Source organism: Phodopus roborovskii, unplaced genomic scaffold, assembly GCF_943737965.1.
Source record: "Phodopus roborovskii unplaced genomic scaffold, PHOROB, whole genome shotgun sequence".
NCBI lineage: Eukaryota > Metazoa > Chordata > Mammalia > Rodentia > Cricetidae > Phodopus > Phodopus roborovskii.
In genome coordinates this window covers 6409092-6479950 of record NW_026126636.1, presented here as the reverse complement: position 1 = coordinate 6479950, position 70859 = coordinate 6409092, and the positions used below count along the sequence as shown (strand labels likewise).

Sequence of the window (70859 nt, the reverse complement as noted above, 5' to 3'; positions counted from 1 at the left end):
TGGAGAGACGGCTCAGCCGTTAAAGGCTAGGCTCACAACCAAAAACATAAAAACACCTGTAACACGATGGCATTCTTCACTAATTGTCTTCTTTGGTAAATACAGTTCTCATTCAATAAAAATGAGAGTTTCAAAGGAGATACTTGTTACTATTTTCTTCTTTTTGTTTTTGGCCACATTGGGAATGAACCCAGACAGTCAGACAGCTAGACAGTGGTTCCTTCTCTCAGCTTCAACCCAGGCTCCCAGCTTCCCTCCCTCCCCTCTCTCCCCCTCCCTCCCCTCCCTTCCCACACACATATATACACATTTCCCCACACATCCACACACACAGGGCAGGGACACACATGTAGTTAAAAAAAGAAAGAAATCCTAAAGAAAATGTTCTGAAATGCACTCTCCTGATTTTTTTTAAAACTCTAAACAAAGCAACACACCCCAAAGGAAACCACAGTTCTGGTGGTATAACTCAGTTCTAATACAAAACCTGGCGAGAGTCTCTGTTCCACTCAGAGCTGTCATGTGACTCCACAGAAAGCAACTGGAAACCCATAACTCCTGTGCCATAGTAGACAAGTGACAAAGCCAGGTTTTGAACACAGGCAGTCTGCACACAGAGGGGCTGGGGTCTCCAAGCCCTTGTTCCATGGGCCCCAACACCTGTTTTTCTTTCTGTTTTGTTTTGAGACAAGTTCCCACATGGCCAGGGCTAGCCTGGAACTCATCCACCTGCCTTTACCTCTCAAGTGTTGGGAATAGAGGTGAGAGCTAGCACAAAAAAAAAAAAAAAAAAAAAAAAAAGTTTTTTGTTTTTTGGTTTTTTTTTTTAATTTTGAGGCAGGGTCTCATGAAGCCCAGGCTGCCTTCAGATTTGTTCTTTAGCTGAAGCTGGTCTTGAACTCCTGACTATTGCCTCATTTCTGAGTGTAGGGCTTAGAGTCACCTGACCAAATCCCATCACCTCTGCATGAAAGATCTCCCCCAGCTTGGAGCAGTGGCCCATGCCTGGAATCCCAATATTTGGAAGGCTAAGACAGAGAGAGGGCTGAGGATTCAAGGCTAGCCTGGGCTACAGATGGAGACTCTGTCTTAATAAACTAGATGTCTTTAAAAATGTACCTGGGGGTAACTCAGTTTGGTAGAGTGTTTGCCCAGCATGCCCCAGGCCCTGGATTCTACCTCGACGCCCAGTCTCAAAAAAGAGAGGGAGCAGGAGAGGAAGAGAAGAGAAAAGAATGGAAGAGAGGAAAGAAAAAGATAAAAGCAAAGTAGCATGCATGGTTCACCGCTGCAACCCCAGCACCCAAAAGCCTAAGACAGGAGCCACAGGGGGTCTTTCGGGCTAGCCTGGGCTACAAGTCTGAGAAACTGTCTCAAAAGAATAAAACAAACACTTGGGAGGTAGAAGCAGGAGTTTTAGGAACTCAAGGCCAGCCTGGGCTACATGAGCCTATTTCCAAAAACTAGAGGGATATGAGGGACCCTTCCCCTGCCAGAAAGAAGATCAGTGAAGTGGAGTGGACAGAGGCGACCCAGGGAGACCTAGTTCCCTCTCCATTCATTTACTGGTCCTTCCACAAGTGACTTCTGAACTCAGTGTGACAACATGCCAGGCCCTGGGGATGAGGTGATGAGCAAAGACAGCCCTGGGGAGAGAGAGAGGGCACCCGGGCTTGTGATGGGCTCCTCACCGCCATCCTTCTCCGCACAACGGGACACAAGCCTGCTGAAATCCCATTTCAGAGGCAGATCACTGAGGCTGGGAAGGACAAATCACCAGCCTGGGCTTCCACAGAGATTCCTGAACCCTTCACCCACAGAGAACCCCAGGGCTGAAGAAGGAGAGGCAGAACGAGGCGAGGGGTCAGGGACACTTACCTGGGTAGGACAGATGGACTTGCTCTGGGGTAGCGCGAGGGTACTCTGGGTCTCCCTGGATTCCCAGGGAAGAAAAGAGGAGCAGACAGTAGCGTAGCCAGGACCCAGGAAGGGGGCTCATGGTAGGGGGGCAGAGTCAGACGCAGGGACGCGATCAGATTCCGTTGGTGGGTGTCACAGAGGATGGAGCATGCAGAGATGTCTGTCCGTCTGTGTGTCCGGTCAGGGTGTCCGTGGGGGAGGGACACTGAATGACTGGAACGTCTCCGAGGGGAGTGGTGAAGCAGATGCTGGTGAGAGAGAATAATTAATGAGGTCTCCGAGCCTGGCTGCTCAGCGCTTGCATAGATTAGTGCCGGGAGGCCTCGCTGCATTCCTGTGAGGTGGTGGCCACAGTCATCACCACAGTCACATATAGGAAACTGAGCAACCAGGTGACTCAATGGCAGGGCTAGGATGAAGTGCAGTTAGGTTCTGAACCCTTCGGCCCAGTCTCCTGCTTCTGGGAGGGGTTGCGGGGCGGGGGCTGGATGGCTGGGGAGGAAGCTCGGTGGCTGGGGGGGGGGGGCAGCATGTTCCATCGGGCTAATTTTAGCAGTGCCAGCTTCGAGGATCCTGGGGGTCAGTCACCTTTAACTACTTCATCGCTAACACCCCAGCCTTCCTTAGCAGTCTATTCCCCAAATTTTAGCATCCATCCTCAGATTTCCACTTTATTCTCCCGCTCTACTCTCAGATTGCTCATGGGCCTCACCTGCCTTGAGAAGCCTCATCTCCAGCATCCCACCCTGCCTTCAGGCCGCTCTCCTAGTGCTCCATCCTCACCCCCCCCCCGCCTCCCCAGCCCCGAACCTGCATGTGCCTGAACCCCAGCTCTCTGGCCCGCTGAGGTTCTGAGGTTCGGTCCACCTGCCCTCGGGACCTGGACGGGTGCATCGGGTCTGGAGGCACCGTCCACCGAAGGCCCAGAGCTGGGGCGTGGGGGGGGGCGCAACCGGGGAGGGGACACCTGCTCACCCTCAGGGGCGCGCCAGCTGCCCTCACGGTCCCCTCGGCCACCGATGCGCTGCAGTATTTATGAGCTCGCAGGGACACAAGCTCCCGCCGCCCACAGTGTCCCAGCCCCGGAAGAGCCGGCTGCCTCGGGTGACGGGCTCCCCAGACAGCCCGAGCCCCGGGTCCCACAGGTCCGGCCGGTCTCTGGCGTCCCACGCCCACCCTCCCGCCCCCCTCAGGGTGGGGCGCAGAGAGGGGGACCCAGAAAAGCATGGGACACTGCCACCTCCGAGCCAGACAGCCGGTGAGCGCCGGGACAGGTAAGGCTGCGCTGTCCCCAGGCGTCCCACCGCCCCAGCTGATGAGCCCCGGGGTGACAGACACCTGCCCTCAGCCCCACGGGATGCCGCGACTTCGGGGTTCTTCCCTGCTACCTCTGTCGCGCCCGCAGCATCTTCCTCTCAACTCCTTCTGGTTTCCCAAACCCGGAACTTCCCCTCAGACCCCCAGGCATTCTGGAAAACACAAACTCCAAAGGCCCTGGTGACAATGACGTTTGTGAGCCCGGCGCCCTCGGCGCAGTTGCTCAACCTCGCTGCAGCCTCTGTACTCTGTTTTCTCACCTGTCAAAAGGAGGGGATGGCAGGCACATACCCCGGTGTGCTGCACTGAGAACCAAAAGTTCGGGACCCGCCCCCGGAGTCTAGGTGGGAACAAATGGGCATTTGGTGGGTAAACCTTTATACGCTGTCTGGAGGCTGAGTGAGCTTCCGGGAAAGGATGCTTAGGGCGCCCCAGACCCACCGCAGACACGTTCTTGGAGAAGGGGAGGGGGGTGTTCGGTTTTGTTTTGTTTTTTGTTGGGTTTTTTTTTTTTTTTTTTTTTTTTTTTGTCTTTCACCCATTTTCTGTCTGCGGACGCGATGACTCCGCATGCGGTTTAGATTTGTAAATTAAGTGTCTGGGACTTTGTTGGTGGAGGGTTTGGAAACGGACTCAGTGTGGGGTCTTCCGTCTTTAGCACTTTTGAACTCCCAACTCTTACAGAATGCTTCATCACAGCTTAAAGTGCAATAAATAAATAAACAAACGAATAGTTAGATAAATCACTCGGCCCGGGTACTGCACACCCTTTAACCCTGGCCCTGGGGAAGCAAAGGGCCCCTGTAAGTTCAAAGCCAGTTAGCCTGGAGCTGCAGTGAGTTCCGGGGCTGCATACTGAGAGCCGGTCTCAAAAATAAAATAAATAAATGAAAGCAAACACTTGGGTGCGGTGGTGCACCTCCTTAATCCCAACACGTGGGAGGTTGGAACAGGGGGCCAGGAGTTTGAGACTACATAACCAGACCCTATCTTAAAACCCAATACCAAAAAACAGCTCTTTTCTTCCATTTCAACTTTTGACCCACCATTACTGCGGCAGCCATAACCTGTTATTTTCCCTGGTGGCCTTCCAGAATGGAAGCCTCTTCACTCGCTCTATGCTAAGGGTGTCTATGGCAAGCTACTGAGGCCCTCACCGGTCGTGTTTTTACATGTATAAGATAAACACACAGATTTACCACAGAAACCAAACCACCAAGTCACACATAGCCGGATACTTTTAAAGCAAGTGTGTGTGGGACAGTAACACACGTGCTCTCGCATTTGTTTGAAAACATGTTTTTTATGTAGCCCAGACTGGCCTGAAACTCACTATGTAGCTGAGGATAGCCCCGAACTCCTGATCCTTCTGACTCAGCTTGTCAACTGCTTTCCATGACAGGCATGCGACATGGTGCCTGGCTTTTTTGTTTGCTTGTTTTATTATTATTATTCTTTATTGCAGCTATTTACTTGTATGCATGTATGTTTGTTTATGTTCCCATGGGCCCTCACATGTGGGTTTATTTTTTTTTTTTTTAGGTTGGGAGTCTTGAAATGTGGTCTGGCCTGGAATTTATTACGTAGCCCAGGCTGGCCTGCAATCCTTCTGTTCTGACTCCTGTGTGCAGGGGTTAAAAGCATCACTACGCCGGGCTATGTTGACTTATTAGTTCATTAAATGGCAAGTCTGATGGCAGATCCAAAAGAGCAGGTAGTCTAGAAGCTTTGACTGTGTTTGTTTTTCATTTTATCCTCTGTATGGAAGCTTTATTATCCGGAAGGTTCTGGCAGCTCAGCCACGGGCAGGTTATATCACAGGGTCCTGGGGGAAAGGCTTCCTCCTTCTCCAGAAAGTTTCAAGGGTTTTGGTTTCCTGACCAGGCTGACCTGGGAGTTTGAAGGACCTGGGAGTTCTCCTTGGACCAGGCCCAGGTCAGGTAATGACCTCATCCATGGTCTGCTGCCCTCCTGGGGGGTGGGGTGAGGTGGACAGAAGGATGTACTGAATTCCAAATCCTGCATCCATCCTTCAAAGTTCCACTTGGGCCTGCTCAGCAGGTTGAAGTGCTTGCTGCCAAGCTGAGAAGCTGAGTTCCACCCCTAAGCCCCACGGGATGGGAAGAGACCTCGCTGCCCCGACCTCCGTGGGCATGCGGAGTGTGGCACTTACACACTCACAGTCACACTCCTGTCCCTGTGATTAAAACATTAAAGAGAGAAATCCCATATGCGGAGATGGGTCTTGGGATAAAATCCCAGCATTTGGAAGGCTGAGGCAGGAGGACTCTTGCTATTAATATCTCAAGGCCAGATTTGGCTACACAGTGAGTTCCAGGTCACTGTAGGCTAGAGTGAGAACCTGCCTTGAAAAAAGGAGGAAGGAAGGAAGGGATGGAGGGAGGGAGAGAAGGAGGAAGGGAGCTGGGTGTTGCGGTACACCCTTATAATCCCTGCATTTGAGAAGGGAAAGCAGGAAGATTGGGAGTTCAAGGTCATCCAGCTGTACTGAAGTGAGGACAGCCTGAGCTACTTGAGACCAAGAAAGAAGGGAGGGAGAGAGGGAGGGATGGAGGGAGAGAGGGAGGGAGAGAGGGAGGGAGGGAGGGGGGAGGCCATGTCTGTGAGAGCTGGTGTGGTAGTTGAACACTCACAGCTCCTATGTAGCTGTCATCTCGGTTGAGCCTAGAGCATCCATGTGGGACCACCTGGCCTGTGTGGAAATCTAGCGAGTCATTTGTCCTCACCCTGCCTCAGTTTCCCCATGTGTCGAAGGAGACGGCGATGGTGAGGACCTGGGATTGCTGCAGTGGAGCAGATTAGATCACAGATGGAAATCACTTAGAATCCTGCCTGGCACCAAGCACATTGCCCTACATAAGGTCCCTTCCAATTACCATGAAATCCAAGATATGTAGTCGGCACAGTTTGGAAGATAAGCTGTAATGAGCTGCTTTCCCGAATCGCTTTAAAATCCTGATGGAGAATTTCACACAAACAGACGAGCATGTGAAATAGAGGGCTTCACTTAACGACTGTGGGTCTTACCTGTGCACTCTTTATCCACGCGGTGGTGGGGGGAACGGCCAACGTGACCTTATCAGCTTCCTCCTCCACGCACCCTCCCTCCCCGGCACCACTAGCTGCCTCTCCACAAAGGAAGCCACTGTATTGACTTTGGCCTGACCTTGATGTTACCACCCGAGTGCCTTCTTGTACACAATGATTTCATCTTGCTTCTCCAAGCATACGACAGGAGTAGAAAAATGCTGTGTGAACTCCTATACCCGATCTCCTTCTTTCAGCGTGATCATTGTGAAATTCATCTGAGCTGGGCGGATACCTGCAAGCCATTCCTTCTCATTGCCAAGGAGTATTCCATTGTGTGAGCACACAATGATTTATCTGCCATCCGTGGATGAAACTGGGAGTTTATGTATTGAAGACTTTGGCTCTTGCAAGTAGGATTGCTTTGAGCATTCTTGCTTATGTTTTGTAAGTGAACATATATACGCTTCTTTTAGGTATAGAGTCAAGAGTAGACTGGCTAGATCATAGTGTATGTGTGCGTGCATGCATGCATGCGTGTGTGTGAACATGTGTGTGCGCGTGTGTGTGGGCACACGTTTGTGCATGTGCATGTATGCGTGATTGCGTGTGTGTGTGTGTGTGTGTGTGTGTTTATACTAGGTCAGTACTAACAGAAGTTTTCTTAAAGCAGTTGTAATCACTTCTTTACCTCCTACTATCCATGCTGGAACATTTCCATTGCTCTAGATCCCTGCCAACACTTGGCATTGCCGGGCAATTCATTTTTAGTCATTCTGTTGGGTGTGTAGTAGCACCTCCTTGTAGTTTTGATTTACATTTCCCTGATGAGCAATACAATTAGAGCCCTTTTTGTTCGGATGTCCTTTTTGTCGTGTGCTTGTTCAAGTGTCTTGCCCTGTTTTCTTTGTTCTTTTTGGTTTTTGGGACAGGGTTTCTCTGTGTAGCCATGGCTGTCCTGGAACTCACTCCGTAGACCAGGCTGACCTCAAACTTACAGAGATCTGCCTGCCTCTGCCTCCCGAGTGCTGGATTAAAGGCGAGCACCAACCCTGCCCTGCGTTGCCCTGTTGGGTTATTTGTTTATAGAATAATTTGCTATCTGGTACCCTGGACACAGCCATTTGTCAGTTCTATGCACTGTAAGCCTCCCGCTCCATTGTTTGCCTCTCCACACTCTCAGCGACATTCTTATTTAGAGAAAGAGAGAGGGAGAGAGTGTGTGTGCATGTGTGTGTACATGTGTGGATATGCTCTAGTAATATGGAGTGTATGTAGAGGCTATAGAACAACTTGTGGAAGCCAGTTCTTTCACTATATGCTTTCTGGGGAATTGAACTGGGATCATCAAACTTAGTGGCAAGCCTCCTTACCCACTGAGCCATCTCATTGGCCCTTAATGCAGTTCTTTTTTTAATGAACAAAAAGTCTTTAGTTTAATGTAGTCAAATTTTCTAATATGGCCATGTGGTGGTGCATGTCTTAAACCCCAGCACTCCAGAAGCAGAAACAGATCTCAGCGAGTTTAAGGCCAGCCTGGTCTACATAGAGCAGTGGATCTCACCCCGTGGTCATCACCCCTTTGGGAGTCATTTATCAGATATTTACATCACGATTCATAACAGTAGCAGCGTTACAGTTATGAAGTAGCAGCACAATAATTTTATTGTTGGGGTCGCCACAACATGAGGGACTGTATTAAAGGGTCTCAGCATCACAAAGGCTGAGAACCATTGACAAAGTTCTGGGCCAGCCGGGAATATGGAGTGAAACCCTGTCACAATACAAAAAAACAACTTTCTTTTTTGCCGAGTTTGACCTAATGGTTCAGGTCTGTGACCCCAGCTACTTGGGAGGCAAAGACCAAAAGGTTGAAAGTTATTATGTAGACTACAGAGTGTTCAAGACCAGCCTGGCAACTTAGCAAAACCTTTGCAGAATGATGAAAAGGGTTTATATACATTAATTAAATGAAAATTAAGCGAATTAAAATGAAAAGGCTGAGGATTATAATTCAATGGTTGCCTAGTGTGCCCAGCACCAGGTCCTAGGTTCAATCAAAAGGAGGGAGGAGGATGAGGGGAGGGGGAGGGGGATGAAGGGAGGGAGGACTGGGGAGGGGGGGAGTGATTCCTGTGCCTGACAGACAGCTTCATCAGTTTGCAACGCCATTACCATCATCAGTGCTAATTTTGTGCGTGGTATGAGACAGATTTTAATTTTATCTCTGTGATAGTGATGCACATAGCTAATAAAATGATGATAAATGAGCCACAAAAAACAAAAACAAAAAAAAAAAAAAAAAAAAAAAAAAAAACGGCCTGGCAGTGGTGGCACACACCTTTTAATTCTAGTACCCTGGAGGCAGAGGTAGGTAGAGCCCTGAGTTCCGAGGCCAGCCTGGTCTACAGAGTGAGTTCCAGGACAGCCAGGGCTACACAGAGAAACAACGTCTTGAAAAAGCAAAACAAACAAGACTTCCTTTTATATTTTATTTATTTGTGTATGCGTGCTACATTCATGCATATCTGAGCCGGTGCAGTCAGAGGCTTTGGGGGGAGGGCAGGGAGAGCCGGGCGGTCGTGCCTGAGCCCTGATGAGGCAGCCTCTGCGCTGTATGCTCCAGGACTGCTGTCTCCCCAGCTTCTGGGTGATTTTCCTAGCTCCGCCCCCCACCTTGCCCTAGGAGTGCAGGTACTGGAGGACATCGGGCTTTTGAAATGACCCCGGGATGACCCTCAGGTCACCAGTTTGCACAGCAAGCCCTTGTCCCACTGAACCATCTCCCAAGACTTCTTTTTTTAAAAAAATATTTTCCCATTATGGAAACAGTGTCGTTTCAAACTAGAAGATGAAAGAGTCAGGGAAAGCTGATTGCTCAGGCAAACTGACAGCCCTGAGTCTGAACCCTGCTTTGTGGAGGGTCCCTGTCTGGGCGACCTGTGTTCTCTTAGGCTGGGTGTCCTGATATCCCAAGAGGGGAGAGCAGGACCTCCTTACAAAGGGCTTGGAAACATACTTCCCATGAAGCTAACACAGGGCGGGGCGCAAAAGAATGAGCTTGGCAAGTAACAACTGCAATTATTCCAAATTTCATTTAATCCCTCCATGTTCAGCAGTAACACTCACAAACCTAAGCTCTGGGTAGTCCCTGAGCGCGCCTCGGCGCAGTGTTTTTTTTGTTTTGTTTTTTTTTTTTTTTTTGCTGGACTCTCTCCTAAGCCCTCTTCCAGTCTGGCTCACCAAGGTCCATTGTGTGGCTCGCTTCTCCCACTCAGAGAAGATAGCGTGCACGGGCTTTGGAGGCGAATGGTCCATGCCCACGTACAGCTCCAAATATTGGTTTCTTTGCCTGTCTGTGCCTCAGTTTCCTCGCTGTAATATCAGGGATACGCTGCCGTACTGTAGACTTCACGTATTTTAGAGAGTTGAAGGCAGAATGGATGAGTAATTGAATAGACAAAATAAACAGAAAAATGAGGTAAAATTAGTGCTTGGTATGAAGCTGAGTCTTCAGATCTTTTCTTTGCTATGATCCTGGGTGTGGAAACCAGGGCGTTGCACATATTAGGCAAGCACTCTACCCCTGAGCCACACCCCAGCCCCTCACTGGGGGATTCTAGGCAGGGGCTCTACCCCTGAGCCACACCCCAGCCCCTCACTGGGGGATTCTAGGCAGGGGCTCTACCCCTGAGCCACACCCCAGCCCCTCACTGGGAGATTCTAGGCAGGGGCTCTACCCCTGAGCCACACCCCAGCCCCTCACTGGGGGAGTCTAGGCAGGGGCTCTACCACTGAGCCACACCCCAGCCCATCACTGGGGGATTCTAGGCAGGGGCTCTACCATGGAGATCTCTCTCTCTCTCTCTCTCTCTCTCTCTCTCTCTCTCTCTCTCTCCCTCCCTCCCTCCCTCTCTTTCTCTCTCCAAGACAGGATTTCTCGGCATAGCCCTGGCTGTCTTGGAACTCACTCTGCAGACCAGGCAGAGAGCCACCTGCCTGTGTACCGCCACTGCCTGGCTAGCATATTTTGTTTTGTTTGAAATAGAATCTCCCTATGTAGCCCAGACTGACTCCTCCCTGCCTTGGTCTTCATAGTCCTGGATTACAGGTATGTGCCGCCATGCCTTGGAGATCCTGTCAGAAGTACCCCAGGCTTTATATGAAAACAAGGCGGATTGCTGCACACTCAATTTTAGTTAGTTGGTGAGAGACAAAGTAAGAACAATAAGCTGCAGATGGCAGATTCCAAGTGGTGTGTGTGTGTGTGTTGTGTTGTGTGTTTGTGTATGCACGTGTGTGTGAGTGTGTGTGCGTGTGTGTGTGAGTGTGTGTTTGTGTGTGTGTGTTGGTATGTGTATGGTATGGTGTGTGCTGTTGTGTGTGTGTATGTATGTGGTATGTGTGTGTGGTGTGTGTGTGTGCCTGTGTGTGTTTGTGTGTGTGTGTCTGTGTGTGTGTATATGGTATGTGTGTGTGTGTATGGTATGTGTGTGGTGTGTGTGTGTGTGTGTTCCTTGTAAAAAACCTTTTGTGTCTTTTCCATTGTTCACAGTGTTCTTCCCAAACGATGTGGCTGCTGCTGGTGTCAGTGGCAGAGTACAAAAAGATTTCTCACTGTGTGCCAGGCGCCCTGTTTATAAAATAGTTTCACTGAACAACCCCAATAATCTACAATGCAAGTGTCCATTTTTATTTTATCTATGTGCATGTGTACATGTGTATGTCTGTGTGAATACTGCACATATGTGTGTGCAGGTGCTCGTGTAGGCTAGAAGAGTATGTCTGATCCTTGGAACCAGAGTAGTGAGCCCCCTGAAGGGACCATTAGGATTCTCTCTGCGTGTATATCTGCATGAGGGTGTCCCAAGCCCTGGGACTGTAGTCACTGGCAGTTTTGAGCTGCCCTGTGGGTGCCGGGAATTGAACCTGGGTCTTCTGGAAGTGCTCTTAACCGCTGAGCTTTCTCTCCAGCCTCAAACGTTGGGATTCAGACTCCTCTTTATGCCTGAGCAGCAAGCCCCTTTAACTGCTGAGCCACCTTCCCAGCCCCTGTTCTGAGAAGTGATCTCAGGTAGCCCAGGCTGGCCACAAACTCACTCTGCTGTGGAGGATGGCTTAGGATCCCTGATTCTCCAGCTTCAGCTGGTGGAGCTTTCTATGTCAACTGCGTAGCAAAATGTGATTGGAGGTTTTAGGTCTCATCACATCTATGAACGGATCAAAACAAATATTTTTGAGAAGCAGCGACACCAGCAACGGTGTGAGGGCACGAACCAGCAGAGGCGAGCAGCTGGAAGATGGCCGCACTCTTCCATTACAGTACCGAGTCAGCCCTGCACCCAGAGTCCGGAGGGGACGCTAATGAATTCTTGAGTTAATTCGAAGTGCCCAGCATGACATTCTTCCACACTACAGCCACTTACCCCGACTGAAGCTTAGAAAATTCCACGTTAGCAAGTTGGGCATGACGACACATGCCTGTAATCTCAGCACCAAGGAGATAGAGGCATGAGAATGGGGAGTTCAAGGTCATCCCTGGCTACAGAGTGGGTTTGAGACCAGCCTGGGCTACATGAGACCCTGTCTCACCAACCACAGAAAGATAGCTGGCAGGCTACGTAGGAAGGAACATGGGCCGAGGCTCACTGACTCATGCACCAGGTTTGCTGCTTCTGACTTTTTTTGTAGCCTCTGTCACTTATGCGGGATGGGCACCCTAGCTTGTTCATCTGTTTGCTGATGGGTGATGGGTTTCCCCACTGACCGTCACATTCAGGATGGCTGGGATGTTTGTCTGTCTGGCACATAGGGAGCATGCAAACAAGGGTTTATGAAATGATTGCACACGTGCGTGACACCTAATGACTACTGCCAGCGTGAACCCACTCTCTACCTGCTCTCGCTTGATGTCACCTCCCTCACTCGACACTGGTCAGCACAGCCAATGCCCACACCCAAGTGCCAGCTCAGCCTGAGAGGGGACTGACGAGGGCCCAGGGACAGGAATCGGAGACTGGGAGCAGGAAGAAGATGGAGAGCCACTTCCCCTCTTCCTAAATAGGCTCTGATTTCATCATGACGGTGCGTGCTGTCACGCATCAAGGGACCGTGAGGCAGTGGAGGTGAGGGGCGTGCCCAGGGCACAGCTCACCTCCTGGAGCATGCCACATGCCTCAGTGACAACTGGAAGGAAGCCTGAGTCACGCGTTCGTAACTATGAGAGATACTGCCCCAGTGCAGCCCCCCAGTCCCCTGGCTTCATTCTCACAGACAGCAAGTTAGGTGCTCACTGTGTTGATTCGTCTTGTCTGCCCTAGCACCCTTAGTTTTCACAAGGGGAAACTGAGGCACAAGAAAAGTGAGCATGCTCACCTGAGATCTTGCTGGCAATATTCATCCCCAAGGCTTCCAACTTCCATCCTTAATTACCAGGCACCACTGTCCATAACAGGACACTGTGCCAGGGCCAGTGAGATGGTTAAGCAGATAAAGAAAGTCACTGCCAAGCCTGGTGATGTGAATTCAATCCCTGGGTCCCATAGATGGAAGGAGAAAACCAGTCCCCATAGTTGTCTGCTGATGTATACACACACACACACACACACACACACACACACACACACACACACCTGCTGTTGTACCTCTGGAACTCAAGCCTTAACGTCCAGTGTTATCTGATGGGAGATGTCCTTCTGTATGTATGTTTCTCTTATTGGTTGATGAATAAAGCACTGTCTGTCCAATGAGGCAGGAAGATAGGCAGGACTCGGAGGAGGAGAATTCTGGAAAAGGTAAGCAGAGAGATCCCGCCAAAGACAGTAGCCATGTAGGCCACTAAAGGAGTAACAGGTCTGGGCATTCTCCAGTAAGCCAAGACCACCTGTAACTCCAGTTCCAGGGGATCTGGTGTCCTCTTCTGGCCTCCTCCAGCATCAGGTAAGATCAATCAAATAAATATATATATATTTGAGGCAAGTTCTCACTGTGCAACTCTGGCTTTCCTGGAACTCGCTGTGTAGACCAGGCTGGCTTCGAACTCACAGAGTGCTGGGATTAAAGGCATGTGCCACTCACTGTGCCTGGCCCTTCATTTTAAAAATGAAACAAATCTCCATGGGGTCAAGGAGATTGCTCAGCAAATAAAAGCACTTGCTGAGTTTGATCCCCAGGCCAGCCTGGGCTACAGTTCCAGGACACATTGGGCTAGAGTGAAGCAGTAAGATGGAACGCAGCATGTTGGTGACTAGAACTCTTAACATGGTTCTTGTGAGTCATGCAATCTTATTTAAATCACTTGCCCGGCTACCATGCAGAAATCCCCCTTTACATCATCCTGGAAATTTCCCTCACCTCTCCTGAGTTGGGGCCACTGGGTCCTGAGCCTGGCTCTTCTCTTTCTTAGTGATACTTTTGTTTTTCTCATGTGCATCCTGTCTCTAGCTTCATGGGAGTTCTCGAACACTTGAAAAGGCTTTCATACTCTCCTCTTTGCTGACAAAAATTAGGCATTTTTTAGAGAATTTTGAAAACAAAAACAAAAAGGATGTCTAGAATCTTCCAGTGAGGGATTAGGGTATGACTCAGTGGTAGAGCCCTGCCTAGAATTCCCCAGTGAGGGGCTGGGGTGTGGCTCAGTGGTGGAGCCCCTGCCTAGAATCCCCCAGTGAGGGGCTGGGGTGTGGCTCAGTGGTAGAGCCCCTGCCTAGAATCCCCCCAGTGAGGGGCTGGGGTGTGGCTCAGTGGTGGAGCCCCTGCCTAGAATCCCCCAGTGAGGGGCTGGGGTGTGGCTCAGTGGTGGAGCCCCTGCCTAGAATCCCCCAGTGAGGGCCTGGGGTGTGGCTCAGTGGTAGAGCCCCTGCCTAGGATCCCCCAGTGAGGGGATGGGGGTGTGGCTCAGTGGTAGAGCCCCTGCCTAGAATCCCCCAGTGAGGGGCTGGGAGCATGGCTCAGTGGTAGAGCCCCTGCCTAGGATCCCCCAGTGAGGGGATGGGGGTGTGGCTCAGTGGTAGAGCCCCTGCCTAGAATCCCCCAGTGAGGGGCTGGGGCGTGGTTCAGTGGTAGAGCCCCTGCCTAGAATCCCCCAGTGAGGGCCTGGGGTGTGGCTCAGTGGTAGAGCCCCTGCCTAGGATCCCCCAGTGAGGGGATGGGGGTGTGGCTCAGTGGTAGAGCCCCTGCCTAGAATCCCCCAGTGAGGGGCTGGGGCGTGGTTCAGTGGTAGAGCCCCTGCCTAGAATCCCCCAGTGAGGGCCTGGGGTGTGGTTCAGTGGTGGAGCCCCTGCCTAGAATCCCCCAGTGAGGGCCTGGGGTGTGGCTCAGTGGTAGAGCCCCTGCCTAGAATCCCCCAGTGAGGGGCTGGGAGCATGGCTCAGTGGTAGAGCCCCTGCCTAGAATCCCCCAGTGAGGGGATGGGGGCGTGGCTCAGTGGTGGAGCCCCTGCCTTTCTCATTTGCAGTATTGTTCTTGAGAAATGCAGGGCATTCTGCTTTTGTTCGTTTGTCTGCCACAATGTCTTGCTGTGTAGCCCAGGCTGGCCTGAAATTCAGAGTCCTGCAACCTCCATCTCCTCAGTGCTAAGATTACAGGTGCACAGCCACACTTAGCCACTCTACTTCTGGACTCCTTGCTTTATTATTGCTGTTGTTATTTTCATTTGTCCACTCCTCCCCTGTGGTGGTTTGAATGACAATGGCCTCCATTGGCTCATAGATATGAATATTTGACCCCCAATGAGTGGAACAGTTTGGGAAGGGTTAAGAGGTGAGGCCTTGTTGGGAGAGGTGTGCCACTGGGGGCGGGGGGCTTTGGAGGCCTCAAAAGTTCCTGCCATCCTCAGTGTGCTGTCTCTGTCTCCTGCTTGCAGATCAAGGTGCAAGCTCTAAGCTGGTCCTTGCTGCCCTGCCTTTGTCCTGCCAGCATCTAACACTCTGAAACCATGAACACAACTAATTGAACGCTTTCCTTTATGTATTTGGTTGGTGTTTTATCAGAGCAGCAAAAAGTAACGAACACATCCCTGAACACTAAAACTTTTCCTGTTCTGAAAGTCCTAAATTTTCTTTCTTTTTAAGAACTACATTTTTTATTAGCTTATTTAGTATGGGGCGGCGGGTCTCCTGCCACACTGCACACGCACAGAGGTCAGAGGACAAAGTGAAGGAGTTAGTTCTCTCCCTCCACCACGTGGGTCTCAGGTTCCAGCGCCAGTTGTCAGGCCAGTGGCAGGCGTCTTTGCCCTCAGAGTCATCTGGAAGGCTGCAAGAGATAAGGGTCTTCACAGCAAACCTTGCCCTTATCTCCTGAGTGGCTTTGAGGCAAACAGGCAGGTGCCAAGCTGTGAACAGGAGAGGCGCCCAGGTGGAAGGCAGGGAGAGATGCTCACACTCAGATCAATTGTGAAGGCAGTGCTGCTGGAATCTGGTGTCAGATCAGTCCCAGGTGTTAGAAAACAGGAGTTGGGGACAAGCTTAAGCCACTGCTAAAGTAAGTAAGAGAGGAAATACTAGAGCTGGAAAATCAGGATTCTACTTTTTCTTTGTTAAAAAACAAAACATGTATTTATTTTTAGCCAGGTAGTAGTGGCAAACACCTTTAGTCCCAGCACTCAGGAGGCATAGGCAGGCAGATCTCTGTGAGTTCGAGGCCAGCCTGGTCTACAGAGTGAGTCCCAGCCCAGCCAGAGCTACACAGAGAAACCCTGTCTTATTTGTTCGTGTATGGGTGTTTTGCCTGCATGCATGTTCTGTCCACCATGTGCGTGCAGTGCCCAAGGAGAGAGTGTCAGATCTCTAGAGCCAGAGTTACAGGTGGTTGCGAGCGGCAGGTGTTGCTGGGGATCAACTCTGGCTCCTCTGGAAAAGCAGCCGGTGTTGTTAACCATTGAGCCGTCTTCATAGGTTTGTCTTTTTCTTATTGAAGGCATGTATGTCTTTTTGGAGCTGGTGTGATGACTCAGCAGGAAGGGTGCTTGCTATCAAGCCTGACAGCTGGAGTTTGATTGACAGGAGGGAGAGAACTGACTCCCAAAAGTCGTCCTGTGATCTCTGTGTGAACACTGTGACATGCGCGTGCCAATGCACACACACTAGACCAGTCACCAATCAATAATGTAGTTAATTTTTTAATACATACATATTTTTAAGATTTACGTTGGCTCTCTGGACTTAGTTATTTCATGTGTATGTGTGTTTTTCTGGAAAGTATGTATGTCTGTGCACATGTGAATCTGGAACTAACCCAGGTCCTCTACAAGAAGGAGCAAGCACTCTCAACCGTCGAGCCGTCTGTCCAGCCTATCTTAATTACTCTCAATTATGTGCTCTGTGAGAGGGTATGTTCATATGAGTGCGGATGCCCTCGGAGGCGTGGGATCCCTGGAGCTGGAATTATGCCAGTGGGGATGCTGGGACCAGAACTCCAGTGCTCTGCAAGAGACATAAGTAATAAATAATAACTGCTCAGCCACCTCTTCAGCCCAAGAAAGTCTGTGCTTGGTGTGTCCATTTTGTTTGTTGGTTAGTTTTCTGGTTTGTTGACACAGGTCCAACACAGGCTTGTCTAGCCTCCAACTTGCTATTTAGGTAAGGAAGACCCTTCAGTTTCCACCTTTCAAATAGGATTCCCGGTGTGTGTCACCACGCTCAGCCCTTTGTTGTTTGTGGTCTTGGGGACAGGGTCTTACTATGTAGCCAGGCTGGGGCATCTTCCTGACTCAGCCTGAGTCCTCGAGATGCTGGAGGGATGGGCATGTGTCACCACATCTGCTTTGCGCCCTCTATTTGCCACTGCTATAAAATAGCCCTGAGCTAGACCATATAATGTGAGAGAGCTACTCGGCCCTTGGCTTTGAGATTGAATGCCTAAGATCAGGCAGTCCCCTCAGTCCTGTCTCTGGTGAGGGATGCTTGGTTGTACCGCAGCAGGGCAGATGACGTCATGATGGGAGTATACGCATGAAGTGACTTATGTTGTAATCTAAGCACGAAGAAAGAACCTGGGGCAGGTAGGAGGGTCATGTGTTCAAGATTAGCCTGGGCTATCCGGTGAAACCTGTCTCAAAATATGAGCAAGAAGCATGGTCTACTGAGCGAGTTCCAGGACAGCCAGGGCTGTAACATAGAGAAACCCTGTCTCAGGAAAAAATGCACACACACACACACACACACACACACACATGATGGTGAGGGTAGCAAAGCACAGGGTGAGAGAGAAATCCAGGAGGGGTTTCTCACTGTTACAGAACAATTTATAATAATCTATTCTTGCAATGAGCCAGACTCCCACCAGGACCTCCTTAATCCCTGCTGAGGATAGATCAAATTCCCTTGCAGTAAATCATGCCACTGAAAGGGGCTGTCAGGGAGCTGCCGAAGGAGCTCGGTTGGTACAGCGCTCACCTGCTCTGGGCTCGTTTCCAGGGAGCAAATAAAAGGTCACACACACACACAGTGGCACACACCTATAATCTCAGCACTTAGGAGGTGGAGGTCATCACTGGCTGGCCATCCTTGACTGCATAAAGAGTTTGAGGCTAGCCTAGGCTAGACAGCTTACCCCCCTCAAGAAGTTAATAAATAAAAATAAAATTCCTATCACTTTTTAATACCAGGAACACTTTGGAAAGCAAGCTTCCAACATGTCCCTTAGGGGGACAAACCATGTCTAAACCGTAACATCTGTGATCAGCATAGATGTCAAACAGGCTGTTGAAGGAAGGAGGGTACTCATTTAGGACAGAGGGCCTGGCAGTGTATTTGTTGGGTTTTTTCCTTTTCTTTTTCTTCTTTCTTCTTCCTTCCTTCCTCCTTCTCTCCCTTCCCCTCCTTTCCACCCTCCCTCCCTCCCCTTCCTTTTTTTTGAGAAAGGGTCTCACTATGTAGCTCTGTAGACCAGGCTGGCCTCTAATTCACAGGGCCACCTGCCTGTGCCGCCTAGTGCTGGGATCACAGGTGTGCCCACCACCCACCGGCTTGAGTCTGCCAGTTTATTGATTTTGTAGGACCAAAAAGGCTCGGACCAGTCACTTCCGGTTGCTGTGGTAAAGCACCTGCGGCTGTTGACAGACTCGCTTTTCACAGCTGCATTAGAAATGCCGTGTGGGTTTTGTGTTTATTTTGGGAGGTTATTTATTTGGTTTTGTTAGACTGGGGATTAGATCCAGGCTATCTCATGCTGCCCTGGCCCCTCCCCGACCCCTCTCTGCTAAACCTAGGTAGGCATTCTGCCCCTGACCACACCCCCAGCCTCTCACTGGTGGAGACTAGGCCAGTGTGTACCGCTGTATCCCAGCCTTCTATCCGTGTCTCCTGTATTTCTAGTACATTTTTTCATGTATTTTGTACGCACGCGTGGGAGGGTGGCCAGGCGTCACAGGCACACCTGTGGAGGACAGAGGACTCTAGCGAGTTAGTTCTCTCCTTCCCACCATATGGGTCCCGGGGAATGAACACAGATCATTAGGCTTGGCTGCAAGCTCCTTCCCTGGCTAAATAAACCTTGCTGGCTCCCGCTACAGAACATTTCTCTCGCTGCCTGTCATTGGCTATGCCACGCAGTGTGGCCCCGAAGAGCTTTGCAGCGTCTTTTGTAACTGCACACAGGTGTCCCTGTCCTAGGTGTGAAGTATTCCCGTGTGCGCGTGTGTCGCTCCCACTCATGAATGATGCCAGAGACAGAAACCAGAGCCTTGTAAACTCAGTACATGCTCAACCACTGAGCTATACTATCAATCAGCTCTTTTAAATTTTGCTCACTACTTTTTTTTTTTTTTTTAAGCTCTTTTAAAATTTAGAGGGGCTTGGTAAAATTGCCCAGGCAGCGCTCAGACTTGGCAATCCTGTGAGCAGAGCCACGCCCACTTCTGTAGCTCTAATCTGTGTGTTTATTGTCAGTCAGTCACATCCTATTATCTTCTCCTGCACTTTAGAATCCTCTCTCTCTCTCTCTCTCTCTCTCTCTCTCTCTCTGTGTGTGTGTGTGTGTGTGTGTGTGTGTGTGTGTGTGTGTGTGTGTCTGTTCAGAGACCAGGAAAGGACAGGTTCTTCTCTAATTCCTTTGAGATAAGGTCTGTCATTGACCATGAAGCTCACCTTTCCCTTAGGCTGGCTGCTCGGCCATCGAGCTTCTGTGACCTGGCTGCTGTACACACTTCTCTCCCCCACAATCAGGAGGGTTGCAATCACTCGTGGCCAGCCCCAGCTTTTCAGGGTGCTGGGGATTTGAATTCAGGTCCTCATGTTTGTTCAGCAAACGATTTTACCCACTCCCCATTTTTTTTTTAAAGAGATGTGTAGTCCTAAATAGCCTAGAACTTGCTATGTAAACCAGGCTGTCCTCAAACTCATAGAGATCCACACGCTGCCTCTGCCTCCAGAGTGCTGGGGTTCAAGGCGTGTACACCACCATGCCTGACTGAGTGTGCCTGCATGACTTTAGGTATATCCAGTGTGTGTGGAAGCCCTTAGAGGCCAGAAGAGGGCGCCAGATCCCCTGACACTGGAGGTACAGGAATTTGTGAACTGCGTGTGGGGACTAGGAACTGAACCTGGGTCCTCTACAAAAGCAGTCAGGACTCTCAACCCCAAGAACCATTTTCATTTCCTCTAATTAGTCCTTGTATATGATGCATTTTGTATTTCTTATTCTACTCCATAAGATCTCATTTTGTAGCCCAGGCTGGCTTTGAACCCATGACAACTCTCTTGCTTTGGCCTCCCCGATGCTAGGATTATAGCCATGAGCCACATTCCTGCCACAATTTGTGTTTTCTCTTCTGTTTGTTAGTGTTAATTCCAGATAAATCAAATTTTGAAAAATGCCTCTGACCTCCTTGGTACAAATGAGAAAGACTTAAATCCCTTACCCTGCCTGTCATTTCTGTCACCAGAACTCCTGGTGCCACACACTCAACCGTCTTGCACACACAAGCTCCTGACTGGCAAGCTTTTCCGGTGTCAACCATGACAATCCAATCACATCTGCTATATTGCTGTTTAAACACAATAGGAATGAGAGGCTGTGGAGTTGGTTCAGACAGTGAGTGCTGCTGGGCAAGCTTGGGGACCCAAGTTCCATCTCCAGCACCCATGTCAAAGCTGGGCCTGACACATGTGTGTGCAGTTCAAGCAATGGGAACAGAGATGGTTGGATCCCTGGAGCTCAGTGGCCAGCCAGGCTAGCCAAATTAATAAGCTCCGGGTTCAGTGAGACTGGGTCTCAAAAAATACGGTGGGAAAGCATCAAAGAAGAAGGCACCAGGTATTGGCTTCCGGCTTCCACATACGTGCTCACACAAGGGGACATGTACTAGGATGCATGCGTGCACACTCACAGACTTGTACATACATTCTCTTTCTCCCCCCCCCCCACAAGTGACCCTGTGGAGGTGTTCCAGTGGGTAAGGTCTTGTCACACACTGGTGAGGGCCACAGTTCTGAAGAATCTGAGTGGGAGCTGGGTGGGAGGGGCAGCTAGGATCCCAGCAAGCGAGAGGCAGAGATGAAAGGTTGCTGGAGTAACCGGCTGCACTATCCAAATTAATGACGGGGGGGCTCAAAGAAGAGACCCTGTCTTAACATATAAGGACATTCAGAAGATAGCCAATGTGCCTACACATCTATGTGCACATGCATGCATGGACACACATGCCCACACACATATAAACACATATACATGCCCCAAACCCAAACCATTTACTATCACTGCCAAACCTTCGCTGCTGTCTGGAAGTCTACTCAGGGCCTTTGGATGCGATTGCCTAGCATCTCAAATTCACTTCAGAAGCCAGCACACCTACTATACACACATGTCATACATGTGCATGTGTATGTCCATGGCAGAATTAAAACTTTGTGTAATTTAGGCAAGTTCATAGTGTTCTGTTTGTGCATGATTGTGTTCTCTCCTCCCTCCCCAGCCCCCACCTCTTCCCCTCCGTCCCTCTCTGTTCTTCTTCTATCTTTGTTTTTGTTTTCCAGACAGGGTCTCTCTATGTAGACCAGGCTGGCCTTGACCTCGCAGAAATCCTCCCACCTCTACCTCCCAAGTTCTGGGATTCAAGATTAAATGGTCAAATACATTTTTAAACTTTCTGTACAAACATTTTTAAATGTATGTTTGATTCCACTTGTGTAAGGTATAATTTGCTGTTGAATTGCAATAAAATCTGCCAACCTTAACCATGCCATTTGATGGTTTTGACAACTGTAAACCCCCCATTACAGAAAAGAACTTTTGCAACATTCCAGAAAGTTCCTTTGGAGTCAGCCTTCTCACCACACCCTTCTCAAGTCCTGGGGTAACTGCTGTTTTGATTTTCATCATCATGGATTTATGTCATGATAAGTGCTTTTCTATTCTTTCATTATTCTGAAGTGAGATTTATGGATAATATAATATACCCACGTGTAAATTGAGTTTTAGATCAAGATAATGTCCTTATTGTAATAAAGAAGGAAGGAAAGCCAGGCAGTGATGGCACACCTTTAATCCCAGCACTCGGGAGGCAGAGGCAGGCGGAGCTCTGTGAGTTTGAGACCAGCCTGTCTAGAGAACACAGAAGAAGAAATGAGAGAAGATGAGGGTTTTGGTGGGAGGGCAGGAATTGTGGGGACTCTCATCTGCACAGGGGACACAATGCAAGGAGAGAAATGACTACAAAGTTGTCTCCTGACTTCCAGAGGCAAGACAACATGGTATGTGCACACCTGCACTGAACATACCTCTCTCTCTCTCGATGCACATGCACGCTGCTAATAATAAAAGTTTAAAGGTTTAAATAATAAGAGATGGAGATGATTAGGAGCATGTACTGTTCTTGTAGAGGACCCAGAATTAGTTCCCAGCACTGACATCTGGGTCTCAAAAATCACCCAGGGCTCCAGTTCCAGGAGATCTGATGCCTTTTCTGGCCTTTCTGGGCCAGAATTCACATAGCACACATGCTAACAAGTGGGCACACACATAAATAAAAATAAATAGGACTGCAGAGGTGGCTCAGCAGTTAAGAACACTTGCTGTTCTTCCAGAGAACCCAGGTTCGATCCCCAGCACCCACATGGTGACTCATAACCTTCTGTAACTCCAGTTTCTAGGGGTCCAGTGCCCTCTTCTGTCCTCCTTGGGTACTGCATGCATGTGGTGCACAGACACACATGCAGGCAAGAATTTCATACACATAAAATAAAAATAAATCTTTGCAAACATAAGTTTTTAAAATCATTCCATCTCCTTCCCCAGCTCTTGGAATCAACTGGGAGGCTTTTTAATGAAAAAAAATGTTAATTAAGCAAAAAGATGTAACTAAGGGCTTCAGAACCTGCTACAGTTACAAACAAAGATAGATACAAGAACGTTATGGTCTTTGTGATTCAGGTACCAAAATAGTGATCAATGAACAGATTCCCTTTGTGTTACCCCATTAGCAAGTTGCTTCACCAAAGAAAGATCCATCACATTTATGCAAGGTGTGTGTGCAGTGGAGGGGGTGTGTACAGTGTACGCACGGGGGTCAGAGGACATCTTGTGGGAGTTGGTTCTCTCATCCTATCACGAGGGCTAAGGGATCGGACTCAGAGGAGCTCAGGCCATCAAGCTCTGTAACAAGTATCTTCATCTGACCAGCCGTTTCACCAACATGCCTCACTGGAAATTTTTAAAATGTGTTTGAGTGCATGGGTTCAGGTTATTATAAACGAGTTCTTCCTCTACACGCGGATAGAGGGGATGTAATGTGGACACTGTTGGCGGCTATAATGAATTCCCCAAGGCAATGTAAAGAGGACAGGAGTGGAAAAATCCAGACAGCCTGGTGCTCTGGTGAGGGAGCCTTGCAGACGGCATCAGGATGGCTGCCACTTTGGCAAGAGAGAGAAAGTGCATTTAGACGCAAAAAGCCAGGCAACGGGGCGGGGCTCACCAACACCCACAACGTCACCACACTGGGCACGAAGTCTGCAGCCTTCGAGCTCTTAGTGGGCAAATCACAGCAAACCACAGAGCCTTTTAACAGACAGGCTGGGGAGCGGACCCTGGGATGGGTGTCTAGTGAAATCCCCAAAGCGTTGCTTTACAGAGAACTCTTGTCAGTGCTAATGGTGCTGAATGCTGCACTGTTGGGCATTGGAGAGTGGGGAGGGGCGACAAGAGAGGGCGCTAAGGAAGCCAGAAATCTCCGAAGCAGCCCCAGCACCATCTATGGCAACTTCCTTCATCCCTCAGCCCCTTCCTGCAGCTTCTGGGCCAGGATCCCATTTCACCGTCCCAAGGCGACGCGGGTCATCTGTGCCCAGACACCAGTGCGCTCATGGAACCCCTATACACCTTCCTCTGCCCAACTGGCCGGCTTCCCTGGGTCTTCCTCTTCCATCACTTCCTGTTTCCGGTTTGAGGGCGCCGGGGGACTGCTGCTGGCCCCTGAGGCCTCAGGGTTGTGTTTACATTGTCCAGATGAGCTCTCCACAGCCACACCTTCCAGAGACCTGTGCAAAGGTCAAAAGAAGCTGCCACCTTGTCTGGGGGACACATGGAACCAGTCACTGTCAGGTGTCTGCAACCCCATGGCAGCCCTATGACTCAAGGGGCCTGGGAGCAGCATAGTCCCTGCAGGGTTGGCCTGGGAAACCCCATTATAAACTGGACCTCACCTGGTTCTGCCAGGTTGCCAGGCCAAGTCATTGTCACACCTACTCCATCCCCAGAGCCACCTCTTCATCTGACCTGCCCGTAACTGGTGGCTTCGCCCTCCACTGTGACGCTTCCCTGGCCCTGCTCTCCCTCATCTCCAGCCTGGACCATCGGGAAGTCCTTCCCCACCCATCCATGGAGAGCCTGGGAACCTATGCATGGGGTTACTAGCTCAGGGCCCTCATGGACTGTCATCTGGCTGGGGGGGGGAAGGGCGGAGCTCGAGGTGTGGCCCACAAGTCCCCACATGATTTACCCCTGCCACTCTTCTGACCCAGTGACCTCCACCTGCCCCCTTGCTCACCAATTAATACTCTGCCACAGCCTAAGGCAGTGCTTCTCAACCTCCCTAATTCAATTCCATTCCCCATGTTATGGAGACTTCCAACCATAAAATTATTTTCATTGCTACTTTCATAACTAATTTTGCTACTGTTATGAATCATAACGTAAATATCTGATTGCGGGATATCTGACGGCGACCCACAGGTTGAGAAGCACTGGCCTAAGGTGTATTGTATTTCCACCACGGGACCTTCGCTCTAGAGCCCTTCCGGGAAGAAGCACTGTCCTTCCTTAGGTCTCAGCACTGTGCCCTCCTTCCCTTCCCCTGAGTCCTGGCTCAAATGTCACCGCTTCTGGCCTGGGGATGTAACTCATTTGGTAGAGTGCTAGCAGGCCTGAAGTCCCTGTAACCCTCATACACCAGGAGCACACAGGAGTTCAAGGTCACCCTCTACAGTGAGTTCAGGGCCAGTGTGGGTCCCTAAGAACCTGCCTTAGCTGGCTTTCTGTTGCTGAAATAGACGCCAGGGCGGAAGGTATTTCTTTGGCTTATACGTCCCGATTGTAGTCCAGCCTTGAGGAAAACCAAGGCAGGACCTCAGGGCAGGCTTGATCTTCCAGGCTTGCTCAGCCTGCCTTCTTCATAACTCAGGACCACCTGTCCAGGGGTGGTACCACCCACGGCGGGCTGGGCACAATCATTAGTCAAGAAAATGCTCCCACAGACTTGCCTCCAGGCTCGTCTGATGAAAACAACTGAGCTCCCTTCCTCCCCAGGAACTCTGGTTTATGTTGAGTGGTCAAAACCTGAAAAGCAGGGATCTGTTTGGAAAAAAGTTACCTTCTCCATCAGGGTTTCCTTGACCACTGCCTCTGGTATCATCTTATCACTGCCTTTCCTTTTATAACGACTTATTTTATTGTTGTTTTTCTTAAAGGTCCACTTTCATTGAATGCACATGAGTGTTTTGTCTGCATGTATGCAAGTGTGCCACATGTGTGCAGATGGCCAAAGACGCCTGAAGCTGGAGTTACAGGTGGGTGTGAACCACCACGTGGGTTCTGGGACCCAAACCCAGGTCCTCTGCAAGAGCAGCCAAGGATATTGATTGCTCTCCACCCTCAATTTTAAAATGTATTTATTTATTCTTTTGTTTTGATACAAAAACTCACTATGTAGCCTTGGCTGACCCTAAAATCCCTAAGTAGACCAGGCTGTCCTTGAACTCATAGAGATCAGACTGTCTTTGCCTCCTGAGTGCGGGGATTAATCTCTTTTTAGACATGATCTCATTATGTATCCGGGAACTTGAAATTTTCTGCCCCCAATGACCTCCTCTAGCATGTAAGGTGTGTGTGTATGTGTGTGTGCGTGCTGATTGTTCCTCTAGAGAACCCTAACTAATACAGAGAGAACCACAAGTTTGAGGTTAGCCTGAGCTACAAGTTAAGACCTCCATCTAAAAACACTCCAAACAAGTGCTGGGGAGGAGGCTCAGCCTCACAAGGGCAGGTGGCTGGCTCCCCAGGACCCACGTGGTGAAAGGAGAGAGCCAACTTTGTAGGTTGTTCCCTCTCTGCATGTGTGTGCCATGGAACAGGGGACACTAATGAGTCACAGCCTGTAGGAACAAAACAGCTACTGCGATTGTCATTGTGGTCACCTGTCAATCACGTTCTGTAAGGGTTGTTTTCTGTGTGTGCTGATCAAATTAAACCCCAGGGCTTCTTGTGTGCAAGGCAGGTGCACTACCACTGAGCCACACCCCAGCCCCTCACTGGGGGATTCTAGGCAGGAGCTCTACCACTGAGCCACGCCCCAGCCCCTCACTGGGGGATTCTAGGCAGGAGCTCTACCACTGAGCCACACCCCAGCCCCTCACTGGGGGATTCTAGGCAGGGGCTCTATCTACCACTGAGCCACACTCCAGCCCCTCACTGGGGGATTCTTGGCAAGGGGCTCTACCACTGAGCCACACCCCAGCCCCTCACTGGGGGATTCTAGGCAAGGGGCTCTACCACTGAGCTCAGTCTCTTATGGGGGATTTTATGTAAGTGTCCCACAGCTGAGCCATGTCCCATCCCAAAGTTTCATTGTCACCAAGGATGGTAGCCACTACTTCCTCTCTGTGTGTGTGTGTGTGTGTGTGTGTGTGTGTGTGTGTGTTTACTGAGTCTCTTGGGCCTTCTCTTTTCTCCACAGAGTATCTTTTTTGGAGACAGAGGTGTTTCTATGTAGCCCAGGCTGGTCTCTAACTCATAGCAATCCCCTTGCCTCAGTCTGTAAATGCTAGTGTAAGGATGGAAAAATTTAGCCTAATTTCCCCCTAGACTCTGCCCCCTAGCAGTGAGTAGGCAAAAGGTCATTCTTGACCGTTTACAACAGGGCGGTTTACCAACAGCACCTGTGAGTGAATGAGAACAGGAAATGAGCCGTGCCTCTCTACCCAGAAGCCCTAGCAAAAGCAGACTTCCTGGGCAAAGTGCGGGCTTGGATAGTTCAAATTGATTGGTCCACACTGGATGCTATAAGATGATTGGTTTGTGATGCGCCGGCTTTGTTGTAACCCTATAAAAGCTGTCTGAACCCTGTACCCAGGGTTCCCAGTCCTCTACCCCATGTGGAGTATGGCTGTGGACCCCAGTGCACTGGAATATAAAAGACCTCATGCTTTTGCATCAAGACCACTTCTCGTGAGTGATTTGGAGGGGGGCACCTTTCCTGAGTCGGGGCATGAGGGTCCACACCCTCCGAGGGTCTTTCACTAGAAATTACAGGCATAGGTTATCACACAGGGTCCTGAGGCTTCTTGCAATGGGAAAGGCTCCTGAATCAGGAAACAAATACTCCCAGGGTCCCCTCATGCAATCAGTGGATTGAATACTGAAGAGTCAACATCAATGGGAATCCAGTATTGCACAACATCTTGTGAGAAAGGAGGGCCCTACATTGACCCCCCCCCCAATCCTCAGTATGAAGCACACAGTGAAGGATGTCCCACATTCCTTCAGGTGTTTCCTCACTGAGGGTCTCCCCCACCCCAAGCATGATTGGTCCAGGAACTAGGCAACCATCCCAGTTCTAACCCATGGGGTACATCAGGATGGATTCTGGAGGTTCCAGACGGTGCATGGAGTAAAAGAGGGTTGGATACAGAGTTTGGAGTGAGTCTAGGTAGCACGCACTCCATGGAAGAAGGCAATGATGGGGCATCTGCTGGCAGGGTGACTACCACACCCTCATTCTGTGAGATGTGTGGATAGAGCGATGCTCTCAAGTGAGGGAAGTAGACAATAAGACAATGGCCAGCTGGATATGATGGCATCTCAGATTGGGAACTAATGTGGGCTGCAGGCCACCAGCCAGCTACAGCCCAGCTGGCCCTCAGCTTAACTTCTCCAGCCTCTATTATTTATGTTTTTGAGACAGGGTCTCACTGTAGCTCTAGGTTGCCTGGAACTCCCTATGTAGATCAAGCGGGCCTTGAACTCATGGAGATCCACCTGCCTCTGTCCTCTCAAGTGCTGGGATTAAAGATGTGTACCTCTACTCTCTGATTTTTCTTTTCTTTTCTTTTCTTTTTTTTTTTTTTTTTTTTTTTTTTTTTTTTGAGACCGGGTTTCTCTGTGTAGCCTTGGAGCCTGTCCTGTAACTAGCTTTGTAGACCAGGCTGGCCTCAAACTCACAGAGATCCGCCTGACTCTGCCTCCTGAGTGCTGGGACTAAAGGCGTGCGCCACCAACGCCCAGCTTTTCTTTCTTTTTTTTCTTTTTTTTTTTTTTTTTTCTTTTTTTTTGACAAAGTCTCACTCTATAGTCAGGCTACCCTCAAACTTCAGTTGACCCACCTGCCTCAACCCAAATGCTAGGATTGCTAGTGTGCACCATCGATACTTTCCCATCGGTTTAGTGGCTACACATGAATGGGCTGGTGTGTTAATTATCATCCGAGGCCCCAGGGCCCCAGTCAGCACCCCATTCTGGCTTTTGACTTCTCGTCCCTGGCTCTGCCAGGGCTGAGATATGTAGATTTAAACTACGCCTCCGTCTTAAGATTCGGAAGTCAAATGTGGGGGTGAAAACCGGCTAGACCAGAGCAGAGGGGCAACCGGCTGACCTTTTGACTGGAGACCCAGCAAGGGAGCTTCTCCCCAAACAGAGTTTCTCTTCACTCCCCAAACCAAAAAAATAACACCAGTCTCCAGTCGCTGCCCTTCCTATGTTCTCTATCCAAATTGCGGGCTTCTCTATGGCAAATTTCCGTTGGCTAGTCACTGGCTCCGCCCCCTGGTTCAGGTAAACGTTATTGACAGTGCCAGACTTCGATCGAATCCTGCAACACACCATTGTACCCAACTTGTTTTACTTTGTTTTTTCCTCCTTTTGAACAGTCTTGCTCTGTAGCCCAGGCTTTCTTCGTACTCACAGTTGTTAGGCTTGGACTCACACGGCTTCTGCCTCCACCTCCCAAGGACTTGGATTCCAGGCATGCTCACCTTGTCAGGCTCCATCACAGTTCTCGAGTGACAGCCCCAGCCCATGGTGGAGAAAACATGGGACTTCATCACGTGGAACGAGATTTTGGCTCCTTCTCTGTGTTAGTCTGTTTTATGTTGCTATAACAAAATGCCCGAGAGTATGTGTCTTATAGGGAAAACGGTGAGCAAAATACAGTGTGAGGACTTCAGTCCAAATTTCCGGAACTCTGTAATCCCGACGCTTTGGAGGCGGAAGTAAGAGGCCAGGTCATTCTTGACTACTTAGAGAGTCCTGTGTCACTCTGGAACACCTGAGCCCTGACTCTCAGACAACAAAACAAACTGCAGACGGTGATGCATGACTTTAGTCCCAACACTCAGGAGGCAGTAGCCTGTGAGTTCGAGACCAGACTAGTCTACACTGGAATTTCCAGCCTGGCCAGAGCTATATAGTGAGAAGGCTGTCTCAGAACAAACAAAACAAACAAAATGTCTCAATAGCCCACAGGTTTATCTTAGTCTAGAAAAATACAATTTCATATGTATGACCTTAGGGGGTGTGTGTGAGAGAGTGGGGGAGGGGTGGCATTCTTTTATTTTATTTATTTATTTATTTATTTATTTATTTATTTATTTATTGTCAAGACAAGCAATATGGGACTGAACTTAAAAGCCTGACTGTCTGAGTTCAATCCCCAGAATCCACATGATGGTAGGAGAGAAAGAACTCCCAAGTGTTGTCCTCTGACCACCACACGCACACAAGGCAGGTACATCCAAAGGAATACACTCACACAAACAAATAAACAAACGCTTAAAAAAGATATACTGAAGCTGGTTGTGGTGGTGAACGCCTTTAATCCCAGCACTCAGGAGGTAGAGGCAAGTGGATCTCTGAGTTCCAGGCCAGCCTGGTCTCCCAGAGAAACACTGACTCTAAACAAAACAAAACAGTATGTGCTTTTGGAAGCCCCCTATAAAAATATACCTATTCTTGAAACAAATGATGGATGTCGTTTATAGATATAAATACTGTATATGTCATTTATAGATGAAAACACTATATACCCATTTATAAAATAGCGCACCCAGTTGGTAGAGGGTGTAGCCAGCAGGAATCCCCAGGTTTACCCTCAGCACTGTGGGCATGGAGCATCATGGTACTGAGTGGTCCCAGCACTCAGGGTGTGGACGTGGAGGGTCAGGTGTGTCCAAGGTCTTCCTCTGCCACATACGGAATTTGAAGCCAACCTGGGCTATACATGAGACCCTGTCTCAAAAAAAAAAAAAAAAAATCAAACAAACAGAAGAAAGAAGAAATGAACTTTTCAGCACATTGTGTCTGTGAGACTTACATAGCATTCGACCGCCTAGATGGAGATGCACCTCTTATAAACCGAAATGTGCTCTTGCAGAGGAACCAGGTTGCACAAAGTCGGAAAAGGACGTCAGATCCCCTGGGACTGGAGTAATAGGTGGGTGTGAACCACCACGTGGGTGCTGGGGATGAAACCCAGGTCCTCTGCAAGAGCATCAAGTGCTTCTTAACCCCTGAGCCAACTCTTCAGCCCCCAGATTTGATTCTCTCGTTAACCTCACCTCCCAGGCACCAATGACAAACCAAGGTACAATTCTTCCAAGTTCACGATGGAAACCAAAGAGTTTTGGGCTTAGTTACAGAGAAATGGGTGAGAGGCCACAGGCAGAAGCATGGCTGGCCTTAAAGCAGCCTCACTGGGAGGCCTGCACGTGGCATGCGTGGTAACTGCTTAGGACTGTGTAGTTGGAGCTCCCCCCCCCCAGTTCCTTCCCACACGTACCCACTAGCCATTCCCCCAAGATCCCAAGGCCAAGTGCAAGTAGGGCAGAGTGGCATACAACTACACTCAGGCTGGATGCTCAAGTGAGGATCCCACGACGCTCTCCATCCTCCTCTTCCGTGAGAGAACAGCAACAACCAATCAATACCCCCGGCTGCTGTGACCTTTTACCAGCAGGTCCAGCAGAAGGCCTGAAGATGCAGCAGTGTGGCTGGAATCATAATCCTGTACAAGTTCCCGGCATCCATATGTCCGTTCTAACAACTGTCTGGAGCTTCACAGGCCTTCTTCTGGTCTCTGTGCACATGATACGAAACACAATGAAAATAGGTAAATCTGAGGCCAGGGAAATGGCTGGTGGTTAGGAAAGTGTATTGTTCTTTCGGAGGATCTGAGCTGGGTTCCCATAGTACATTTGACTGCTCCCAGCCCCCAGGAAGTCCAGCTCCAGGGATCAACCCCTCTCTGGCCCTCCTCGGACAAATGCATACACAGAGACACATAGGCACACATCAATAAATAATAATACATAATGTAAAATAAACTAATATTTTAAAAATCCACTCATATCAACATTGACATATACTTTATATGAAACAAAATTCAGAGACCATTTAAAACTGTAATCCTAGCACTTGGAATGGTATGATAGGAGGATTGCCTCAGGTTCAAGGCTAGCTTGGGCTGCAGAGTGATACTCTACCTCAGAAAGAAAAGAGAAAGAGAGAGACAGAAGAAAGAGAAGAAAAGGAAGGACCTGAGTTCAATCCCTGGGCCCCCAGATCCCTGAAACCCATGGCAGAAAGAGAGAGCCAATTCCTGAAAGCTGTCCTCAGACCTTCATGCTGGAATACAGGCAAGCATGCACTAACACACACATATACACACAAATATACACACAGCCTCCATTTATAGCCAATTGATTGGAAACCCTCGCTGTGCTAGAGCTTGTGATGGGCATCTGTAGTAAAGGACAATCTTGGAGCTGGGTGGTGGTGGCAGCAGCTCACGCCTTTAACCCCAGCACTTGGGAAGCAGAGGCAGGTGGATCTCTGAGTTTTTGGCCAGCCTGGTCTACAGAGTGAGTTCCAGAATAGGCTCCAAGACTATAGAGAAGGCCTGCCTGGGGAATTGGGGGGGGGGGTCTTGGGTGCACAGGCTTTATCTCCAAGGTAGATGATGTTAGAACTGAACTGAATTAGAGGACACCCAGCAGGTGCTAGCTGAAGACTCACTTGCCTTGTGGGAGAATCCTATCACATCCTTTTGACATCTGGAGCATGTGTAATAGTTTCAATTTGTGTTTTCCGGGTGATTAAGGAGGTCAATCACCTTTTCATGTGTTTATTGGAGTTGTCAAACCAAATTTACAATCATTGCGGTCTAGACTGTGAGTATGTGCACAAAGCACACTTGTGTCTTCTGGCATCTATTGAGGGGATCGGGAACACAAACAAGAGACAAGGCTGGGATGCAGCTCTGTTGGCAGAGTGCTTGCCTAGCATGCAGCAAGCTCTGAGCATGCTCCACAGCTCCGCATCAATCAGGCCTGGTGGCACATGTCTTAACTAGCAGCAAGTGAGTCCCGGGCCAGCCGGGTCTGCATAGCCAGCCTCCATGTCCAAACAAAGAACACATCTGCCTCGCTCTGAGTGTCTGGCTTATCTCCTGAACCCTGAATGTCTAAACTCTTTCTGAATTGTGTTTGGCAGGTCTTCTCCTGTCTTGTGGCTTGTGGGGTATTGATTTACCATCCACTGTGGGCAGACATGGTTCATTTCAGCCTGTGAAAACTAGGACAGCAATGTAGTCTTACGATTTTTTTTTTTTTTTTTTTTTTTTTTTTTTTTTTTTGAGACAGGGTTTCCACTGTGTACCTCAAGCTGTCCTGGAACTCACTCTGTAGACTTATAGACCTCAAACTCACAGAGATCCTCCTGCCTCTGCCTCCCTGAGTGCTTGGGTTAAAGGTGTGTGCCCAGAAACATCCTCGAATCTTGATATGCACATACGTACACATTTCTTGGAGCACGTGAGAGCTGATCACCACACTCATGCTCAGCTGCAGTTAGAAGCGGCCTGACGACTTTGCCAGCCAGCAGCTCCATCCTCCACTCACAGGAGTCACAGGAGGAGTGTCGCACCTTGGCACAGGCGATAAAAGATGTTTGTTTTGACATCTGGAGCGTGTGTAATAGTTTCAATTTGTGTTTTCCGGGTGATTAAGGAGGTCAATCAACTTTTCATGTGTTTATTGGAGTTGTCAAACCAAATTTACAGGCTGCTGCTGGTTGGGATCCACCTCCTTCACCAGAACCAAAAGGCTAAACCAACATGACATTCTCTATGCCAAAACAAGAATGGAACTTGTTTATTCAAGAAATCGGCAGAGAGAATGGCTGCCTTGCCAGCTAGGCCAGATTTTGTGGGCACAGAGGACATTTTCTCTCCTTAAACACACACACACACACACACACACACACACACACACACACCAGCATTGTTTTTAATTGTGTGTGAGAGAGTATGTATGTGAGTGTACATGCATGCATGTGTATATATATGTATGTGTAAGAGAAAATGTGTACATGGATTTGTGTTTGTGTGTGTAAGTGTTCCTTCATGTGAGTGTGCGCAGCTGCCTATGTGTATACATAAATGTGTGTGCAAGAGAAAAATGTATGCATGTGGTTGTGAGCTGCCTGGTGTGGGCAGGTTCTGGAGTCTTGGTCAACTTGACCACTGAGCTATTTAGCCCTATTTTTATTTTTATATGGAAAGTAACTGAACTTTGAATCCATCAATCTTTTTTTTTTTTTTGTCCCCCCTGAGACAGGGTTTCTCTGTAACCCTGGCTGTCCTGGAACTCACTATGTAGACCAGACTGGCCTGAACTCACAGAGAGCCACCTGCCTCAGCCTCCTAAGTGCCGGGATTAAAGGCATGTACCACCACCACCCAGCTGCTATCAATCTTTTTTACTAATTTCTATTGTATTTTTAAAAATAATTTCTATTTTGTTTATCTGCGCTTTAGTGTGTGGCTGTGGAGGTCATAGCTGATTTTCCCCTTTTACCATGTGAGCCCTGAGGGGATCCCAGGGATCAGACTGAGGTCCTGGGGCTTGGCTGCATGCCCCATTACTGCATGAGGGCTTTCCCTCAGCCTTTTCATGCCTATAAAGCCAACCTCCCCGGCTCAACTCATGAGAACACGCACCCTGCCCAGTGCTAGAACTTCCAATTAAAGCCAATTCGATTGGAAATGTTTTTTCCGTTGGTTTTTTTTTTTTTTTTTTTTTTTTTTTGTGGCAGTGAAGATGGAGCCAAGGGACACGGGAAACCTGATCCTACAGGAATAAGGGTCCCAAAGGGCAAGCTGTGCAGGAGGAGGATCAGGAATGAGCAAATCAACAAGACAGAAAGCAGAGACCCGAGGTCTGCCTGAACTCAACCAGCAAGTTTACTAAGCAGTACTGCACCTTAGATTGTTGTCAGGGGAAAATTGGGCAGTGTCAGCAGAAAGCTATCACACAATGGGAAGGAGCCAGCAGGAAGCTAGTGGAGTCATGTTGCACAAGAGGAACCCCGGATATCTCAAGTCATCTCAGACCAATCCCACAGTGGCTCCAGGGACTGATAACCATAGACCAAGACGGGAAGAGTTTGGGCTCTCAGGATTCAAAACTGCAGCTCCCCTAAGGGCCTGGCACCGGGCCATTACTGGCCTTGCTGCACGTACTTCTGGTTTCCTTCTCCATACATCAGAGCCTCAGGAAAAGCCTTGGATCAGCCTGGCTCTCACTCCAGCATTCTAAGCAAGCTTTCTGCCACTAAGCCACGCCCCCAGCCCCTCACTGAGGGATTCTAGGCAGAGCTCTCCCACTGAGTTATATCCCCAGTCCTTAAGATAAAATTTGCTGTAATTTTATCTTTCTACATCATGTGTGGTCTGTTTCATTTATTTATTTATTTATTTATTTATTTGGAAAGGTCCTATTTGTAATTACGTGCCTATCTCTCTGTGTGTAGTAGCTACATGCATGTAAGTTCAGTCGTTTTCCGAGGCCAGGAGATGCCCATGGAAACTTGAGTTTCAGGCAGTTGTCAGCTACCTGGTATGAGTGCTTGAGACAAACTTAGATCCTTGGGTCCTCTGCAAGAGCAGCAAGCGCTGTTAACCACTGAGCCATCTCCCAGCCTAAGTTTTTTGAGTTACACTCCATCCTCCTGTGTCTACTTCCAAGTGCCTGGACTAATAGGCAGGGAGCACAACATCCATCTTGGAATACTGTTGTTTTTATCTATAGTGCCACCAATGCCCTGCTGGACTATTTCCTTTTATATGTGTGTGAGTGGTTTGCCTGCATGTATAAATGTGCACATATACATACACATCTATTGGAGCCAGAAGAGGACATCAGATCCCCTGGAACTGGAGTGCTAGATGTTTGTGAGCTGTCATGTGGGTGCTGGAATTGAACCTGGGTCCTCTAGAAGAGAGGTTAGTGCTCTTCATCACTGAGCCCTGCACACTGGGTTATCTTAAAACAACCCAAGACATGCCACTTCCTCCCAAAATACTTCCATATACAATAAAGAGTCTCCCTTTTTAGAAGCAATGGCAAGACCGCTGTCATGCCTGAGGAATTACTGGTGTCTTGTAATCTATAGTTACCTTTTTAGTGACTTCACAGAAAGGATGGTTACAGTGGGTGGGTACTGTTGGTTATGGCGCGCCCACCATGAGTCAGGTCCTCTGAGCTGTCCCCGGCCTGGTCTCCAGAGGCTGCCTGGTGTTCTGTTTGGGATATTCCAAGTAGAACAGAGTCCTTTGGTCTATGGATAGAAGAGTTCCTTTAGGAGGAGACTCCCAAGGGCACCACATGGTCATGAACCACCATGTGGTTGCTGGGAATTGAACTCAGGACCTTTGGAAGAGCAGTCAGCGCTCTTAACCTCTGAGCCATCTCTTCAGACCTACCCTTGTTTCTTTGATGCACCCAGTCCTTATTCCAAAAGGCATGGGTGGCCGTTATTATTACTGTTGTTGTTGTTGTTGACTACTGCCATCTTGAGAGTGGAAACCACTACCTTCAGCACACCAGGCATATGCTCCACCACTGAGGTGTCCCTTCAGCCCCTGGGGCAGAATTTTTATCTTTAAGGCTTGTCTTGGACCATGAAGGTGGATCATGGTGTAAAAACATTTGCTAACAAGTCTGATGTGACCTGAGTTCCTTCCCTAAAACTGTCCTCTGACTCCCACATACATAACATAGTTCTCGAGCACTCTTGCCCATGTGCACACACACACACACACACTCCTGCTAACTAACAGTGGGCTTGAGGGAGGATGGAGGGGAGGAGATGGTAGAGCTTCTGATGGTTCATGGAATTATTTTTGCTGTCCACTTCCCAGACCCCAGGGCAGCAGACAATCTCTGTCTCTGTAAATCTGGCTGGCCAAGCATCCCCCAACTTCCTGCCCATGCCTCCCGAGAAGAGAGGGTGTTGGCACCCTGGTTTAGTCATCTTTCTATTGCCGAGATAAAACACCACGACCCAAGGCAACGGAAGGGTTTCTCTGGGCTTATGGTTCCTGAAGAATAAGAGTCCATTAAGGAAGCAGGAACAGCAAACTGGAAATGGCGTCAAATCTTTTTAAACACTCAAATATTGCCTCCAGTGACATACTCCCTCCTATAAAGCCACACCTCCTCAATATCTCACCAACTGGAGACCAAGCATTCAAATCCATAAAGCCTGGTGGGGGTATGTGTGTGTGTGTGACATGTGTGAGACGACACTCCTCTTCCACACAACATTCCTACTCCACATCCCAGCACACACACACACACACACACAGAGGCACATACACACACACAGAGACACATACACACACACACCGAGAGGCACATACACACACAGAGACACAAACACACACACACACAGACACATACACACACAGAGACACACACACACACACACCAGCTGACTGCAGGATGCCGTCATTCATGCTGGGGTGGGCTTTGATGATGCAGCTGTCTTTGAGTCATTTCTGCTCCTGTCAGTAGCCCCAATAAAACTCATTGATTCACCAAGTTGGACTTGGTTGATAGCTTGCTGTGGTTTGTCATCAGTAGACGTTTGTTGATGTCTCCCCGGGAACAGTGTTGTAACATGTCCCCACAACTAACTCCATAGTGGAAATGACATTGAGGCTGTAAAACTCAGCACGTAGACATCATCACCTGTCAAAACTAAAACAAAGACATAATCCATCTAAGTCCACAGTCTGGGAAAGTCTCTACATGTACTAACTTTGCTTTTTGGCTTCTGTAGTTCTGCTTCTGGCTAACTGTTCTTGTTAACAGAAGTATATCAACCCAGGATATAGTTTTGTGCTTAAAAATTCACCCAGAGAAAAGCTCCTGAACATCCAGTGTAATCGCCACGCCAGTCGGCAAATACTTTGTATTGGCTTAAACGCATAGCCAAGTAGTTTTCCACAATAGTGTTGAAAGGATGGAAAAACACAGCCTAACTCTCCAATGACCCCAGGAAGCTAGAAGTTTAGAAATACTATCTAAAAAGCCCTAAAAACCTCAAATTCCAGACCCTGTCCTCTGCCAATAAAGAGGCAAGGTCACACTCCTCGCTGTTTACGACAGACAGGCCCTTGAGTCCATAATCCTGGCCTAGTAAAATAACAGAAAATGAGCTAACTAACTTCTTATGTGACGTCATAAACTGCTTGTGAAAACCCCGCCCCAGTGACCAAGTGTGGGCTTTGTTGTAAATCCTGTCTCAATTCTGCCCTCGAGGTCCTCAGTCCGGTGATTGTGGACCCCAGCGCACTTGGAATAAAAATTCCTCATGCTATTTGCATCAAGACAGCTTCTCATGAGTGATTTGGGGTGTCGCCTTTCCTGCATGGGAGCGTGAAGGTCCACGCTCTGCGGGCCTTTCAATGCCACACAACAGTTACAGCCCTAGCCCTCCATTTCTTGACTATGGTTCCTTCTGAAGTTCTATTTTGTAGCACAGTCAAGAAGGCCAGCTGCACCCAAGTAGAGTTCTTAAACAATTCACACCTCGGCTGCCACAGCCCTTTCGCTGATGCTTACAAGGACCCTCCCTCCCTCTGTGCAGTGCTTCCCAGGGAAAACCTTTCCTGATTCTCCAAGTCAAAGGATCTATTCATCTATTTTCTGTTAACATAACAGAATACCCAAGCCTAGACATTTTATAAAGAAAATATTTATGAGCTGGGCTGTGGTGCGTTTGAGGCCAGCCTGGTCTACAGAGCCAGTTCCAGGACAGGCTTCAAAGCTACACAGAGAAATGCTATCTTGAAACAAACAAACAAATCAAAGAACAAAAAGAAAGGAAGGAAGGAAGGAAGGAGAGAAGAAAGAAAGAAAGAAAGGAAGGAAGAAAATAAATATGGGCTGAAGAGGCGTCTCCATGGTTAAGAGCCCTTGCTGCTCTTCTAGAGTACCTGGGTTCAATTCCTAGCACCCACAAGTGCTTCTTACCATCTGTCAATCCAGTTTCAGGAGATCCAAGGCCTTCCGCTGGCCCCCACAGACACCAGACACACGTGTGGCATGTAGACATACATGCAGGCAAAACACCAACCACGCATAAGGTAAATGAAGTAAAAAACAGATTAAAACAAAACAGGTTTATTTTGTCTCACGGTTCAGATGTGCCAAGGTTGGGGACCTACATCTAGCTCTCCTCCTAGCAGTACCCAAGTTGGCAGAGGGCATCAAGCAGTCTGTCTTTTTATAAAGCCTCTACATACTAAGACCAAATTCGATCTCCACCCTAAGCCTGATGTTCGAATCCCCTGGAACTGGAGTGCTGAAAGGTTGTGAGCTGCTGGCAACAGAACTGGGTCCTCTGTAAGAACAAGTGATCTTAACCACTGAGCCATCTCTCCAGCCCACTACAAAGCATTTTTAAAACATTTTTTAATTTTTGTTTTTTGTTTTTGTTTTTTTTTTGTTTGTTTGTTTGTTTTTTGTTTTGGGTTTTTTTTTTTTTTTGGTTTTTCCAGACAGGGTTTCTCTGTATTGCTTTGGAACCTGTCCTGGAACTAGCTCTGTCTGTAGACCAGCAGGCCTCGAACTCACAGAGATCTGCCTGCCTCTGCCTCCCAATTGATGGGATTAAAGGCATGTGCCACCGACGCCTAGCTAATTTTTAAATGCTCTTAATGATTTATTTATTTGTCTTTTGTGTACATTGGTGTTTTACTTGCATGTATGTCTGTGAGGGTTAGGGTTAGGGTTAGTAGAGCTCAGGATCCCACAGAGGGGAGCTGGCAACAGTGCTGTTGACCTAGATAGATTACAGTTTAGCAGCCCTGGACTCCCTTCTCCCACAGCAGGACCCCAGGCTTCCCAGGGAGCTCCTGTGATCAACACATCCAGAACTAGAGGGCATGAGCCCAGCTGGCCTGAACCAGTTTGAGGTTCATGTGTGTGCTGGGTGAGAAAACCTCTGTTGATCATTCCATGCCTGGACTTGATTAAGTGCACGTATGTCCTGGGAAGAAGGCAGAAGTTGCTGAGTTCCGATCAAAACAAACAAACCAAACTCCCCCCCCCCCCCCATCCTATGCTTGCAGGTTGATCCCTTTAGAGAACTTGGGCTTCCAGATAAAGACGCCTGCTGTGTTCTGCTTTGTTCACTCTTCACTTCTTGAAGCAGGAACTGGGGACAAAGGCCACAGTTGCAGCACGTGGCACATGCCTTTAATCCCTGCACTCAGAGGGCAGAATTAAGGAGAAACTCTGAGTTCGGGGTCTAAAGAGTGAGTTTCAGGACAGCCAGGGCTACACAGATACACAGAGAAGCCCTGTCTTGAAACACCAAGCTCCCCCCCCCCCAAAAAAAAAGCCACTGAAGGGTTACAGAAACATTCTTCTGCACTACCTGACACTAAGTGTTTTCTGACCTTGGCCCCTGCTTGCATTGTGTTTGTTTCCAATGCAGACATATACAAAGTGTAGAATTCAGCACTCAGGAGACAGAGGCAGAGGGATAGATCTCTCAACCATCTCCCGCCTCCTTCCCCCTCCCACCCACCACCACCACCACCGCCACCACCACCTCGCCTCCCCCCACCCCCACACACACAGAGTAGGGAATTGTAACTGTTCCAGCAGGAATAAAGACATTCTAATGAGTCCCTTGTCTCTCAATCTATCAGAGGACTGTAACACTGAACCCCAGAGAAATGAGCATTTCCTCAGGAATCTGAGAAAGCCTCAGGCAGAGGGGAGCCTTGTCTCCATGGAAGAGATTCCATGCAGCTCTAACCCCTTGCCAGTCCACCTTACAGAATGAGCCTGAACATGGGCCAGGATGTATGACAGTGGGCTGGGCCACACCGGGATCTGGCCTCCTACTTAAATTTTCATCTCATTTTAGGATCTCAAAGAAAGACTCGGGATCTTTTGTCCTTCTCCCCAACATGGCCACATTGATTAATCCCCCCTTTCTGATTTCCACTAATAAAAAGAAATAATGATGAAATGCTATTAGGTGGGGACCGAGGGACAGGGTCTGTTGTGGGCTATATCCCCCAGAGAAGTCTGCTCAGACATGGGTTAAGCCAATAGAGAGTCTTTGTTAGCCGGCCAGCCATACACTGGGTGTTCAGGATTCTGGCATGGCCCTAGGCCTTCCTCAGGGTGAGCTTTTAAGCATAAAAACCATATCCCGGGTTGACCCACTTCAGTTAGCAAGGGCAGTTAGCCAGAAGCAGAACCACAGAAGCCAAAAAGCAAGGTCAGTACATCTAGAGACTTTTCCAGAACCGTGGGCTTTGATGGATCGGGTCTTCGCTTTCACTTCGGCAGGCGGTGCTGTGTGTACATTGAATTTTACAGCCAGAATGGTACTTCCATCATGGAGTCAGTTGTGCTAAGGTCTGGGGACCCATTACAGGAGCCAGTAGGAAGGGTTAGGGAAGGGATTGCCCAGGAGCTGCAGGGAGATTACTGGACTTTCTATACAACTCGGATGTTTGTTTTTCTTTTGGGACAGTCGCACTAAAGCCCTAGCTGGCCTTGAATTCACAGGATTCCTGCTACCTCAGCTTCCCATGTGCTGTGGAATTAAGTTTGATTATATAACAGAATGCTAAGAAAACAAAATGTATCTTAGAAGATGCTGGGGATGAAGGCTGGGTGGTGGAGAGAAATGTACAGATGTTTCCTGGGGTCCCTCACAGCCTGCCGGAGCCCTGGCTGAGAAAAGCCTGTTCTCACGACCCCTCTCTGCCTTCCTAGCTGCTGTCACAAAAAGCAGGTCTTGGACCTGGAGGAGGAGGTCTGTGGCCAGAGCTGCTGGACAGTGATGGTGTAGAGACTGCTGTCCCTGACTGGTGAGTGTGGTGACATGAATTGCTGGGTCCCTAGGTCATCTAGCATAAATAAGAACCTGAGTTCAATGCCCAGTGGTGAAAAAAATAATCAGTGGGTCCCACATTTTTCTACAGTGAAAAAAAAAATCAGTGGGTCCCACATTTTTCTATACAACACCCAGGGAGATTGCCAAGTTCGGATATGCAAGGCTCAGTGCACACCTCTTAAATCCATGTGTCCAGTCAGTGTAATATGGCACGTGCCTTTAATCCTGTACTCAGGACATGGGAGCAGACTGGGAATTCCTGGCCATTTTAGCTACACAGGGAGACCCTCTGTTTAAAACCGAAAGTGGTATCTAGACCCCCACCCTCCACCCGGAAACTATTCCTTCACCCCTCCATTCACCTAGCAATCCTGCCTGGCCCTGTGTTCAGCTTTCAGAAGATCGACCTACTGGAGAATTCTAGCCTTGGAAAGATCCTCTCCCCACCAGCTGCCTCTGATGCAGCTTACTACCTCTCCTCCCTGTCCCCAGTATGGTCCCTTGTTGCCTCCTGTTTCTGCTACAGTTCCTCTGGAGATGCCTCCTGTTTAGTCTGTCATTGACCATCAGCTTGGTCAACTCAGGATAAATCTGTCCAGAGGGACTTTGAAAAAAACGAGGAAATGCCTTAAGCATAGCCATGATTCTCAAGGACCTTCATTCCGGGGCTGAAGAGATGGCTCAACAGTGAGTGTTGCTCTTGCAGAGGACCTGGGCTTGGTTCCCAGCACCTATGGCAAGTGGCTCATAGCCATCTGTAACTCCAGTTTCAAGAACTCTGGCTCCCTCTTCTGGCCTTTTAGGGTACTGCACTCACATGCACATACCCATACGGAGACGTAATTAAATAATAATATATCTTTTGTGGAGGGAACAGGGAGAGGATAAGGTCACTACTATTTAGCCCTGGCTGGCCTGAAACTCACTATGTAGATCAGGCTGCCTTGAACCCACATAGATCTGTCTGCCCCTGCCTCTGCTTCTCAAGTGCTGAGATTATTTAATAAGTTTATTGTTAAACTTTGTTAATAACTTTATTTTTAACTTTTCAAAAGGTGCAAATTAAAAAAAAACACCACATACTGAGATTAACCACACCCAAATCTTTTTTTTTCATTTTAACAAACATTGAGAGAAAACACTATGTCTGCAACACATATCTATCAATCATATTATGATAACTTACTATTTTGCCTGAATTGCTTCTGATTTTGTTTTGTTTTGGTCTTGTTTGAGACAGGGTTTCATGTGGCCTTGGCCTGCCTGGAGCTCACAGGGTATCAATCACCCTGCTTTTGCCTCCCTACTCTAGATACATTTTGCAGCCATACTCAGCTTGTTACAGATTTCCGCAGAGTCCTTCTGCAGAGTCCTTCCGCAGAGTCCTTCCACAGAGTCTTTCCGCACCTGCTGTATGGACTGATTCCCTGATAGCGGAGAGTTTAAAATGTTGAAAGTCCAGAGTCCAGCTATCTTGAACCAACTTGAACCTCCAAAGCTATTTATGGCCATCAAGTGTATGTGATCTAATGTCTTTGTGACTCTTAGGTAAATCTTTTGGAATGTAAAGCAGGATGATAGCTTCCAGCAGCCCAAAGGCTGAACTCCAAGGCTGAGATTCTTACTTTCCAGGACTAGGCTTACCTAGCATGTCTTGATTTAGGATTCTCTCTCTCTCTTTCTCTCTCTCTCCTCTTAGTTTTTTGAGACAGGATTTCTTTGTGTAACAGCCCTAGCTGGTCTGGAACTCACTCTGTAGACCAGGCTGGCCTCAAACTCACAAAGATCTGCCTGCCTCTGCCTCCTGAGTGCTGGCATTAAAGGTGTGTACCACCGACACCTGGCTTCTTTTGTTCTATTTTTATAAAACTTCATGGAAGATCCAGGGGTGGTGGAAAAAAAAAAAAACAACCAAACAAAAATTTCATGAAACTGCCATGGCATCAGAACACAACATTTATAAGAACCTAGATCTGAATCTGTGTCCCCAGCTGTGGACACTCATGGTTAGCTCCAGAATAAACTACCTTTTGTTCTGGTTTGTTTTGTTTTTGAGTCGGGGTCTCACTACACCCAAGCTGACCTAGAACTCCCTCCATAGCCAAGGATAGTCTTGAACCTGTGATCCCATCGCCTCCACCTCCCTAGAGCTGGGGTTACAGGCACGCACCACCATGCCCAGGGGTGCTGGAGAAAGAACCCAGGTCTTCTTGTGTGGTAGGTAAGTACACAACCATTCCCAGAACCCACATGGCAGTTCACAATAGTCTAGATAAGCTCCCAGGTGGTCTAGTGGTTAAGATCTAGCCCTCTGGAGAGATGGCTCAGTGGTTAAGAGCACTGCCTACTCTTCCAGAGGACCTGAGTTCAATTCCCAGCACCCACACGATGGCTCACAGCTGTCTGTAATGAGATCTGGTGCCCTTTTTCTATGCCTGCAGGCAGAACACTGTATACATAATAAATGAATCTTAAAAAAAAAAAAAAAAAAAAAAAAGATTCAGCCCTTCCACTGCCGAGGCTTGGGTTTGATTCCTGGTCAGGGAAGCACTCTTTTCTTAGCTGGGTGGCTGAGGTGGCACATGCCTTTAATCGAAGCACTCAGGAGGCAGAGGCAAGAGGTGAGTTCAAGGCCAGCCTGGTCTACAGAGTGAATTTCAGGACAGCCAGGACTGTTTGACCCTGTCTCAAAAAAAAAAAAAAAAAAAAAAAAAAAAAAAAAAAAAAGGTAATAGATAGATAGATGATACATACATACATACATATATGCGTACACACACACACACTGCTAGTAGGCTAGTGCTGAGCTCTGTAGTAGGCTCTATGCACCAAGCCAAAACTGGGGTCACTCAGGCTAAGGCTTTGCACACCAAGCTGAAAGCCACCTTCCTTAAAAGGTACAAAAGGCCAGTTCCCCAGCAGGCCTGCGTGAGCCAGATGTTTCCTCTGAGTAGGTCATTTCAAGGAAAGCCATTGTGAAAACAGCAGAGTGTTTTCTGTCCTCTGCTCTGTGTTCTCCAGCCTCCTCCATCTCTCAGCTCAGTCCCCTGGAACATCCTCTCTGGTTGTCCAGTGAGGTGTAACTGCATTCTAGAATTAGAAATACAAGCCAATAAATCTTTACACTAGATGTGTCAGGATGGCGTCTTTCAACGCTTCCTGTATGTGGTGTGGAATAAGAGAAATTGAGTTAGTCATTTAGCCATGACCTTTTGTGTGCATGTGACTTCCCAAACTACACTCACCCACCAAATCCCCCAAATTTCCCAAATGTCCCTAGGCTGCTGTTTCTTTCCTCTCCACTCTTTGTTTCGTTTCTTTATTTATTTTTTTTTTTAAAGACACTATTGTAGCCCAGGTTGGCCTGAAACTCTCTATGTACTCCAGACAGGTTGAACCCAAAATTTTCTCGCCTCATCCTCTGAATTGCTGGGATTACAGGTATGAGCCACCATAGTCTAGATGGATATTTCTTTTTTCCCAGAATAGAGCTGAGGATATAATTCCAGGAACTGAAAAGGATTGTTTAGGGGAAGAGAACTAGGTCGTTAAAAGGGAAAACTGACTAGTGTTTACACATTGCTATTATTTGTTTTATTTTATATTAAAAATAATTTAAGAGTTTTCTTTTGAGACAGGGTCTCACTGTGTAACCCTGGCTGTTCTGGAACTCCATCTGTAGACCAGGCTGGCCTCAGACTCACGAGATCCGCCTGCCTCTGCCTCCTGAGTGCTGGGATCAAAGCCCTGAGCCACCACACCTAGCTTAGTTTGTTTTCCATTATGTGTACAGGTGCATGTGAGTGTAGTGCCTGAAGCGGCCAGAAGAGGCATCAGATCCCTTAGAGGTGGACATGGTGCTGGGAACTACAGTCCTCTGTGAGAGCTGTACATGTTCTCAGCCACTGAGCCAGCTCCCATCCTCCTAATCTTTTAAGATGGGGTTTCATGGAGCCTGAGCTGGCCTCGAATGATATATGTATAGCAGTGGATGAGCTTGAACTTTTTTATACTTGTTTTTATTGAACTATACATTTTTCCTCAATCTCCCCTCTCCCGTCCCACCCTCCCCCTGCCCCCAACACTCCCAATTTACTCAGGAGATCTTGTCTTTTTTCCCATTCCTAGACAGGTCCATGCATCTCTCTCTGGCCCTCTGTTGCCTAGGTTCTCTGGGGTTGTGGGCTGTAGGCTGGTTATTCTTTGTGATTCTCCGGCTTCTACCTCCAAAGTGCTGAGGCTGCGGAAGTCTACGACCACACCTGCATCATGACTGACGTCACCTTCCCCACACCTTGTGCATAGAGTACTGAATTGTTATGGACAGAAAAATCCATGCCTGACCTTTGCCTCAAAACAGCCCAGCGGGTTAGGAGAGAAAAAAGAACCCAGCAGGCTAGCTGCTCAAACCGAGTGGTCGATAGGCTCATCTTCTAAATGCATTTGATAGTCTCACTGGTAAAGTTTTGGTCGGCAGCGTATGCACTGGTGGGTAAAGGTGCCTGTTGCCAAGCCTATCGACCCGCGCACACGGCCAGGAAGGAGAGAATCAAGTTGCACATGCTGTCCTCTGGCCTCCATCAGCTTGAGGTTGTGAGCCACCAAATTAGACCACCCCACGGGTACAAAGAAAGCTGTACTGGAGATCAAATTGCCAAGGCTACCCCCATCCAGGGATGGGGAGAAGGAGAAAAATGATGTGAAAGGGAATGGGTTTTATGTGACACTCAGCAGCACCGGGGCCTTAAGGTGACACAGGCTGTTTGGATGATTGAAGGGTTCTCCTGGTGGTCTAAGGGGGAGGGGCTCCTGATCACCAGACATCTGTTTACCCAATGCCCATCCTTCTGTTTAGGGCACTGTTATCATACTGCCATTTGGGGACAGCACTGTCACTTTGGACCTAACAACAGTGTTGTCGTGAAGACACACACACACACATACCAGCATACGTCACACATGAACATGCATGTTAGTCAGGTGTGGTGTCACAGGCCTAACCCAGATCTAAGGAGGCACGTGTCAGTCTGAACTGCAGAGCGACACTCTCTCAAAACCTACGAGCTGGGGACAGATGGAGTTCAGTGACCCTTGAGCAAGGTCTTGGGTTTGGGGGAAAAAAAAAAAGATTGTAAAAAATGAATAAACCTTTGTGAGAAAAAATGCAGCCAGCCTCTTTAGTCAAGGCAACCTGCTTCTTGGGATAAGGGGTCTCTCCACCCAGCCAGCCGGTACTTGGCCTAGGCCCATGTCAACACTGTTTTCCCACAGCAGGGATCAATAACCTACTGACTAATTACTCATGAAGAGTCTATCATGGCTGATTCACCTTATGGCGTGTAAAGGCCCATTCACTAATTAACCATGCCATTCTCTTCCACACTTACAGAGAATCTGGGGGTTTGTAAGAGCTTTCTTTCTTTCTTTCTTTCTTTCTTTCTTCATTTCCTGCTTCCTTTAAAGACAGGGTCTCACTATATAATCCTAACTGTCCTGGGACTCACTCTGTAAACAAGGCTGACCTGGAACTCACAGATCTGCCTGCCTCTGCCTCTGGCACACTGAGATTTGTTTTTCTGGTTTTTCCACCCTGAATGTCCTAAAGCACTCTACCTCTAATCTGTATCTCTAGGACTCTTCACTTTTTAGTCTCATAGGCTTTCACTAAATTGTCCAGGCAGGCCTAGCATGAAAGATTGTCTTGCCTTGGGCTGGAGAGACGGCTCAGCTGTTAAAGGCTAGGCTCACAACCAAAAACATAAGATTGTCTTGCCTCAACCCCTAAGTAGCTGGGATCCACACCAGGCCCAAGTAAGAATTTTTCATTAGTTTTCACACACACACACACACACACACACACACACACACACACACACACACAGGCTGCTTATTGTGCCTACTTATTTTGTTGGCCATGTCTCTCTCTATATAAAACAAGCAGTTCCAGCTTTATTTGTTGACATATAATAGGGTGCATATGACTCATACATTTGCATTGGATAGAGCTGATACACTGGTTAAAATATTCTATAAACAGTATGGTGACATTTGCCTGTATTTTCAGTACTCCAGATGTAGTTCAGAGTGAGTTCAAGGTCAGTCCGGGCTCTACTTGAGACTCAATTGCAAAGCAGGGCTGGAGAGATGACTCAGGCTAAGAGCACTGGCTGCTCTTCCAAGAGGATCTGGGTTCTATTCTTAACATTCACATAAGTGCTCACAACCATCCAGGCCCTGGGAATCCCAAAGATGCTCCCTCTGGCCTCCCTGGGCACGGCACAAAAAGACATAAATGCAGGCAAAACATCCATACAAATAAAACTTGAAAAGTAGTTTTTGAAAAGCTGGGCATAGCGGTGCAAGCCTTTAGCTCCATCACTCCTAAAGCGGAGTCAGGCGGATCTCCGTGAGTTTGCCTACACAGTGAGTTCCAGGCCAGCCAGGCCTCCACCTACAAAATGAGGCCCGTCCAAAGGGGAAAAAAAGATCTGGATCTAGACCTATCTGCATCTACTGGTCGTGGAATCACTTGGTGAGGTGGCTTGGCCTTTGAGAGCCTCAGTTTTCTGTCCTGTGATATGGGGGCAGAGATATGCTAACTTGGCAAAGTGAAACAGCAACCTTTAGCTGATGCTTTCAGTTAGGGGGTTATTTTTGTCCGGTAGAGCCTGCCTTTTCCTGTAAATCACAGGGATTGTGTCTGGCATTAAAGGTGACTGGTTCAAGGCATTCAGGGGTGGAGCCTTCTGATCAGATGCCTAGACAAAGTAATAGTTGTTGCCAGATGCCTGGTGTCTACTGCGGATTTAGGGTCTTCCAAGTGTCGGATTGTTGCTGAATCCCTAGGACTGTCCCAGAGCTGCCTAGACTGTGTCCTCAACCGGAAGGAGGTGGGGTCTGGAACCAAAGGGCTGGGACATTAGGAAATGAGAGGTCTCAGAGAGGTCCCACCTGACAGCTACAGCTTAGGCAGGGTTAGAACGATGCGGTCCTCCTGGCCGCGGAGGGGAGCTGGCAGGGGTGCTGGTGAGCGTCAACGGGCTCGGGTGGGGTGGCGGCTGCAGGGAGGGGGTGGTGAAGCTTGGGGACTGCGAAGCGGCGAGGGACGTACTTTGGGGTGCCCCGCTGCAAAGCAGGGCAACGGAAGCTGCGCTGCGCTGAGCATCGCGGAGGCTTCCGGTCACTGACATCTGACCCCTCCCTCCTGCCGTCCCAGCCAGACAGGGCGCGGGGACCATGGGTCCCTGGACCTCCAGGGCCCGGGTCCCCAAGCCGGAGCCCGACCCCCAGGAGACGCTGGACCTGAGCTGTCTGCCCCCGGAGCTGCTCCTGGTGGTGCTGAGCCACGTGCCCCCGCGTTCGCTGCTGCTGCACTGCCGCCGGGTGTGCCGCGCCTGGCGCGCCCTGGTGGACGGCCAGGCCCTGTGGCTGCTGATGCTGGCCCGGGACCGCAGCGCTGCCGGCCGCGCCCTGCTGACACTAGCCCGCCGCTGCCTGCCCCCGGCCCGCGAAGACGTGCCCTGCCCGCTGGGCCAATTCTGTGCGCGAAGACCCTTAGGACGCAACCTCATCAGCAACCCCTGCGGCCAAGGTGAGGGGTCCAGGAAGCGCTGCGAGGGCGGGGCCTCGAGAGAACCGTTGCGCAAGGTGAAGGGCGGGGCCTCAAGGAAGGCACTGGGCAGGACCACCAGAGAGTCGACCGAAGGATGAAGGGCGGGGTCACAAGATAATGGGCGGGCAGAGGGTCGGGGCCACGGAAAAGAACCTATGAGAGAAATGAGAGGCGGAGTCACGGGGTAATTGATGGATGGGGTGAGGGCGTGGCCATGGGAGCCAATGGGAAGGGATGGGGGCGGGATCACAATGGAGATGGGAGAGTGTGCGGGGAAGGGCCCCAAGAAAACCTGTAGAAATTGCTGAGGTCAGGAGCCACAAGGGAACCAGTTAGAAGGGTGAGGGCGAAAGTCACCAGCTGTGTAATAGGCGGGGTCAAGGGACGAGTAGATTGACAAGCAGGTGAAGCAAACGGAGCGGCTAGAAGTGGGATCACACCCGACCCAGTTAGAGTGACTGAAAGGACCTGACCAACCACAAGGGAGCTTGGGAGGGGACCAAACTCCATACCCTCTACCTGAGACTTGGTGCATAAATATTTTGTGTTTGATTAGCTTTTAAATTAAAAATATATATGTATACATATATACACATATATAAATATTTACATATATACATATACATGTTCATACACACATATATATATCATACATACATACATACACACACACACACACACACACACACACATATATATATGGTTTTTCGAGGCAGGGTTTCTCTGTGTAGCTTTATAGACCAGGATGGCCTTGAACTCACAGCAACCTGCCTGCCTCCCGAGTAATGGGACTAAAGGCATGCGCCAGCACCGCCCAGCTTAAAATATATTTTTTATTCCCCTGGAATTGGAGTTACAGGAGGCTGTGAGTCTCCTAGCTTGAGAGGTGGGTACTGAACTCAGGTCCTCCGGAAGAGCAGTTCCTAGCTTTTCAATTTCTTTAGTAGCCTGTTCTGGCCTCCAAAGACACCAAGCACACACACAGTGCACATATGTACATTTTAATGTTATTGCGTGTGCAAAAGGGGCTGGCGTGCCATGGCACAGGTAGGGGCAGTCAATTCTCTCCGTTATTTTCACATGAATTCTTAATTCTTTTCAGGCTGTGACTAATGTGGGGGGGGCAGTTGAACTTGACAGCAATCCCACTGCCTCAGTTTCCCGGTGCTGCGGCGGTTACGCCCACTGAAGCCTTGTTTTTACTTTACAGAAGGCCTGCGCAAGTGGATGGTGCAGCATGGTGGAGATGGCTGGGTGGTAGAGGACAACATGAAAGCCGTGCCGGGGGCCCCCTCACAGACCTGCTTCGTGACTTCCTTCAGGTGAGAGCCCCCACTCCCCCGGGCCGGAGCCCTTGCTGAGAAAGGCCTGCCTGCTCTCACCACCCCTCTCCCACCTTGTAGCTGGTGCCGCAAGAAGCAGGTGGTGGACTTGGAGGAGAAAGGCCTGTGGCCAGAGCTGCTGGACAGCGGTGGTGTGCAGATTGCCGTCTCTGACTGGTGAGTATGTGACCGGGAAGAGTCACTGGCTGAACACCGGGGGGCCGTGGCACACTCTTGTTATCCCAGCAGTCCGGACACTGAGGCAAAAAGGTTGTGGTGAATCCCAGGACGGCAGAGGTAAGCATAAGGCCTGCATGTGCTGTAAAAACAAACCTGAAATAAAATGAGTTCACATGAAACACAGCTAGGGCTTTGAAAGTGGGCACAGTTTTAGAACCTTGATCACGTGCCTCCCTCCCCGGAGTCGAGTGTTACCAGCCTGATAGTAATGTGTATCAAGACGTCTGGAACAGTACCAGCTCCCTGGAATGTCTGACCAGTTGGCTGCTTGCCCAGGTGGTTAACCACAGCCTCCCAGTGAACTGGCATTAACTCACAGCCCTAAGGTGCATTATGGATCCTTTTTTTAAAAAGATTTATTTATTATGTATACAGTGTTCTGCCTGCATGTATGCCTTTGGGCCACAAGAGGGTACCAGATCTCATTATAGATGGTTATGAGCAACCATGTGGTTGCTGGGAATTGAATTCATGACCTCTGGAGAGAGCAGCCGTTTCTCTTGACCACTGAGCCATCTCTCCAGCCCCCATTACCCCCATTATGGATCCTTCTAAAGTGTCCTTGGTGAGCTCAGCTTGGTAGACTATTTGGTATGACTGGAGGCTCCAACAAAGACAATATCCTGGCAGACATGGTTTCTTGAAGGCCCAGAGATCATCTTCCCAAGATCATTGTATTGGGGCAGAGGCAAGAACAGAAGTAGGGACCAAACCCAGGCTCTCGCACACGCCAGAAAAAGCCGCCAACGCTAAGCCACACATGCTGGGTCTCTTTTTAGTTTTATTTTGAGGTGGAGTCTCACCAAGGTGCCCAGGCTGGCCTTATCCTTGAGATATTCCCATGTCAGCCTCTGTAATAACTGGAATTACTTGCCTGAGCTAGCAGGCCTGTCTCTTGAGATCTGGTGATGGGGCAGATTGAGTGTGTGCCTGTGGTGGAGGGGAGAGGTCAGCCTCCTATCATTACTCAGAAGCAGTCTTTGTCTTCCCAGTGCTGAGGTTATAAGCATGTATCACTCTCTTTGGCTGCAGGTGGAGTTTTTTGTTGGGACCGTCAGCCAGATCCCAAATAACCACACAAAAACAATACGAATTGTGAATGCTCAGCTGATAGCTTAGGCTTGTTACTGAGCTTGTTAGCTCTTACAACCTAAATTAACCCGTATTTCTTATCTAAGTTCTACCACGTGGCTCATGGCTTGTGACCTTATTTTCTACACATCGTGCTTCCTCTGCATCTGGCAAGGACACCCGAGACTCTGACCTTCCTCTTCCCAGGGTTCTCTCTGTCCCGACAACCCTGCCTACCATGGACCAGTCAGTTCTTCATTAACACACACACAGTGAGCAACAGGGTTATTCCACAGCGCCTGGCTTTTTAGCTTTTCATTTTCTTCTGAGACAGGGCCTCCCTATGTATCCCTGGCTGACCTGGAACTCTCTGTAGGCCAGGCTGGCCTCAAACATACAGATATCCACTTGCCTCTGCCTCCAGGGAGTTTAAAGTAAAGGCATATGCCTCCACATCTGGCAACACCTAGCTTTTTGTAAGGAGGGGGTTCTCTGTGTAGCCTTGGCCATCCTGGAATTTTCACTGTAGACCAGCTGGCCTTGAACTTGGAGACCCACCTGCCTCTGCCTCCCAAGTGCTGGGATTAAGAACTTGTACAATCACTGGCTTCACACCCAGCTCTTACATGAATCCTGGGTTCAAACCCAGGTCCTCATTCTCATGTGGCAAGCTTTACTGACTTAGCCATCTTGCCAGCCCCAAAAGACCCTTTTGAGGAACTTAATTTGCACCCACAGGGAGACCACACACCCACAAAGACAGGCGGCACATTCAGGCCTCCCCTTCCCGCAGGTGGGGAGCTCGACACGACAGTGGCTGTAAGTACCGCCTCCTTGTCAAACTTCTTGATGCCCACCAGAACGTCCTTGATAAGTTCTCGGCTGTGCCCGACCCCATTGAACAATGGAACAACAATATCTACCTGCAGGTGAGCCTCAGGCCTCAGACGAGCCACTCACTGGGTACCTCTGGGTGAGGGAAGGCTGGTGGGGACCGTGGTGGTCAATAACAGTCATTTTACTATAGCTGTCTTTGTGGGGGGCGGGGCTTATGCCTGTCCATGTCAATGCGGAAAGCTGAGTGATCAATGGCATTTGTCTTTCTATCATCCTCCACTTGGTTTCCGAGAGATTATCTCTCACTGAACGAGGAGCTCATTGATTGGCTAGAGTGACCGGCCAGTGAATTAGAGATGTGCCACCCCAGCCAGCTTGTCCATGGATGGTGGGGATCTGAACTCAGGTCCCTAACACTTGTGTGCCAGACCCTTTATCAACTGAGCCGTTTCCCTAGCCCGGCCCTGTCACATCTCCTGAGGCAGTACTGGAGAAAGCTGGCCTGGGAAGCTCTGGCTGCCTGTTCTCCTGTTCCAACACTAGCACTCAGACCTCAGCCTTGACGCTAGCTGAAGGGCAGGGTGGTATTGGTGGGTGACCATGGCAACAGGCAACCATGATGTGAAGAATCACTGGTGATTTAGTTTCAAATCTCCATGCGATCTCTGGGCCAGTCTACACTGACATTCCTCACATCCTGACCACCTCGGGGCAGGCAGACTTCTTCCTAGTAGTTAGAGCACCAGGTCCCTGGGCTCTTCTGACCTAGTTTGGGAAGTCCCTCTAGAAGACTACTCAGGCTCACTTCTACTTTTTTTTTTTTTTTTTTTTTTTTTTAAGACACAGTCTCATATAGCCTGGGCTGGTCTCAAACTCACTGAGTAGCTGGGGCTAGCCTTGAGTGCCTTCCATTTCCCAAGTGCTGGGAATAATTGCAGGTGTGCACAGCCACACCTAGAATTTCTGCTACATTCTTGCTGATAAAACCTCTTGTATTTGGTTTGGGTTTTTTTGTTTGTTTGTTTGTTTGCTTGTCTGTCTGTCTTTTTACGACAACATCTTTCTATATATCCCAACTGTCCTGGACCCAACTGTCCAACTTTCCATCCTCCTGCCTCAGTCACCCAGCCCTGTGATGACGGAGGCTTGTCACCACACCTAGCCTTAGATTCCACCTGTTAATGACAATGTGACAAGATTTCAGGAGAAAACAGGGACTAGGCAGAGTGACATGGCACCGTCTGGGTGAGGTCTGCCTGCCAGGAAGGCTGTGACTGTCTCCTTTCTCCTTCAGGTCACCCACGTGTTCTCCAATATTGGGAGGGGCGTCCGCTTCGTGTCTTTTGAACACTGGGGCCAGGACACACAGTTCTGGGCTGGCCATTACGGGGCCAGAGTGACCAACTCCAGCGTGATCGTGCAAGTCTGTCAGTCCTAGGTGAAGGCCACCAGCTTTTGGTGAGAGCCTGACTGTGCCTTCCAGGAGCTGGGGCTGTTGGCTGGAATCCTTCATGAATCAAGCGCCATGTAACTCTAGGATCCAGTGGAGGGGCCTGCTTGGCCTTGTTCAGAGTCTTAAACACTGGAGTCCTCCGCCAGATCTTCCCATCTGCTCCTTGGGTAGAGCGAGGGTGCCGGGTGCCGGGTGCCGGGGTGCATGCTCGTCTGTCACAGGGAAGTCATAAGCTGCCTGTTTCAGTTTATCTCTCACTGCCCTTTCCTCAGTCTTGTTCCCCCACCCTTTTCTGAGACAGGATCTCAAGTATCCCAGCTGGCCAAAAACTAAGGATAGCTTTAGCCTCCTGCCTCCGCTACCCGCGTGCTGGGATTACAGGCACGCACCAACACCAGGTTTGCGCGGAGCTGGGGATGAGCCCAGGGCTCAGGACAAGTCGGGCACACTACCAACTAAGCTGCGTTCCCAGCATTGCCTTCTTGTCACCTGGCTTCAGGGACTGCCTTTGTCCCTTCACCGAACCTCTCCACTCACGCTTGAACTTACGGCTAGCAAAATTCCAGCTCCCGTGTGAAGCCAAGCTCACATGGCTACACCCAGGTCTCCTCGTTGAAGGGTGTGATCTGCCCACAGAATGTCTCTAAACAATGAGGCAGTGCCTAGAGCCCCGGCCCTGACCCTCAGGGACTTCTGTAATTGTGTAATATTTAAAGTTATTTATCATTTTCTCAAACAGGGAGAGAATAATAATATACTGGCAATATCTGTCTGCCAGTTGCACTGTAATAAATCGATTATTTTGCCTAAACTGGCTCATATCTTTTTCTGTGTTTACCTTGGTCTTTTTTATGCTTTGTTCTTGTTATTGCTGTTCTGTCACAGGGTCTCGCTGTGTAGCCCTGGCTAACCTGGAACTCACTGTGTACATCAGACTGGCCACAACTGCCCCCACCTACCTCTGCTGGATATGCCACCACAGCCAGCTGCTCGTGTGTGTGTGTGTGGGGGGGGTGTTTGGTATGGTGTGTGTGAGTCTGTGTGCGTGGTGTGTGTATGATATGTGTGTGTGTGTGTCTCTGTGTGTGTCTGTGTGCCTGTATGTGTCTGTGTGTGTGTGTGTGTCGTCTGTGTGTATGTCTGTGTGTGTCTCTGTGTGTCTGTGTGTCTGTATGTGTGTTTGTGTCTGTGTGTGTGTCTGTGTGTCTATGTGTGTGTCTGTGTGTCTATGTGTGTGTATCTATATGGGAACGTGCACACATACACATTTTCTGTGCTTGGTGGAGATGCATATTTGCCACAGCAAGCATGTAGAGATCAGGGGACAGCTTGAAGGAGTCATTTCTTTCCACAATGCAGGGAAAAACCCCAGGGGCTCAAGGGCTATCTGGATGGGTGGCAAGCATCTTTACCCACACAGAGCTATCTTGGCAGCCAGTATTTTGATCGTTTTATCAGACAGGGCCTTGCTATGGTGTGGCTGGCCTGGAATGCATGGCCATCTTCCATCCTGTGTTTCCCAAATGGTAGCATTATAGGCAACACTTGCCTAGCTTGCCTCGGGGCTTGGTTTTATTTTTGAGCCAAAATCTTGTGTAGCCGAGGCTGACTTTAAACCTCTATCTAGCCAACCAAGACCCTGAAATTCTGATTCTCCTACCTCCGTAAAAACAGCACTCAGTTTTAGTCACTGAGCCATCTCTGAGGCCGCCAAATTTTCCTTCTGGGTGGAAGGTTTTTTTTTTTTTTTGTTTTGTTTTTGTTTGGTTGGTTGGTTTTTCAAGATAAGGTTTCTCTGAGAGATAGCCCTGGATATCCTGGAAGTCACTTTCTAAACCAGGCTGCCCTTGAATCTACAGAGATCTGCCTCTGGCTCCAGAATGCTGGGGGGGGGGGGTTAAGGCAGGGTTTCTCTGTGTACCTTTAAGGCCTATCCTGGAACTGGCTCTGTAGATCAGGCTGTCCTCGAACTCATTTGCTTTTTATTTTATATATGAGTGTTTTGTCTACATAAATGTCTGTGCATCGTGTGTGTGCAGTACCTGCAGAGGCCAGAAGACAGCATCAGATCTCCTAGAACTGCAGTTAGAGACAGTTGTGAGCCACCATATGGGTGCCCTAACTTCTGGTCCATCTCTCCAGCCCCAGATTTCTTACAGAAGTTGTTAATGCCACAGACAGACAGCAGCCTGATGAAGGACCTCTGAGGACAGTTCAGGCCCGTGTGGCTAAACCTGGGTCCTTTAGGGGTTTCAGAGGGAAGAGGAGGTTCCAGACCTGGTAATTGTTGAGTACCCACAGTCTGGATTGTCAGTTAGACTGTCTCCATGGACATCAGCTATGAGGGTAGGTCAGGGGAGATTCTGGAAAAACCAAACTATTGTAGCTTCAGGAACTATCAAATGAAGGGATTTTACAAAATAGCCTGCCCTTGTAAGGGGGACCTCAGCAATGCCACCAAGCCAGATCAGTCCGTGGGTAGTTTATTGGAGGTGGAACTGGCAAGGCTGCCCCCCCAAGCGGGGGTGGGCAGAGGTGGGAAGCAAGCAGTTTTTATATGACAGCAGAGTGGGGTCTCTGAATTGATACAGGCCTTTCTAGATTGGCCCAGAACCAATGCCTTGCCTCAGGCAGACCTTTGAGGGAGGTGCCTGGGAAACAAACCCACCTGTAGACTTCTCTTTAGCCAGTGATAACCCTTCTGTTTACCTGGTCAGACTCCTTCTGTTTAGGACATTGTCATTAGCACTGCCATTGGGGGGGGGGCTGCTTTGGCCCTTACACGCCTGGCTAACCATGGTCTGGCCCACAGTCTCCTACAGTCGGCAGCAGCACAGGACACGGTCACACTGTGACATCTACTCCACTAAATTCGGTGCATTTGAATTACAGTTTAGATCACCCTGGGTTTCCAGGGACAGCGGGGTTATGGAGAAACCCTCACCACAGTATCTGATGACCGCATGTTGGGAGAGTGTGGTTGAGGCAGCACCCAGTCAATAAGGCAGGTGAGGTGTGGCCCTCAAGGGCCCGGAACACTGCAGAGGGAGGGGAATTGCCTGGAACATAACCCCAGCCTTTACAGCAGAAGGATGAGAACCAAGATCATCCTTGAGAGCCTGGGGCCAGCCTGCACTACATGAGACCCTGTCTCCAAAACGAAGCTCTGAAATATATCAAAACGTTTCAACCAGGTCCGGCCACCCAGCTCCCGAGGAGAGGGTGTCGATCTCCAGTTGTTAGAAATAAACTTGGGTTCACCAAGTAAGAGAGCACAACTCCAGTTGAAGTGTCTGGACAGGCAGACTTTACTCTTGACCAAGCCTGTATTGCAAAGGTCGGCACACGGAAACAGGAAGTACATCTGGCTTTTATTCTAATTCAGGAAGTGGCTATGTCTTTTCCCCATTGGCTGAGACCCACTCACCATCTTAATTCAACTGGCTAGTATGAAAAGGATTGGCACACCGAAAACGAGGGGACAGGGGTCACTGTTCCAAAAGGGCGGGGCCACTGCTCTCAGGGGGCGGGTCCACTGCTCTAAGGGGGCGGGGCCACTGCTCTAAGGGGGCGGGATCACTGCTCCAAGGAGATGGGGCACTGCCCAATTCAGGGGGGGATCCACTGCTCAAGGGGCAGGGGCCACTGCTTTTGACCACCAGATCCCTGGAATGCAGCTGTGAGCTTTTGTGTAAACAAAGGTTTCACTGGGTGTCAAGATTAAAATATTAGCATAAAAGTTTTACAAGGAGTTGGGAGCACATTTCTGAATTTTTTATCCTAAACACAAGTTTTATAGTACTTGATAGAAAAGACTCACATTTGATATTTCTTACATTGTGACCCAGAAAATAATAAAAAAAATAACCATTCCAAGTGTGGGCTGGGCATGGTGGCACACACAGACCTTTAATCCTAGCACGTTGAGAGGCAGAGACAGGTGGATCTCTGAATTTTAGGCTAGCCAAGGCTACATACTGAGTCTCTGTCACCAACAACAAAAAATATTTTTAAAACCCACGTTTGACTTCTACTGAATGCATATTCTTTTCCGATCATCATCAAGTCATTCTGAAGTTGGCAAGCATAGGGAATGGTATGGTGACCTAGGACTCTACTTGGCCTGGGCTATACACACTCTCCTTATCTAATGACTTATTTAGCAGCCTGTCTCCTTTACCTGCATGTACTATGCTCACACATCCATCTTGCAACAATGTACCTGTTTTGGGTTCCTATCTGCATCTGGCTACATAAAAACCCCTATGAAAAATGGGATAAGTTAACCCCCAATCATCAAATCGAGTCAGATTTTATTTAGTTGTACTCTCATTATGTTTGGGTGAAAGAATGGAAAAGTTGGTCCAGCCTGAACTAGTTTTGGGTGTGTGTGAAACAAGACAAAGCTTGTCCTCAGGTAAACTCTTAGAACATCCTACTTACCATCTTAGGCAAGCAGAGGCCAGAGGACAATTCTGAGTCGGCTTGTCCTAGTTAAATCCCTAGCACTGGAAATGGTTGAACCTTGCTGAGGACTCCCCAGACGACTCCCCAGACGACTCCCCAGACGACTCCCCAGACGACTCCCCAGACGACTCCCCAGACGACTCCCCAGACGACTCCCCAGACGACTCCCCAGACGACTCCCCAGACGACTCCCCAGACGACTCCCCAGACGACTCCCCAGACGTGACCTCACCAGGGTGTATGCATTAGGCTCCACCATCTGAATGTTCAGGCTACAGGCATTGAAAGACCAAAAAATAAAGAAAATGAAGGACGGTCTGACCTGGAAAGCTAACCAATATCTGTTCCTTGGAATTTGCTAACTTCCTCTCACAAGGCCCTGAGATAACAAGATACCAAGAATTCACACTGCCCCTCCTTTCCTGTGAGTCAGCAGGTGGTAAATAGGGTCCTTAGGAAACAAAGAGATAGCTGCTACTCTGGTTTGCCCAGAGAAAATTAATTAGCACACCCTGAGGCCCTAAGGTCTGTTGATCCTTATAGCAGACCATCCAGCCTCCAAGGGTCATGTACTCAATGGACAGAGGGTTGCACCCCCTCCCTAAGCTTGTGGGTTTGCCTTTAAAAACACCTGGGCCCAGGGGAGGGGGCTTCTCTCTAGCCTGAGTGCTGGAGGAGCCCGTTTGCGCAAACTTAAAGCCTCTTTCGTGTTGCAGCAACTGGACTGGACATTGAGTTCTTGGGGTATCAACCGAACCTGGAAGACTCCTCATTCTGAGGGTCTTACAGCATGTACCACCACCTTGGGTTTGTGCACTCCTAGGAATTGAAGCTAGGGCTTCACTGATGCTGGGAAGACACTCTACAAACTGAATTCCATCCCCAGCCCTTTTAAGGAGTGTCTGCTTTGTACACATCTTTTCATGTCAAGCCGGGTAGGCTTATGAGGGAACAGAGGAAGGAAATTAACACTTCTGTGTAATGACTAAGAATCACTGGGCTGGGCTAGTGAGAGGACTCAGTGGGTAAAGGCACTTGCTGCCATGGCTGATGACCTGAGTCTGATCCCCAGAATCACATGGTACAAGGAGAGAACAGACTCCTAAAAGTTGTCTTCTGACTACCACAGGCATGCACACACACACACACACACACACACACACACACAATAAATAAATAATAAATAAATAAATAAGTGGTTTTCCAAATACTTAGAAAAAATAATTGTAGCCACGCAAGGTGGCATGTAGATATAATTCCAGATCTGAAGGGAAAAGGATCCAAGCTTGCAGCCAACGGAACTAAATAAAGAAAGCAAAAGGGCAGAAGAGGCTAGGCACTGTGGTGTGCATCCTTAATTCCAGCACAGGAGGCAGAGGCAGGTGGGTTTCTGTGGTTCCAGAACATTCAGAACTATATTGTGAGACCCGGTTAAAAAAAAAAAAAAAATAAAGGAGGGGAGGAGGAAGAAAGGAAGAAGAAAAGGATGGAAAGACCCAGACAGACAGCCGCAACTAGTCAGATGCAGAAAACAGCTGATTAGAGGATGCCTGGCCCCAGTAGATACAATTGCAACACAACTCCTGCACATAAGGCTCAGGCAGGAAGCAGGACCGTGGTAGTCAAAGGACTAGCTGTAACAGCATGGCTGCCTGAACAAGACCGGAACAATCCCTACACCAGCTGACATCCTAAAGTAGATGAGGAATTCTCATAGACCCAAATCCCTAGATGAAGAGCCACAGTCAGTTAACAACTTCTGAGAGAGGCAGAATTCGTCTTCTCCAGGGATGGTCCCCCCATTGGACGGTCAGCCCTGGATATGTATGCACGCAGCCACGCTGAACAAACCCCGCAGGTTGGATTACATGCTTGTTCATTTATATGGATATGTAACAACAACGGCGGAAGAGAAGCCCCCATGAATTTTGGAGAGAATAGGGGGAGAGGCTACATGGGAGGACAGGGGAATTATGTAAGTATATCTTAATTAAATTTTAAGAGAAAGAGAGGGTTGGAAATGGGGGGAGAAGAAAGAAGAAAGGAACAGGATGAACCATGACGGGGTAATTGTAGTTAGCATTTAACACCTGTTTATTAAGATTTTTTTTTTCTTTTGAGATTCAGAACTCACTATGTAGACCAGGCTGGCCCGGAGCTCATAGAAATCCACTTGCTTCTTTCTCCTGAGTGCTGGGATTATAGTGTGCATTACCACACCCAACTATTATCATCATTTTTAATTGTGTGTGCATGTGTACGTGGGTATGTGTGCATGTGTGTGTTTAGACCACATGCATGTAGGTGCCCTTGGGGACCAGAAGAGGGTGTCTCCTGGAGCTGGGTTACAGACAGTTATGAGCTGGGTACTGCACTCAGATCCTCTGCAAGAGCCGCAAATGCTGTTAACCACTGAGCCATTTCTCCAGCCCCCAATCTAGCTGCTTTTTAATGTTGAAAGAATCCAGCATTTAGAAAGTATGACAAATGTGTCCAGCGTAAATTGTGTCATTGAGTAATTCATTGTCTCAGACCTGAAAATTTCCCCTGAACTACAGGGCATGAAGGAGTGCTTGCAACCGAGTCTGTGGTGCCAGGATGTTTAAAGATCGAAATGTGTTTACTCTATTACAAGCGCTAAGTGCTGAGGCTGGCTGTGCTTCTATTGGGCTTCTGGAGAAAAGCGAAAGGTTTAAATTTGTAAAAGCAGACTATTTAGAGAATTTAATTAACTTCCATTCTAAGTGGGCCATGAAGTTGTTGGAACTGGATTTGGCAGAACATTAATCAAACAAGCCTAGAAAGTGGATGTTACAATTTCCTAGGTTTATAGATAGAATTAATATTTGTAAGTAGAACCCCAGTAACTAAGGAAGACAGTCTTTCTTTCCTTCTTTCTTTTCTTTCTTTCTTCCTTTCTTTCTTTAAGCTCTGGATCCTCCTTCCTCTCGGGACACCTGCACCCAAGTCCACAGACCCACAACATATACTCAAAAAAATTCTTTTAATTATTTTAGATTTATTTTGTGTATGGGTATTCTTTGCCTGTATGTGTGTATGTACACCGCAAACATGCCGTGCCCACTGTGTCCAGAAGAGGGAGTCAGATCTCTGGAACTAGAGTTAACAGGTTAGATTTTGGCAGCTGTGTGGATGTTGGGAATGGATTCTGTAGAAGAGCAACCAGTGCCATTAATTGTAGAGCCATACCCCCAGCCCCAGCATACACATATATTTAAAACGGAAAAAAAAGGAAAAGCAGTAATCCTCTTTTATTTTCTCAATACAAAGTCATGCATGACATTCCCCAGCCCCCAAAACAACCATAGGGGAAGGAATAAAATTAAACAGAAAGCAAATATCAGTTGTGTTTCATAATAACATCTTCCTAATGCATTATTTGTAAGAAAGAAGGGCTCCTTAGAGAGCTGTGGACGCCAGCTTGGGTACCCTCATGCTGCCTTTATTGAGGGAAGCACACACACCCAAGTTACAAGATCCTTCACCAAGCACTTATGGAAATCCTGATGACAAGTCAGTAACAAAACAAGGCTCGACACATCCAGAGGTGCATTGGCTAACATGTCACGGACCCCTAGGGATGAGCTTGGTAGACACCTGGGACCCCAGGGTGATCTCTAAGAACCGTTCTGAGTGGCCGACATCATGGGGAAATGCTGTTTTTACGCCAGCTGGATGACAATCTGTTATCTCAACATTCCGGCAGTGGGGGCAGGAGGATCACTCCCTTCACAGGAAGTTCAAGGCCGGTCTGGGTTACTGGAGACCCTGTCTCAAGGAAGAAAAGAGAGGAGGGGGAGAGAGAATACAGTGTGGAAGAAAAAGAAAGAATAACCACCGGCTGATGTAGTGGGATATTCACTTTGTCTCCTTCTGTGGCACTGACCACGCCCATTGGCAAGCCAGCCACGTTGTGCGCCATAATGTTACGAGTAGTTTTCCCCGACTTTCTGGGCCCACCGCCACGCCAGCCCCAAATAATACACTGTATTTGATATAATTTGAGACTCTGTATTTGATATAATGCTGTTGGCCAGTTACTTGTTTCTTATCGGCTAGCTCTGTCTTAAGTATTAACCCATTTCTATCTAAGTATTTTCACGTGGTCTCTTACTGGGGAGTGGGGCCAACGTCTGGTCTCCCCAGTCTCTCCATGTTGACTCCTCCTTACAACTTCCTCAAATCCTCCTTGTCTCCTAGTCCCGCCTGCTTTCCTATTGGCCAACAGTGCTTTACTCATTAACCAGTATGAGAAACATATTTACAGAATGATATCTCCCATCAGGCTGATGCAAAGGCAGGGAGGTGGATGTAGCGAGATTTGGCTAAGACCATCAAAAGAAGCTCAGATGGGGCCACCAAGAAGGCTCAGCGGGTAGGGTGTTCGCCAACAAGGCTGGTCCCCAACAGCCACACAGTGGAGAAGACAACCAACCATCATCTTCTGATCTCCACACTAGAACCGTGGTATGTGCCAGCCCCCAAGTAAAAGCGTTTTTTAAAAAAATGTGTAAGTGACTGTAACCCCTGAGTATGTCTATTTATAATTTTTTTTCTTTCTTTGAATTCTTTCTACTCTAATTCCTGGTTAAAAGGAATGGGATAGAGGCTGGAGAGATGACTCAGCTGTTAGGGGCAGCAGCTGTGCTTTCAGAGAACAAGAGTTTGCTCCCGGTACCTGACTCCACACAGCTCTAGAACATCTGCCTGCCTTCCTTTTCTGGCTTCCATACGCACACGTGAACAGACACACACAGACACGTGAATAAATCAGGCCAGCCTGCTCTACAGAGTGAGTTCCAGGATAACCAGGGCTACACAGAGAAACCCTGTCTCAAAATACCAATAGTAATAAATAATAATAATGAACTTATAAAGCCCTACTTAACTGTTTGGGGGACATGACTCAGTGGCAGAGCACTTGACCAGTTTACATGGGGTTCTCGGTTCAATCCTTGGTAGTGGCAATAATAAATAAGGCCCACCTAAGCATATTGGTTGACACAATGGTCTCGGCCACTGACTGACCACTCTCAACAAGTCTGTCCTCTGCAGTGGACTCTTATTAGACTGTAGAGTCCAAAGGCTAAGAGGCAATGGTACCACTTCTCATTTTCTGTTCCTCTTTCTCTTTGAGAGGCAGGGTCTTCTGTATCGGGCTGGCCTGATCTGCTCAGGCGGAGCCGCCGGGACCTGTTTGCTTATTGGGAAGCTAGAGTTTTGTGCCCGAGGAGCAGGCACTCTTCCAAATGAGCCACATGCCAGCCTTCTGTGTCTCTCCTTTCTCCACTTCAGCACTTTCTCTCACAGAGCAGATGTCTCCTTCTGGCTCCCTTCACTTCACTTTGCCCCACATCGGCCTTTTGAATTTCTCCATGTTTCTGCAGATTCAGATTGGTGTCCGCTTATCTGACCATTCTCTCTAGAGCCCACACAGCCCACCGTGGTAGAAAGTATCTCACTTGCTTGCCGTTTATGGCAAGTTCACACGCTGCTCCATAGAGAAGAGGCCCGTGGGCTGGGGAAGAGGCCTGGAGCGGGAAAGGTCCGTGTTCTGTTTCCATCTACACACACCGTCCGCCTCAACCTGTCTTGGGACTACAGGACATTCAGCACACTCCATTTATGCAGTGCTGCTGGGAAATGAACCCTGTGCCTTGTGCATGCTAGCCAGGCACTCTACAGCTGAGCCATACCCACAGCCCTGACTGGTTTGACAGGATAATGTTTCATATGACCAGGCGGGCCTGAGACTCGCTATGTAAGCACAGCTAGCCTCAAATTCACTATCCTCCTGCCTCCACCTCCACAGTGCTGGGATCACGGGCATGGAGCACCAACCACACCCAGCTGCCTTAGCCTACTTATAACTTCCATGGAACGTCCTAACTTTCCTCCCTTACGCTAGCCGGGTTGTGTTTTTAGCACTTGCAGTCAAATGGATTTAACCCACTTAATCCATCAAAACTACCCTTTGAAGGATAGCCATGACTTTTCTTCCCCAAAGGTCCCCACTGGACAATTCTGTTGCTGGATGTAGACACAGAAGATGGTGAGTGACGCACGGGCCCAAGCTCCATTTGGATCCTTAGATGTGCACACAGCCAAGCGTGGTAGCACAAAGCCTGAAATCACAGTGCTCTGAAGACAGAGGCAGGAGAGTGGCAAGTTTGAGGCCAGCGGATGCAAGGAACCCAGGGTGAGCAGTTTAACTTGGCCAGCCAGCTCCTGATGAACTGAGAGACGCTGTCCCAAACACTAAGGTGTAGGCCTAGCAAGTTGGCTCAGCTTATAAAGGAGCTTGCTGCGGAGCCTGACTGACAAGGCCTGAGTTCAGCCCTCGGAATCAATCCACTGGTGGAAGGAAAGAACCAACTTGTGAAAGTTGACCTCTGACCTTCACAGGTACAGTGACACACAGACGTGTTTGCACTCACGCACGCACAATAAATAAAGGTATAAATAGAAAAGTGGAGAGTGATTCAAAAAAACACCAGAAAAGGCTGGCAAGATGGCTCAGTGCTCAAAAGCATAGGCTGCTCTTACACAGGACCCAGATGATAGCTCACGCCAGCCATCTGTACTCCAGGGTTCAAGGCTCCCCTTATGGCCTGTGTGGGCACACATAAATACAGGGAGACGAACACTCGCACACATAAATAAAAATAAATCTAAAGTAATAATAGCAGAGAGGTAGTTGTGTCTGCCTTGGAGTCTGCAGAAACAGGTTGATCTCTGTGAGTTCCAGGCCAGCCTGATCTACATAGCGAGTTCCAGGACATCTACATAATGAGATGATGATGATGATGATGATGATGATGATGATGATGATGATGATATACGCGTAATGGAATGCGGTCATACAGCCCATCCGGGCGGGAGGGTGCTGATCTTCACAGAGGGGAGGGCTTCGCTAAAGCTGAAGAGGAGAGATGTTGCGGCGGAGCCCGGGTGTAGGACGATTCTGCTAAGGACGGAGCGGGCTTCTGAGAACCCGGCGAACAGGAGATGACCCTGGCTTGGCTTTCATCGTCGGGTTTCAAATCCGGGGGGAGGTCAGAGCCACAGCTGTACCTGGCGTCGGTGTCAGGAAAGGCTGGCTGGGGCGGAGGGAGCAGGCGGGGCTGGGGGCGGTGCCCCGGGAGTGCTCCAGGAGCGTGGGAGCCACGTGAGGGATCGGAGGGACCTGATTCGGCAGGCGCTGGGGCGGATCACTCGGACTGGAACGTTGCCCGGTGTCCCCTCCTCCTCCCGGGTATCCCGAGCAGGGGAGAAGCCTGTCCGCCAGGATCCCAGGTCCCGGGGAAGCTTCGACGGCTTCCCCCGCCACCTCCGAGCTGGCCACCAAGTGAGCACAGGGACAGGTAGGGACTGAGGTTGGGGCCCGAGGGTCACGTCCACACGGCAGCTGGGGCAATCCGGAGGATGGAGAAGCCTCTCCGCTGGCTCCATGCCCCTGGCGGAGTTTCCTGGAATCCCTACTCCCTTTCCCAGACTCTCGCGTTTACAGGACTCACTCTCAGCAGAGCAAGTGACAGAGCCACAAGTCGCAATGAAAAGACTTTGTGTGTGTTTAGTTTTGCTTTTGCTTTGTTTTTATTTTTTCCCTTCCTCCCTCTCTTCCTCCCGCCCCCCCCCCAAGGTTTCTCTGTGTAGTCCTGGCTGTCCTGGAACGCACTCTGTAGATTAAACTGCCATTGAACTCACGGAGACCCACTTGGCTCTGCCTCCTGAGTGCTGGGATTGAAGGCGTGCACCACCACCGCCAGACTTTTAATATTTTAAAATAGCATACTCGGGGCGGTGGTGGCGCGGGCCTTCAATCCCAAAAAGCAAGCGTATCTCTGCGAGTTTGAAGCCATACTGGTTGGTTTACAGAGTGAGTTCAGGCCAGCCAGGGCTGTTACACAGAGAAAACCTGTCTTGAAAAAAAAAAGGCAGAAGAAGAGTGCAAAGTCATGGGTTTCATTTTCCAAGTTCCAGACACACTTTGTTTTTATGGCTAAGCAGGTAAAAATGCCTGGCGCCAAGCTTAAAGATGACCCTCAAGACTTAGGGTTGAGCGAGGTGTTGGTGGCGCATGCCTTTAATCCCAGCACTCGGGAGGCAGGGGCAGGCGGATCTCTGTGAGTTCGTAGGCCAGCAGTGGTCTACAGAGCGAGTTCCAGGACAGCCTACACACACACACACACACACACACACACACACACACACACACACACACACGTCATTTTGAAAAGGAGAGAATTGACTCCCACCTGTTGTCCTCTGACCTCCACACCCTAACAAATGCACGCACCAGACATGCACCTTCCTTTTTATTTAAAAGGAAATAAACAGATCTTCCAACACCCATTCTTGCAGCTCTAGCCATCCAAAAATATCCAACGGGGGACGAGTGAGGGGGGAGGGGTCATCCTACCCAGGCCAGACCAACAGTGTTCCCACACGGCCCCTGAAGGTGTCTGTCTGGATCATTCCGGTGGGCAGCCCCATTGCAGAATCTGTGCTTCTGTCTCAATGCTGTTTCAGGATTTAGCTACATGATGCATTTCAGCTGTGGCGACTCCTCCCAATTTAAAACGTGTTCTTCTGAGTTACTTTTTCAATGGCCAGGCTTTTGTCGTCCCCCGCCCCCAGTTATTCGACTCCCTAGACTGAAAAGCAAAACTACCACAAATCTGACCTTAAACAATGATGTTGTGCCGGTTAGTTTTATGTCACATTGACACAGGCTGAAGTCAGTTGAGGAAAGGGGACCACAACTGAAAAAATGCCCCTACCACGCCTGGTGGTAGCGCATGACTTTAGTCCCAGCACTCAGAAGGCAGAGGCAGGAGAATATCCATGAGTTCAAGGCCAGCCTGATCTACAGAGCGAGGGCCAGGACAGGCTCCAAAGCCACACAGAGAAACCCTGTCTTGAAAAATAACAAACAAAAAAATACCCCCATGCCTTCGGATGGTGGCTGCAATAGCAGTCCTGATCAAGGACGCAGATAAACTAACTCTGGGTCACCTTCTCACAGTAATGGCCCCTCATGCCATCGAGGCTGTGATCCGACAGCCCCCTGACCGATGGCTTCCAAATGCACGGATGGACGACCCATTGCCAGCTCTGCTCCTTAATCCAGACAGGCTGCACTTCTGGACCACCACATCCCTGCACCCAGCCACTCTCTTCTTCCGGAGGCCCACGCGGACACCGCCCCGCCCCACGCGGACACCGCCCCGCCCCACGACTGCCACCGCCCCGCCCCACGTGGACACCGCCCCGCCCCACGACTGCCAGCAGATCCTAGCTGAGAAGTGCGGAACCAGAGAAGACCTGACGGACCAACCGTTGCCTGGAGCCGAATACACATGGTTCAAGGAAGGAAGCAGTCTCTTGCAAGATGGCATACGGAGAGCAGGGGCAGCGGTGGGAGACGGACAAACCACAATATGGGCCAGTGCTTTGCCACCGGGACCATCAGCCCAAAGAGCGGAGCTCATCGCTCTAACCCCAAGCCCTCAAGATGGCAGAGGGCCACAGAATTGACATCTACCCGGACAGCTGCTACACCTTCACCACAGCTCAAGTACACAGAGAAATTTACCGGAGGCGAGGCCTATTGACGTCTGCAGGAAAGGACATCAAGAATAAGACTGAAATCCTGGACCTCTTGCAGTCTCTCATCCTGCCACGAAAACTGAGCATCATGCACTTCCCTGGACACCAGAAAGGAAATGACCCGATAGCCAAAGGGAACCGGATGGCTGACGAGGAGGCCAGAAAAGCAGCTTTGGGCCCATAGGTCCTCCCCTTAAAGACCTCTGATCCAGCCTCACATACACCACAGGGATTTGAATACACCGACCAGGACTTAGAAACAGTCCAGAGCTTGGGGGCTGATTATGGTCCAGAAGCAAAGGTGTGGCACTACCAAGGCAAGATCCTGCTACCCCAGATGGTGCCTAAAGAGCTTTTGTCCCAGCTACATTGATGGACCCATCTCGGAAGCAAGAAGCTCAAGATCCTCCTACAGTGAGAAGAACACACCTATTATATTCATACCCTCAATGCCCTCCTCCAGCAGATCACTAGTGCCTGCGTCCCTTGTGCAAAGGTGAACGCTGGGCGACTCAAGCTGCCCGAGGGAATCAGGGACAGAGGGGAACGGCCAGGGGCCAACTGGGAGGTTGATTTCACAGAGATCAAACCTGGTAGTTTCGGGAACAGGTACCTTCTAGTTTTCATAGACACCTTTTCAGGATGGACTGAGGCCTTTTCTACTAAGCGTGAGACCACCCAAGTGGCGGTCAAGAAGATACTAGAAGAAATCTTCCCACGGTTTGGACTGCCTGAGGTAATAGGGTCCGACAATGGACCCGACTTTGTCTCACAGGTAAGTCAGTTGCTGGTCAAAACATTGGGGATTAATTGGAAGGTACAGTGTGCATACAGACCCCAAAGCTCAGGACAGGTAGAAAGAATGAGTAGGACAATTAAAGAGACCCTAACTAAATTGACTAAATTAACATAGAGACTGGCACTAGAGACTGGGTGCAGCTCCTGCCCATGGCACTGTTCCGGGTTCGGAACACACCCTCGATACACGGGCTTACACCCTTTGAGATCTTATTCGGAGGACCTCCACCCATAATGAACACGCTCCCCCCAGATCCTAACCACCTCACTGATTCCCAACCCCTCCAGGCCCGGCTGCGTGCTCTTCAGATTATTCAGAACCAGATCTGGAAGCCGCTGGCTGCAGCATACCAGGCCGGAGGCCCTGTCGTCCCGCACCCATTCCAGATTGGGGACTCGGTATACGTCAGGCGCCACCAGTCCAAGACTCTGGAGCCTCGCTGGAAGGGCCCTTACACCGTGCTCCTGACCACCCCCACGGCACTCCAGGTGGACGGAATCACTGCATGGGTTCACGCCTCACACGTCAAGAAGGCCGGCACCATCGGAGATCAGAAGAGGGACGAGACAGCGATGGCGACTGCAACACACCCAAAACCCGCTCAAGCTAAGGCTTCCCCGCAATGCCTAATTGTTTTGCTTTGCTTACTGTTCCCCCATTTCCCGGCCCCTATTGAGGGCAACGCGCATGCCCCTCAGCAATTGATCTGGCAGGTGATTTCCCAGACAGGCGAGGTTGTCTGGTCCACCTCTGGCCATCATCCACCTGGCACCTGGTGGCCTAGCCTCACCCCTGATTTTTGTCAACTGGCTGCTGGACTGGAAACTTGGGACATCCCTACTTACAGCGCGGACTCCCTTAAGAAGGAAATGCCTAGGTCAGACCTAGGGGACGGATGGTTTTGGGGCTGTAGCAACCCCAGGGCCCGATGCTACTTGGCTCAATCAGACTTCTACGTCTGCCCTCAGCAGGGTCAACCCAGGGGGTCGGGATGCGGGGGATACCAAGAATATTTTTGTAAAAAATGGGGATGTGAGACCACTGGGAGTGCCTATTGGAACCCAGGCTCATCTTGGGATCTAATAACTGTGCACCGAAATTACACTCGCCCCCCCTTGGGCAGATCTGACTGCGCCCCTCCTGCTGACTGGGGGACTTGGACCTGTGAGTCGGGCCTTTGCCTCCCCTTGAGAATTGACTTCACCACCCAAGGGAGGAAAGACTATGTTGCCTGGTTGAAAGGCAAGACTTGGGGACTGAGATGGTACTTGCAGGGGCCGGACAAAGGGGTTGTCTTTAAGATTCGCCTGGAGATTCGGGACCCTGCTCCACGAGCCATAGGGCCCAACCCAGTTCTTAGAAACCCAGGGATGCCTAAACCCCCCACGCCTGGAGCCCCGATTCCGGTCACTACCCCAGTCCCAATCGCCATCAGTCCCCCTCAGGTCACTGCTCCCCAGGGAGAAGGCACCCCCCCCTCAACCGGCCAGCGGGCCTTTGAATTGATCCGAGGAGCCTTCTTTGCCCTCAATCGAACAGACCATACCGAACATTGAGGCCCTTTAAGATTTTAAGATTAAAATCTTGCAAAAAGAAAAGGGGGGAAATGAAAGACTTAAACTAACACAGAAATGAAATGGAGCCCAAATAAGAGAACTCCCCAAATGGAACGCAGGGCAGTGTGACCCAGAAAGCTGACCAAGGCCACTGTGACTTAGTTCCTGGAGTTTGCTAACCACCCGCAACCTCTCCCTTACAAGGCCCTAAGATAGCCGGATACCAAGAATTTCCAGATGGTCGCCCAACCCCCCAGGGAACTCAAGGGGGAACACACTGCCCCCCCCCCCGTCAGTGTGTCCGCAGATGACAAATACGGACCTTGAGAAACAAAGAGATAGCTGCAACTCACGTTTGCTTAGGCAAGATCGATTAGCACTGCTGACCTAAACTGTGAGGCCATCTGGCCTTAAAAAGATAAGGAGCATGCTAGAGCCCATGACTCTGGTCAGTACTCAACAGTCAGAGGGTCACGGGCCCTCCCGAAGCTTGTGGGTTTTGCCTTTAAAAATGCCTGTGCCCGGAGAATGAGGCTTCTCTCTAGCCTGCGTGCTGAGGGGGCCCGTTTGCGCAAATGCTTTCCATTCATTAAAGCCTCTTGCGTGTTGCATCAACTGGACTGGACATTGGGTTCTTGGGGGAACCGACGGGAAGGGGAGACTCCTCATTCTGAAGGGTCTTACACTTCCATTTCTCCCTTCTGCCCTCCCTCCCTTACTTTTTTCTTTTCCTTTTTTCAGAGTCTCTCTTGGTGGCCACTTGGTAACCTAGAAACATTTTGGAACTGAGCCTTTTCTGAGTTCAGCCCAAGACTCAGTGGGGGTCTAAGGCCTGCCCTGTGCCAGCTCTGTTCCCTCCGCTGGTCTCCACCCACCTTCCTCTTGTCCT

At 49.2% G+C, this 70859-nt stretch overlaps 3 protein-coding genes across 4 annotated transcripts in view; 2 read left to right on the top strand and 1 right to left on the bottom strand.

Moving 5' to 3' along the window:
* The window catches only part of Acp7 (acid phosphatase 7, tartrate resistant (putative)), a 15385-nt gene extending 13386 nt beyond the window's left edge, over positions 1-1999 (bottom strand). Inside the window, exon 1 of the mRNA XM_051207584.1 lies at positions 1879-1999. Coding sequence (XP_051063541.1) covers positions 1879-1999 — 121 coding nt within the window. The remainder of the gene's footprint in view (positions 1-1878) is intronic.
* A 46100-nt stretch (positions 2000-48099) lies between these two features.
* Positions 48100-54329, top strand: Fbxo27 (F-box protein 27). Of its 2 annotated transcripts, XM_051207578.1 has the most exons (5): positions 48100-48571; positions 49803-49914; positions 49996-50091; positions 52019-52154; positions 53357-54329. In XM_051207578.1, exons 1-5 carry the CDS (start codon positions 48217-48219, stop codon positions 53498-53500), a joined length of 843 nt encoding a protein of 280 aa, XP_051063535.1. In that variant the 5' UTR covers positions 48100-48216; the 3' UTR covers positions 53501-54329. The 2 variants fall into 2 exon arrangements, with proteins under 2 accessions (XP_051063535.1, XP_051063536.1); XM_051207579.1 differs by lacking the exon at positions 49996-50091.
* Positions 54330-56311: 1982 nt separating this feature from the next.
* Positions 56312-70550, top strand: LOC127238920 (uncharacterized). The gene is made up of 4 exons (XM_051207694.1): positions 56312-56390; positions 58059-58204; positions 65094-65367; positions 68702-70550. Exons 1-4 carry the CDS (start codon positions 56312-56314, stop codon positions 69022-69024), a joined length of 822 nt encoding a protein of 273 aa, XP_051063651.1. The 3' UTR covers positions 69025-70550.
* Positions 70551-70859: the final 309 nt, after the last annotated feature.

Coding starts and splice junctions, on each gene's coding strand:
- LOC127238920 (XM_051207694.1), top strand. CDS start 56,312: ATGGTCTGGCCCACAGTCTCCTACAGTCGGCAGCAGCACAGGACACGG. Junction 58,205..65,093: donor CCCCAGACGACTCCCCAGAC/GTGACCTCACCA, acceptor CGTCGGTGTCAG/GAAAGGCTGGCTGGGGCGGA. Junction 65,368..68,701: donor CCAAGTGAGCACAGGGACAG/GTAGGGACTGAG, acceptor CAACCCCTCCAG/GCCCGGCTGCGTGCTCTTCA.
- Fbxo27 (XM_051207578.1), top strand. CDS start 48,217: ATGGGTCCCTGGACCTCCAGGGCCCGGGTCCCCAAGCCGGAGCCCGAC. Junction 48,572..49,802: donor CAGCAACCCCTGCGGCCAAG/GTGAGGGGTCCA, acceptor TTTACTTTACAG/AAGGCCTGCGCAAGTGGATG. Junction 52,155..53,356: donor ACAACAATATCTACCTGCAG/GTGAGCCTCAGG, acceptor TTTCTCCTTCAG/GTCACCCACGTGTTCTCCAA.